Source organism: Parambassis ranga, chromosome 5 (genome assembly GCF_900634625.1).
Source record: "Parambassis ranga chromosome 5, fParRan2.1, whole genome shotgun sequence".
Lineage (NCBI taxonomy): Eukaryota > Metazoa > Chordata > Actinopteri > Ambassidae > Parambassis > Parambassis ranga.
The window spans coordinates 4,880,594-4,945,239 of NC_041026.1; the positions used below are offsets into that span (position 1 = coordinate 4,880,594).

Here is a 64,646-nt window from a genome sequence, read left to right on the forward strand (position 1 = left end):
GACAACATTCAGAACCAGATGAAACACTGACCGTGGAGAAGAGAGGAGTATATCTGATGTTGGTTTACTTCCTGGTTCACTGTCTGCTCTGCAGAAGAACCTGTTATTAACAAAAATATGATCACGTTGTTACATGGTTTTGTAAATTCTGTCACATTTAAAGTTTATAGTAAATACATGCTGCATCAGAAGAAAAAGGTCTCACCTTTGGACTGTCTGTAGTGATACAGTAAGAGCACAATGACAAAGAATAATATGATTCCACACAGCAGTCCAACAATTAATGGCACTGAGGATGAGGAGCTTTCAGCTCTGGATACAACTATTAGAAATAATAAGCATACATTCATACACTTATATTGGACTTGGTGTCATTAGTACAGACAATAATCAAAACAACATTACCGTAATATACCAAAAAAGGAGCATCAAACATCTTTACTCACCTTTCACTGACATCCAGCTCTGAGGTGACTTCTTTCCTGAATGTTCACACCTGTAGAAACCTTCATGTGACTCTGAAACTGCAGAGATATTCAGCTCCCCTCTGGTATCACTTTGAACAAGTTTGTCATTGTGATAGAAAAACACATTGGAAAGTTTGTTTTGCCCTCTCAGTCTGCAGCCAAGAATAACAGAGTCTCCTTCAGTCACACTATTGACAGGACTCTCCAGGACAATGTCTGTATCTGTGAGACAGTCAGAGGACGTCAGTCAGAGATCAGTCAGTGAGGTGGAGGTTAGTGTATAGTAAGAAATCACCTACCATGTACAGTGATGTTGACTTTGTTGCTGAACTCTCCTGATGCAGACTCACACCAGTACACACCAGTATCAGACTGTGATGTGTTGATGTTACATGTGGATCCAGTCATTGTTCCCCAGTTAGAACAGGATGACAGACGTCCTTCATCAGAGAACTTCCTCACTCTCCACTCAGCAGAGTTTCCCTCACAGGTCAGTGAGACAGACTCAGAGGTGAAGTGTTGGACTCTGTCAGGATTCACTGTGAGAGACGCTGCTGGATGAAAACCTGAAAAACAAAACATGTCAAAGGAACAAAGTAAGAACACAAAAATGACACGATGAAAAAATGACACACAACCAACTCATTCTGATTCTCTCAATAAACAGAGGAATCACAGTGACAGAATAAATTCTTCTTACTGAGAGGACAGAATCAAACTGACCTGCAGACCAGACAAACTTTGGGTCACTGTAATCAGAGTGATACTCTGGGTCTCCTCTTCCAGCTCTGCACACATATGCTGCTGTGTGTGTCTGTCCATGAATGATGTAGGAATCCTGTGCAGTCCCATCAGTGCTACCAGGCAGCAGCTCATAGCTGTAAGACCAAGAGTTCTTTGACAGACCAGGAACAGCTTTATACCAGTAGAACCTCCATCCTGCAGGTGGATGTTCAACCTCACAGCTCAGAGTTACTGAGGCTCCAGGACTCAGCCATGATGGAGACACAGTGAGGACAGGTCGGGGTTTACCTGTTGGAAAGAGATGATGTTAAAACAGACTGTGTCTCCATCATAAAACAAAACTGAACTAATCAAACTTACCTGACACAGACAATGTGAAGGCATTACTCCACAATGTGTAGAAATTCTCTTTCCTGCCCCGACATCTGTATTCTCCTCTGTCAGCAGAGGAAGCCCTGTTGATTCTGTATTCATTGGATGTTGAAGGAATGTTGGACCTCTCATGTGTCCATTCATATGTTCACTGACGTCCTTCAACTCCCTGAATGTCACATCTGAGGGTGATCGTCTCATCAATGAATATCTGAGGCCAGCTGTGCTGCAGAGTGACTCTGGGAACTGTTCACATAGAAACATCCAGTCAGTCAGCAGACAGTGTGATAACCTTAAATATTTCTTATCATATTGATCTTTTTAACAGCTGAGCTCTGTAACAAAGTGCTGTGGTTTGGTGTCCCAGTATTTACTCTGATTACATTTTATGCTGCCATCTTTGTATTTCATTCAATAAATTCCAGTGATTGTTTTTCATTAGTCCAACAGCTCAACATTGTTAATATTCCTCTGTCCACTTCTGAAGAGAGACAGACAGGTTTACTCCACAAAAACCAACTTTAAGGGGAAGAAATGCAACAAAAGCCTCTGATTTAAAACATGGAGCTCAGTGGTGCTGAGGAAGAGGAAGTATTAACACAGTAACAAGCAACATTAATATAACTGAGGTGCAATTTGGATCAGTCCTGTCTAAAAATGAAGAAAGTAAAGTTCTGATTTTTCAGCATCATCAGAGCAGGAGGAGCTTTTGACATGTAATCAATGTTTTTTGTTTCTGTTGGTAACAAAATGTCTCTTTTCTTCATTACTGACAAACACATGAAACATTTGAAAAGTTCATGTTGTTTCATTTCAGAACTAATTATTAAACTCACCAGTTTCCTTAATGGTGACTTCACTGCTGTAATATGTGTAGAACTCTGGGTCTCCTCTTCTTCCATAGCACTGATAGATTCCTCCTTCTGAAACACTGACAGTATCTGATTGATCATTTATTGGTTGACCTCTAGAATACACTGAGGTACGTCTGTTCCAGTAGTACTTCCACCCTGTAGAGACGTCCACAGAGCAGGTCAGTGTTACGCTGCCCCCTGCTGGTATGACTGTCTTGTCTGCTCTCAGTGAGGCCTGAGGTTTATCTGCAGTGAGGAAGAAAAAATGAAACAGTCAGTAAAAAACAGTCAAACAGTAAATAGTAAATGGTTAGAGTATGAATTACTGCAGAAAAATCTTTGCCCTTCATTCTTTTCAGACACTGTTGTGAAAACAGGAAGACATGCAGCACAATACTTATTGTGTATTTAGTAGCACTTAAATTGTTGGTTAGATTTGACCTAATTAAGCACTTTTATATGGATTAAAGATGATCAGCTTACCTGATACAGTCCATCTGAGGGCTTCACTCCACTCTGTTGTTAACTTGTTGTGTCTACCACGACAGCTGTATTCTTCACTGTCAGACCCATGAACTCTGATGGATTTACTGTATATTGAATAAAGGTGTGACTTATTTCGTCTCCATTGATACGTCCACTGAGTTCCTTCAGCTCCCTGAATGTCACATCTGAGGGTGACCGTCTCATAATAGAATATCTCAGTCCAGCTGTGTTCCAGGATCAGAGAGGCCTTCATGGAACCTGTTCAAATCAAAAACACCCAGTTAGAATACAAAAGAGATTAAACACAAACATGTTATTTGTTTTAGTACTAAACTCTATGATGATTATGTGAATGCATGTTGTGCTGTGGTACATCTTAAAATAACTAATGTTACAAAACAAACAAAAAAACAATAACAAAGCTATGAAATTTTTAAATTGTATTTGCATCATCAGGCTGAATCTAGGGTCAAACACAGACTGAATATAACTATAGATAAAGTGTCCTTGACATCAACCACATGTTTGTGGATGTTGAGTCTCTGTTGGAGGTTATATTACAAAATATATATTTAAACACTGAAGGATCAAACTCTTGTACACATTCTGTGACTGTTGTCTTGTTTAGAATGAACAAACTAAACTGTGATGCTGCCACCAGCGTGTGGTTTCAGAGAGCATGCAGACAGAATTAGAAGTGTGATGTAGTGTCACAGTGTGTCTACTTCAGTGTCCTGTCTCACAGCTCTATCATTTATTATTCACAGTGACTACAACAATATCCTGAGGTTCTGCCTGCAGACCTCCAGCTTTAAACAGGCTGTGTGAAAGAACCAAATATCATTTAACCCTGTGTTCACACCAAGAGAGACTAAAGCTGTAAAATCACTTTCGTGGCTCAAAGTTCGAATCACTCATGACGAGAGAAATTCAAATGTTTGATTTAGCTTATTTAAAGGAGTCGTATGCTTTTAGGACTTTGCTTCCACTTTTTGTGGCATGTTAAAATTTCTGTTCTCTATTGAGAAAATGTGCAGTTATTTGATTAAATACTTTTACTAAACATATCCTGCATAATAAACGCAGCCTGACCTCAAAGTGAGTGCACAGTTTGTTTAAAGGAGCACACGTTCTCTTGATACCAAATGACAGCTGTGTTTTCTGTTCAATAGTTAATAATTAAGGAAGACTAGCATGCTAGGAGCTCGATTAGCAGGCAAGTATGGTGCCGTGGAACGAGATAAATTGCATCATCTTTGTAAAAACAACAAACTTGTTTGTTCTCCTTAATGATAAACACATCTGTCCCTGTAATCTAATCACATTCACAGTATAATTAATGATCAAAGTGATTATCAATCTAATACACAATATAATATAAAACACTGAGAAGTTGATAAACAAGAGATAAATACTTTGTGTAATATACAAATGAAGAGAAAAATAAAGACAAAGTATAATTTGTCACCTTCAGTGTGTCCGTAGAGGAGTGTGCTGAACACTGAAATAAAGATTAAAACCTCATCAGACATCATCAAACCAAAAGAAAGTGATCAATCACAACATTAAAACACTATATATACACAATGTAGATGTGTGGAGCCAAATCCAGCAGGACTTCAGTGTAAAACAGAGACATATCAGCAGCCGACGTTCATAAAGACGCCAGTCTGCTCAGAAACACTCTTCAGAAACAACAAGTCAGAAATGTACTTACAGAATAAGTCCAGCACACAGAGCAAAGTGTGCCCCATCCTCACATCCAGCACAACTGAACAAAGTGTTCTATCTATTCATAATTATAATGCTGAAGGCAGAAGTGACGTTTCTTTAGAAGGTGTGATCAGAATGCAGAGTATAGACTCTTCCTTCCTTTGTCCCAACTTTAGACAGCAGCTCTGACCACAGCAGTTTCACATGGTTATATTTCCTGTCCTCTGCACACATATGAACATGTTTCTCTTGTCCACATCTTAAGTTTAGAGCAATAAAACTTTGCCGTACAATAAATAAAAGGCATCATTTAACCTGAGAGTAGAATCTATAGAGAACAAGCTAACTGCAGTGTCTACCAAGGTAACATGACTAAACACTAAGAAATATGAAGACATCAGACATCAATGTTTCTTCTAGCTGCTGCTGTCAGGCCTGTGACACTTGTGTTCTAAGTGCTATTCTTCCTCTGTTCAGTAATTTACACACAAGAAAACATGATGTGGTTGGTCTTTAGTGCCCAGATGGCACAGTTAAGCCTGCTATCTGTCTACAACGCAGCAGTATGTTTTTAGAACAGCAGTTATCAGTTAACATAAAGCACCAAAAAACCTAGTCCAACTTTATTCAAACTTTAAAACACTCAGAGCTCTGTGAACTTTGACCTTGATTGTTTAGAGACAGTAACTGTCAGGTACTGAGGAAAAGGGACTCAAGCACAGGCAGGATTCAACTTGCAAATCTCAAAACTAAACCAAGAAAAACCCAAAAACCCTGGGGATTCTCCAGGGTCAGAACAGGAAGGCAGGGCTAAAGGCCCGCCACAGTCCAAACTGGCTATTCCCAAAGTCACAGTTAGCGCCACCACAGTACCAAAGTAAAAACACTCTAATGACTCAATAGAAAATCCCTCAGGCTCAGAGGGTATCAGTTCCAGGGAGGGAGCTGGAGCTGGCGCCTTGGCCGGAGCTGGGGAAGTGGCCCAGGCAGGGAGAACCGGATCCTGCCAGTGGATGTTCAACTTCACAGCTCAGAGTTCCTGAGGCTCCAGGACACAGTCATGATGGAGACACAGTGAGAACAGGTCAGGGTTTAACTGTTGGAAAGAGATGATGTTAAAAACAGCGAACTATATTAAAGTATTCAGAAAACAGACTCATCCTTACCTAAAATCCACCTCTGAGGTGACTTCTTTCCTGAATGTTCACACAGCTAAGAACAACAAAATTAGTTCTTGCTCATTCACACCTGTGAGGTCAGATGTTGGTTACGTCATGCTGACAGTTTGACCAACGTCTGCATCCTTTCTCACACTGCAGCTGTGGCTCAGAGCACTACGACATGGTCCAGCATAGTAATATATCCATATAAAGACAAACAATGAGCTGTAAGGGGGATTCTGCTGATCAAAACTCACACCACTGCAAAGGTTTTGATCACAGAGCATGAACACTTCCTGTACACAGTCTGCATATACAAAGTAACCATGATATCAGAGACCACAGGTATCAACCATCTTGCACATTTTCCACACATTTAGTTTTACACCGTGTGAAAGACCCCCACATACAACAGCAGAAAAGGCGACAATGACCACAGACAACAGCAGGGCTGATGTCACCCACTGGCTTTTAGACATGGAAGCAATAAATTTAGTACAGAGTTTGTCACCCAAGCAGGCCAGCAGGGGGAGCCACAGTCCACCACAGAACTACCAATGATATGAGAATCAGAGCTGATGCAGGGTGAAGAATGAAATAAAATGTAAAAACCAACTGTTACACTGACAAATCCAAACATGCATGCTGTGTTACTGCTGCACAATCACCAAGACCTGTTCCTCCAGTACAGACAACAGACCAACACTTTCACATACATGTACACAAACCCCACAGAAACATATTAAAAATACAATTACACCAGAAACACTGGAGACATGAACTTTATTGTAAATCTGACCAAATTTCAACAAAAACATATTTTAAACTCTCATAATCTGTTTTCAGTGAGAACAGCTGATAAAATGTGATCCTTGAAAATAGACCATGGATTATTAGATATATGCAATAACTGCTGGTGTCACTGCTAAAAAAGCTGTGCTGATACATGAGGATACATTCAGAGCTTAATACAAAAGATAACAGATGTAAATAATAATAATGATGCAGTACATGAACAGTAGAAGAGGCGTGTGTTTTTAGCACAGTATTCAGAGCATGAAATATATCAACATCAAATAAATGTACAAGGTTCAGATTGACAGATTCCCAAAACCAAACAGCTTCTGTTTGGTTCTGTTTGTCTCTGCACAGCCCTGTAGAGAGGCACAAAGACAGAACATGGTTTATCACAGTCATCCATCATGTGGCACTTTGTGGAGAGTAAATCACTCACAGTATGAATCCTACATGGCAGCATGAGCTCCGAGAGCTGCTCCTGCTCTGATTTCAGAATAAACTGCTGCATCAGCAGGAGCTGATGTTCCTGTGAATGGAGGCCTGATTCATTTACAACTGTAATCTGATCATTCAGCATGATGTTGTTCTTAACCAGCAGTGTCCATTTATACAGAGACTGACTGTGTGTCACGGCTTTAAGTCTTTAAACATGACGTAAACTGTGGATGCATACATGTAAATACTGCACAATAACAACAAAGGCAGCTGAATGCAGACTTTACTGTACCTGTGTTATTCTTGGCCTTTCCTTTCTTGTGGTAGATGATCTGAGAATACAGCAGATTATCTGCAGCAGGAGCTGATGGTGGAGCACACGTAATGTGTGAGAACATGAACAGTTCAGCTTCATGTTACATCTGTCTGTCTGCAGCACGGGATTATTCCATCTCAAACTTTTAGGAACACCTGAACCTCACACAGACCATGTGGAAGATTTGACTCTCTGCTGCCATCGACTGGTGATATGATGTAACTAACAGCATGCTGACCCAATAATTACCTGCAGTGTGGTGCTATGATGACACATTTCAACACAAACATGACTGTCGTAGGCGACTGTACCTGCTGTCTTCACTTCAGAGTAAACACACCCCTCCTCTTCCTCATGTGTCCTCTCTGTTAAGACAATACTTGACAATAAAAAAAATAAATCTTTTCTTAAATATCATCTCATTTTCTACACTGCATGTATTTGGAGTACTCACTCTTCTTTCCAAACTTTTTCAGCTCAATTACAGAGTATGTGACATCTTGGGGTCCACTTGCTTCTGTAACATACACACATCTATATTTAGAGTTTGATTTTAAACCTTAATGTGAGCTGAATGAAGAAAAGTTAAACAAAAGTCCACATTAGTATTTAATACGTGCTGACCACTGAGAGGAGAGCAGTGTTCATTCGTACTGACTTCCTGATTTCTGTTGGAGCCCTGACTGCTGCTCTCTGACTGGAACAGCCTGTAAAATAACACATACAGTACATTTAATACAGAAACATGAAAGCACTGATGCATGTTGAAGAAAAGTTTAGAGATGAGTGCTGCACTAACCTGATAAAGCAGGAATCTGTGAAAAAAGACATTTGTTGTTACATGGTTTTATAATGTAAAAATATTCTGCTGTCATTCTGTGTCACATTTAAAGTTTATAGTAAATAAATGATGCATCAGAAGGAAAAGGTCTCACCTTTGGACTGTCTGTAGTGATACAGTAAGAGCACAATGACAAAGAATAATATGATTCCACACAGCAGTCCAACAATTAATGGCACTGAGGATGAGGAGCTTTCAGGTCTGGATACAACTATTAGAAATAATAAACATACATTTATACACTTATATTGGACTTGGTGTCATTAGTACAGACAATAATCAAAACAACATTACCGTAATATACCAAAAAAGGAGCATCAAACATCTTTACTCACCTTTCACTGACATCCAGCTCTGAGGTGACTTCTTTCCTGAATGTTCACACCTGTAGAAACCTTCATGTGACTCTGACACTGCAGAGATATTCAGCTCCCCTCTGGTATCATTTTGAACAAGTTTGTCATTGTGATAGAAAAACACATTGGAAAGTTTGTTTTGCCCTCTCAGTCTGCAGCCAAGAATAACAGAGTCTCCTTCAGTCACACTATTGACAGGACTCTCCAGGACAATGTCTGTATCTGTGAGACAGTCAGAGGACGTCAGTCAGAGATCAGTCAGTGAGGTGGAGGTTAGTGTATAGTAAGAAATCACCTACCATGAACAGTAAAGTTGACTGTGTTGCTGAACTCTCCTGATGCAGACTCACACCAGTACACACCAGTATCAGACTGTGGTGTGTAGATGTTACATGTGGATCCAGTCATTGTTCTCCAGTTAGAACAGGATGACAGACGTCCTTCATCAGAGAACTTCCTCACTCTCCACTCAGTAGAGTTTCCCTCACAGGTCAGTGAGACAGACTCAGAGGTGAAGTGTTGGACTCTGTCAGGATTCACTGTGAGAGACGCTGCTGGATGAAAACCTGAAAAACAAAACATGTCAAAGGAACAAAGTAAGAACACAAAAATGACACGATGAAAAAATGACACACAACCAGCTCATTCTGATTCTCTCAATAAACAGAGGAATCACAGTGACAGAATAAATTCTTCTTACTGAGAGGACAGAATCAAACTGACCTGCAGACCAGACAAACTTTGGGTCACTGTAATCAGAGTGATACTCTGGGTCTCCTCTTCCAGCTCTGCACACATATGCTGCTGTGTGTGTCTGTCCATGAATGATGTAGGAATCCTGTGCAGTCCCATCAGTGCTACCAGGCAGCAGCTCATAGCTGTAAGACCAAGAGTTCTCTGACAGACCAGGAACAGCTTTATACCAGTAGAACCTCCATCCTGCAGGTGGATGTTCAACCTCACAGCTCAGAGTTACTGAGGCTCCAGGACTCAGCCATGATGGAGACACAGTGAGGACAGGTCGGGGTTTACCTGTTGGAAAGAGATGATGTTAAAACAGACTGTGTCTCCATCATAAATCAAAACTGAACTAATCAAACTTACCTGATACAGACAATGTGAAGGCATTACTCCACAATGTGTATAAATTCTCTTTCCTGCCCCGACATCTGTATTCTCCTCTGTCAGCAGAGGAAGCTCTGTTGATTCTGTATTCATTGGATGTTGAAGGAATGTTGGACCTCTCATGTGTCCATTCATACGTCCACTGACGTCCTTCAACTCCCTGAATGTCACATCTGAGGGTGATCGTCTCATCAATGAATGTCTGAGGCCAGCTGTGCTGCAGAGTGACACTGGGAACTGTTCACATAGAAACATCCAGTCAGTCAGCAGACAGTGTGATAACCTTAAATATTTCTTATCATATTGATCTTTTTAACAGATGAACTCTGTAACAAAGTGCTGTGGTTTGGTGTCCCAGTATTTACTCTGATTACATTTTATGCTGACATCATTTTATTTCATTCAATAAATTCCAGTGATTGTTTTTCATTAGTCCAACAGCTCAACATTGTTAATATTCCTCTGTCCACTTCTGAAGAGAGACAGACAGGTTTACTCCACAAAAAACAACTTTAAGGGGAAGAAATGCCACAAAAGCCTCTGATTTAAAACATGGAGCTCAGTGGTGCTGAGGAAGAGGAAGTATTAACACAGTAACAAGCAACATTAATATAACTGAGGTGCAATTTGGATCAGTCCTGTCTAAAAATGAAGAAAGTAAAGTTCTGATTTTTCAGCATCATCAGAGCAGGAGGAGCTTCTGACATGTAATCAATGTTTTTTGTTTCTGTTGGTAACAAAATGTCTCTTTTCTTCATTACTGACAAACAGATGAAACATTTGAAAAGTTCATGTTGTTTCATTTCAGAACTAATTATTAAACTCACCAGTTTCCTTAATAGTGACTTCACTGCTGTCATATGTGTAGAACTCTGGGTCTCCTCCTCTTCCTCCTCTTCTTCCATAGCACTGATAGATTCCTCCTTCTGAAACACTGACAGTGTCTGATTGATCATTTATTGGTTGAACTCTAGAATACACTGAGGTACGTCTGTTCCAGTAGTACTTCCACCCTGAAGAGACGTCCACAGAGCAGGTCAGTGTTACGCTGCCCCCTGCTGGTATGACTGTGTTGTCTGCTCTCAGTGAGGCCCGAGGTCTATCTGCAGTGAGGAAGAAAAAACAGTCAAACAGTAAATAGTAAATGGTTAGAGTATGAATTACTGCAGAAAAATCTTTGCACTTCATTCTTTTCAGACACTGTTGTGAAAACAGGAAGACATGCAGCACAATACTTAGTGTGTATTTAGTAGCACTTAAATTGTTGGTTAGATTTGACCTAATTCAGCACTTTTATATGGATTAAAGATGATCAGCTTACCTGATACAGTCAATCTGAGGGCTTCACTCCACTCTGTTGTTAACTTGTTGTGTCTACCCCGACAGCTGTATTCTCCACTGTCAGACCCATGAACTCTGTTGGACCTATATTTACTGTCTGTTGAATAAAGGTTTGACTTGTCTCGTCTCCATTCATACGTCCACTGAGTTCCTTCAGCTCCCTGAATGTCACATCTGAGGGTGATTATCTGACCAGAGAATATCTCAGTCCAGCTGTGTTCCAGGATCACAGAGGCCTTCATGGAACCTGTTCAAATCAAAAACACCCAGTTAGAATACAAAAGAGATTAAACACAAACATGTTATTTGTTTTAGTACTAAACTCTATGATAATTGTGTGAATGCATGTTGTGCTGTGGTACATCTTATGTAAATAACCCCATTTATATTTTGCCTTCTTACGAAGATAGCCCTGTTAATTTTTATTCTGTTATCTTTACAGCATGTTTGCATCTTGGTTTTAGCTTATATTGTCTTATATTTTATTTTAAATACGAGCGCTTTTATTTTGAAGGGGTTTTCACTGCAATCGCGGAGTTCCGCTAATAACTAAACAGTGACGGCAACAAACGGTAAAGACAGAGTATTAAAACGGAATGGTTCATGTATTAGCAACCCTCCGAAGAGGCACAAGGTTCGTATTTGTTGGTATTGTCTGTGTCTTAAGTTAAATTTGAACTTTATTAACTTTCATACTGATTGTTTAGTTAAGTTAGCATTCGCTAAATATGAGCTGTGGTTAAGCTATGTATATGCAGTAAGACTGTGAGGAAAGTAGCTAACATATATTGTTCTTTTGTGTTTGTAACCAGCTCTTACGTTGGTTTTGGGATTTTCATTAAACCCTGAGATCATCAGTTCAAGTGTGAGACCATCTTTCGGTGGGATATGCTACATCTTAAAATAACTAATGTTACAAAACAAACAAAAAAAACAAAAATAAAGCTATGAAACATTTAAACTGTATTTGCATCATCAGGATGAATCTAGGGTCAAACACACAGACTGAATATAACTATAGATAAAGTGTCCTTGACATCAACCACATGTTTGTGGATGTTGAGTCTCTGTTGGAGGTTATATTACAAAATATATATTTAAACACTGAAGGATCAAACTCTTGTACACATTCTGTGACTGTTGTCTTGTTTAGAATGAACAAACTAAACTGTGATGTTGCCACCAGCGTGTGGTTTCAGAGAGCATGCAGACAGAATTAGAAGTGTGATGTAGTGTCACAGTGTGTCTACTTCAGTGTCCTGTCTCACAGATCTATCATTTATTATTCACAGTGACTACAACAATATCCTGAGGTTCTGCCTGCAGACCTCCAGCTTTAAACAGGCTGTGTGAAAGAACCAAATATCATTTAACCCTGTGTTCACACCAAGAGAGACTAAAGCTGTAAAATCACTTTCGTGGCTCAAAGTTCGAATCACTCATGACGAGAGAAATTCAAATGTTTGATTTAGCTTATTTAAAGGAGTCGTATGCTTTTAGGACTTTGCTTCCACTTTTTGTGGCATCTTAACTATTGAACAGAAAACACAGCTGTCATTTGGTATCAAGAGAACGTGTGCTCCTTTAAATAAACTGTGCACTCACTTTGAGGTCAGGCTGCGTTTATTATGCAGGATCTGTTTAGTAAAAGTATTTAATCAAATAGAGAACATAAATTAATTATTAAGGAAGACTAGCATGCTAGGAGCTCGATTAGCAGGCAAGTATGGTGCCGTGGAACGAGTTAAATTGCATCATCTTTTTAAAAACAACAAACTTGTTGGTTCTCCTTAATGATAAACACATCTGTCCCTGTAATTTAATCACATTCACAGTATAATTAATGATCAAATTAATCATCAATCTAATACACAATATAATATAAAACACTGAGAAGTTGATAAACAGGAGATAAATACTTTGTGTAATATACAAATGAAGAGAAAAATAAAGACAAAGTATAATTTGTCACCTTCAGTGTGTCCGTAGAGGAGTGTGCTGAACACTGAAATAAAGATTAAAACCTCATCAGACATCATCAAACCAAAAGAAAGTGATCAATCACAACATTAAAACACTATATATACACAATGTAGATGTGTGGAGCCAAATCCAGCAGGACTTCAGTGTAAAACAGAGACATATCAGCAGCCGACGTTCATAAAGACACCAGTCTGCTCAGAAACACTCTTCAGAAACAACAGGTCAGAAATGTACTTACAGAATAAGTCCAGCACACAGAGCAAAGTGTGCCCCATCCTCACATCCAGCACAACTGAACAAAGTGTTCTATCTATTCATAATTATAATGCTGAAGGCAGAAGTGACGTTTCATTAAAAGGTGTGATCAGAATGCAGAGTATAGACTCTTCCTTCCTTTGCCCCAACTTTAGACAGCAGCTCTGACCACAGCACATGGTTCACACGGTTACATTTCCTGTCCTCTTCACACATATGAACATGTTTCTCTGCCAAGGTTTAGTCTGGTTCCTATAAATGTTATTGTACTTTAATTACTGCACATGCATAAAACATCAGACTGTTGAATTGAAGCATATTACATCTTGTTGTACAATAAAACTTTGCAGTACAATAAATAAAAAGCATTCATAATTATAATGCTGAAGGCAGAAGTGACGTTTCCTTAAAAGGTGTGATCAGAGAGTCTCACCTACATCAGCTTCTGATTATAGACTCTTCCTTCCTTTGTGCCCCTCCACCTTTAGACAGCAGCTCTGCCCACAGCAGTTTCACATGGTTATATTTCCTGCATCATTTAACCAGTGTAGAATCTATACATGTGCTCACTTTGTGGCAGAATTCTGGTTTATTTGTGGCTGTGACCTCAGACTCAGGAAATGACTGAAAGGTGGAATCAAATGTTTGTTTCACAGCAACAAGAGTAACACCATCAGAGGACAATATGTGTAAATACAACACACACTGTAACAGATCTCTATACTGTTCATGTTTAGAATACTTTATTGCACAGTACGCCTGCACAGTAGCTGCCAATAAAAGATTCGCTGTGATGGGGTGAATGTTTCTGGGATACATCATCTATACATTGCTGGCTAGATAACAAGCTAACTGCAGAGTCTCACCAAGGAGTCTAGTGCACAGATGGCACAGATAAGCCTGCTGTCTGTCAACACCGCAGCAGTGTGCCACTGTTTTTAGAACAGCAGTTAATTACTCACTCATGCTCCGTCTACATATTATCCTTCTCTAAAACTTCACCAGAATTCACCGTAATATCCGGTCAATCAAGGGTGCACACTTGGTGGCTTTACTCATAACTCCATACACATATACTTACACTGCGCACCGCTCACGGGTGCGACGCGGTGTCACGCTGTGACGTCCTGACGAGGAAGTGGGCAGGTAAAGCGTGCCGGCGTTTCTCTACCCTTTAAATATCAGTCGCGCGCTTCTAGTCAGCTGACTTCTGTTTGTTAAAAATAATGTTTAAACTGAGTAAATGTGGGAATTTTTTGTGGGAAAATGTGAACAGAAATATTGTTTGAATGGTTTCTATGTGTGTTTGGGAGGTATAAAATACTTACCTGTGTAAAAGAAGTATGAAGTCAAAATACTCCAGCCCAGTGGGAGGGGCAAGAGGGTTAACAGAGGGTGCTGTGGCTCCTCTGGGAGACTCTGACGATGGTTACAAGGCACGTAACAGCTCCTGGAGGTAAATGAGCTTGTCATTATTTTGTGAGTTATTGAAGAACTCAAATTACAACTTTAAGTATTATTATCATTATTCTGTTATTGTTTTTCCATCACTTTATACTGCACTTTGGAGACTGGTAAAACAAAATAGGAAAAAACACCTATTTCCGAATACACCTGTGATTTTTGAGGAGAGACCCATGATTAGTGATGGTTTTTCGAGGCTTTGTTGAAGCTTCGACACATGATTCAAGAAAAAGGTTCATTACTTGAGGCTTCAATGACACAGTGCTCGAGGAGGACATCTAGTGGTGAATAAAATGAATTGCGGTGTGTGTTATTGGTTCGTGGATCGTTTGGGATTCGAATCGCCATGCACAGTCTCTTTCGACTACACTACATGGTTTAATAATTTCAGGCTGACACAATAAAATACATGAAATTTTCAGTTTCACTGCATGAAATTGTTATAAAAAATTACATTTGAAGTGGATAAATAATAATTAGGGCACACAAAGTTTTCTTGTCTCTCGTCATATCAACAGTATAGATTATGTTATTATGTTCAAACATTTATTAAGTGAATTCTTTTAATAGAAAGTATTAACATCATAAGTCATACTCTCTCTGACCTCTTTTTGGAACCAGTGCAGTCACCCCTGCAGACCAGCAGGGAAAGCCACAGGTTCAAGGCACTTCTGCAAGGGTTTCTCTTTATAAAATCTTAGGTTTCGTCACATTCTTTTGTACAATGTCTGGTCTGTTGTAAGCTTGCAGCTTCAGAGTTTATCAACAATTAAACATTAACGTAATATCATACATAGAAACACAACAAATGACTATAATTACACATATACCTGTATGAAGATGAACTACCACAAACTGCTGTGTTTTGTAACGTGTATCACCTTACAATGGGAATATTCACATTATAAACAGGAGAATAAATGTGTGTTAAAATCTGTATTTTGTTCATGATGTGATATTAAATTAGGAGCATTTTTGTCATCCATCCTGCTGGTTTCATTGATCCTGAACTCTTCATTGATCTGGATAAGAAATGAAGACAGAGATGCAGGGTCAACAATCTGTGAATTGTTACACTGACAAATCTAAACATGCATGTTGTGTTGTTGCTGCACAAAGACCTGTCCTTCGTCTGACTTCAGCATAAACAGCTCCATCAGCTGCAGCAGCAGGGGCTGGTTGTCCAGTGAATATAAACATGTGCCAGTACTAAACAGTGACTTCACAGCAGAGAGAATAAAAACACAAATATACTTTATTAACAGTTGTTGTAACGCCGTGTACCTGCAGATCTCGTCTGAGTAAACACAGCTCTCCACTGATTTCTGCTTCTTCCCTGTTAAAAGACCCAGATGAATGAGCTTTCTTCAGGTATTACTGGCATTTAAAAGCACCTACGTGCTGTTAGCTTTTCCAGCTGCTGTATGTGGTGCTCACCTTTCTTAGTCGCATTTTTAAGTTCAATCAAAGAATATGTGACGTCACTGGATTCACCTGAAACATATAGTTACACTTTAGAATGTCAACATGTTACTGTGACCTTAAACATATCATTGTAGTATTTGTAACTGTAACTTGTCTGGACTCAAAACATCTCGCTGTATACTGTACCATGTTCTGTGTTTTCAGGCTCTTTGATTGTTTCATAGACGGACACATCACCTACAGAGTGAGAATCGAGATGAGGTTAGTCGTTATTATCACATCATATGAATTAGAAACAGCTAACAAGACAGGGAAGTGTTACATTTAACACCACTGCTGATTGATAAGTCTGAGGTTTGACTTTTGTTTTCACACAGAAGGATAAATAAAATTAAAGCTGCAAGCAGCGATGACGGGACCTCGCACACTTTGTGGTCGGGACTCGCAGCCGCCGCCTCCCTTGTTGTCCCACAGCCTCTCTCCCCAGGTCACAGTAGGGGTAGCAGCTGTTTCTCGGCTAGTAGCTCCATCTTAACTCAAAGAATGGAAGATCGATAACCGACTGTTTTCTAGCTTGCTGGTTTGGTGTTTAGGAGACAGTCCTGCTCTTGACAGGATTTTGGGAGGTTTAGACTTCACAAAATACATTGCTGCACTGTGCACTTTTTTCCTATTGTTGTTGGAGTCTGAGTGGTGAATCTGCCTCTGTTTGCTTATAAACCTACACAGGAGCTTTGAGAGAAGCTAATGTGAGCTGCAGGGAAGCAAATGGTCAAAAAAGGTCTTTTTGTCTTTCTTTTTGAAATTAAATGAGAAGATCTGACACAGGCTGAGCATTCCCCACGAGCAGCAGACACTACAGTCAGCACCTCGGACAGCTCCTGCACTGCTGCCGGCTCCACACTCAGCACCTCGGACAGAGACACAGCACAGGTATTCACATTCATCTTCTAGAAGCAAGGCGTCTAGAAGACTGGAGAGTTTTCTTGAAGATGTTTCGCTGCTCATCCAAGCAGCTTCATCAGTTCTAACTGTTTGGTGGGGAAACATGGTTTATATGTGGTTGCAGACCTCAGTGGGTGGTCTGGGTAAAACTTACAAACAATAGCACTAAATGTTTCTATAATTACCTGTGATGATCTGGCTGACTGGGCCAGGTGTGTCTAACGACTGGCTAACGACTATGAGACCGAGGGGGACTGGTTGACAGCCCTTTGTTCTTGCTGTGAGTATGTGCAAACTTCCTGGGAATGGATGGAATCACTTCATTGTATGTGGTAGAAAGATGATGTCTGAGGCCACCACCTCTGTTAAGGGAAGGTTTTTCCAGCTTAACATAGATGCTTCCTTGACCCCTCTTTCAAACCATCTTTCCTCTCTGTCTAGGATGTGAACATTGTTGTCCTCAAAGGAGTGTCCTTTCTCTTTGAGGTGGAGGTGAACAGCTGAGTCTTGCACTGCACTGGACTGCATATATCACATTGCTGTGTTTCTCCCTGGGAGTTTTATCCTTTGGGTGAACCAGTTTGTGTCTCAGTGTTGTCATCGGTTTGAAATGGACCAGGATGTCATGGCTGTTGACGATCCTACAGACTTTCTCTGATACTCCTGACACATATGGAATGGAGATATTTTTTTCTCCGTCGGTTATTGTCCTTCTTATTGTTAGTGGGTCTTGTTTTTGTGGCTGTGATGAGGGTATCAGCACATTAGCATACCAATCTGTTCAGAATGACAGGCTCAGCATGCCTGAATTTTTTCATCGACATAAGATGAAGTATGCGCCACAGCCAGGCCGTATGACGAAGTGCTGCGTTTTTTGATAACTTAAGGGCAAGCGCACCAAATTTCAGCCCTATCAAGCAAATCCCCTAGGAGGGGTTCGCAAAAGTGCGTGGAGTGCAAATTGGAACATGGCGAAATTATTCCATGATGGCGGACACCCTGTAGGGGGTTTTTGAGCATGTTTATGGGGTCAAATTTGCCTCGAGTCACGCGGAAGAAAAAAAGAGAACACTTGCATTTCAATAGGGCTCTTGCACGTTTCATGCTCGGGCCCTAATAACTCAAAACTTACTAAACACGGGGAACATGGAAGGTGACAGCGAGGGTGACAAGACAATCTGCCACAGACAAAGGGGAACACAGGACTTAAATAGACTATGGAACTAGACACAGGTGAAACACATGGCGGGGCAAACAATCACAAAGGCCGGAACACTGGGGAAGTAAAACACATGGACAAATACAAGGGAGACTGGACTTTCAAAATAAAACAGGAAACAGGACAGAACCAAAGTAACTTCACAAAGACAGCCAAAGACAGGATCACACCAGGAAACCCAAAAAACTGAGTGGAGCACTTCGGTACGTGTGTGGGTTCCGGCTTCCTTCCACATTCTAAAGACATGCTCAGGTTAACTGATTATTCTGATAGGTGTGTGAGTCTGAATTGTTGTTTGTCTATACTACATTAAAGTTCTTGTTGTAGTCTGACGCCCTCTTGTGGACATGTATGCAAAGAACTACCACCTAAGTAGCTGTCTTGATCACACAAACACTGTGTAAACAATCTATATACATTTAAACCAAACTGTGTAACTTTTCCTTTAAAACAAGCATGTGTTACATTTAAGTGTTTACCAAATGATTCACAGAGAGCTGATTCAACCTACAGCAGCAGATCAATCTCTAAGTATTTCACAGTATACTGAATTCTTAAAGATTGAATAGGATGTAGTAAGTAGCACTACTGTGAGGCCTTTGTGGAAAGATCGACAAATGTTCCATATTACATACTAAAAGAATATGTTACCCTCACTGCTTTGTCTGCATGTCATGTTGGAATATCTGTGTGAACTGTGGTAAAACTTTGTTTAATACAGCACTTAAATCCAATGAGAAGTAAAGAAGAAATTATATTTTAATAAGAACCATTTTATTTACAAAACATTTCAAAGACCACAAAATAAAGTTTATGAAAGAACAGAACAATGACACAATGAAAGTCCATGTTGGACTTCATGCTATTTACTTGTAATACTCTGGTTTGTCCTGTGGGTGGTGCTGTGGCTTTACTGGTGACATTTAGATTCAGCATGTATAAAATGCTGCAGACAGTGTCCACTTTCTGACTGCTCTGAGCCTATTGAATGTCTCGGGCTGCTCGTCTGGTTGTGCTCTTGCATGATATCCAAATTTACGTCAGAGAGTCCATCTGTAGGAGGAGCCTCAAACAAACCTTTGTCAGACAGCATCACACACAGAAAATCTTTTAACTCATGAGTCTTCACATTTAAAGCAAGCTGCAGCTCAAAGAAATGAACTCACAATAAACAGTCTCTCTTGAGACATGACAAATGACAACACTATAAGCTGAAGTTTCTGCTCTCAAAACAGGAGAACATGAAGATGAACAAAAAAGAACTTCTTCTTTGTAACATGGGAAACAATCTAAAGCAGGCCAGCACTGACACATGTTCTGTTATAAGCTTAAAACAGACAGCTAGTCATAGACTTCATGCTGCCATCTGTGCTTCTCTTTGTTTGTTGATGATGAACGTCTCTTCATGGACCTGAAATAAAATCAGAGCAAACAGTCTCAGTTTAAAATACTGTCTTTGGAACATGAGCTCTGACTGTATATGAAGAATATTACCTGTGTTTGGATTCACATTACTGTAGTCAGACAGTGACTCTTCTGGGTCAACATGTTGTCCTGTTATCATGACATCAATCATATATAAAATAATGATTCTCTCTGTATTTCAGTATCAATGTAACATCTCATATTTTTATATACTCACTCCTGCTGTCCAGAGCTTTGAGCTGAATCAGATATGAAGCATTATAGTAATCTTCTTCAGGCTGACCTGAAATAACATTAATGTGAGTACTGAGTTTCACAGTGATTCTATAATTATTATAACTTTAACCTGCTCCATGTCAATCAAAGCGTGTACTGTACCATTTCCAGAGCCTTCAGCTCCTCTGATTGTCTCATAGACACAAAGGTCGCCTACAGGACAGTGAAACATTAAAGTCACCTCACATCTGTCACACTCATTTAAATGTCTTTATGTTTTTATTAAATGTTGTTATTGAACAGTATTAAAGCTGCAGCAGCATCAATACATCTTATAAATATCTGTGACAACATTCAGAACCAGATGAAACACTGACCGTGGAGAAGAGAGGAGTATATCTGATGTTGGTTTACTTCCTGGTTCACTGTCTGCTCTGCAGAAGAACCTGTTATTAACAAAAAATGATCATGTTGTTACATGGTTTTGTAAATTCTGTGTCACATTTAAAGTTTATAGTAAATAAATGCTATATCAGAAGAAAAAGGTCTCACCTTTGGACTGTCTGTAGTGATACAGTGAGAGCACAATGACAAAGAATAATATGATTCCACACAGCAGTCCAACAATTAATGGCACTGAGGATGAGGAGCTTTCAGGTCTGGATACAACTATTAGAAATAATAAACATACATTAATACACTTATATTGGACTTGGTGTCATTAGTACAGACAATAATCAAAACAACATTACCGTAATATACCAAAAAAGGAGCATCAAACATCTTCACTCACCTTTCACTGACATCCAGCTCTGAGGTGACTTCTTTCCTGAATGTTCACACCTGTAGAAACCTTCATGTGACTCTGACACTGCAGAGATATTCAGCTCCCCTCTGGTATCACTTTGAACAAATTTGTCATTGTGACAGAAAAACACATTGGAAAGTTTGTTTTGTCCTCTCAGTCTGCAGCCAAGAGTAACAGAGTCTCCTTCAGTCACACTATTGACAGGACTCTCCAGGACAATGTCTGTATCTGTGAGACAGTCAGAGGACGTCAGTCAGAGATCAGCTGGTGTACATCATTTAAAACATTTAAGCAAAAAATGTACCACAAAATTATAAATTACATCATCAATTTGATTTGATCAAAGGACTGTGGTTGGGATTTAGTGACATCTAGTGATCAATTAGCAGACTGCAGCTAAAGTCACAGCTGTTACAGGTGATTATATACCAATTAAAACAATAATTTACAAAACTATACTCATCTTCTGTTAAGAGATCTCACTGAATTCTACTTTGAGGATGAACACTTGATGAATTGACACAAAAATGCAACAAAATCCAAACTGACTCAAATAAAGACTGAAGATGTTTACATTAAATCTACACAACAAAGAAGAAGTCATTTGTCTGTTTTCTCACATACAATTATTTAACATAGCATAAAGTGAAACATATATGATCTAGAGTTACATAAGATGTTTAAGATGATATAAATCTAATAAATGAATGTATTATACCATGTACAGTGATGTTGACTGTGCTGCTGAACTCTCCTGATGCAGACTCACACCAGTACACACCAGTATCAGACTGTGATGTGTTGATGTTACATGTGGATCCAGTCATTGTTCCCCAGTTAGAACAGCATGACAGACGTCCTTCATCAGAGAACTTCCTCACTCTCCACTCAGTAGAGTTTCCCTCACAGGTCAGTGAGACAGACTCAGAGGTGAAGTGTTGGACTCTGTCAGGATTCACTGTGAGAGACGCTGCTGGATGAAAACCTGAAAAACAAAACATGTCAAAGGAACAAAGTAAGAACATAAAAATGACACGATGAAAAAATGACACACAACCAGCTCATTCTGATTCTCTCAATAAACAGAGGAATCACAGTGACAGAATAAATTCTTCTCACTGAGAGGACAGAATCAAACTGACCTGCAGACCAGACAAACTTTGGGTCACTGTAATCAGAGTGATACTCTGGGTCTCCTCTTCCAGCTCTGCACACATATGCTGCTGTGTGTGCCTGTCCATGAATGATGTAGGAATCCTGTGCAGTCCCATCAGTGCTACCAGGCAGCAGCTCATAGCTGTCAGACCAAGAGTTCTTTGACAGACCAGGAACAGCTTTATACCAGTAGAACCTCCATCCTGCAGGTGGATGTTCAACCTCACAGCTCAGAGTTACTGAGGCTCCAGGACTCAGCCATGATGGAGACACAGTGAGGACAGGTTGTTTACCTGTTGGAAAGAGATGATGTTAAAACAGACTGTCAGATTGCAGATTTAGAGTTTTATCAATAAAATAACACTTACTGTCAGATACTGTCAGTCTGACTGGATCACTCCACTCTGTTGTTGTATGTTCATTGTTCATGTAGCCCTTACAGCTGTAGGCTCCACTGTGTGATGAAGAAGCAGAACTAATCCTGTACTCATTCTGATTTGAAGGTTTGTTGGAGTCTGGTGCTTTCCATTCATAACCCCACTCAGTGTCTCCTCCTTGGATCTCACATCTGACACTGATCTTCTCTCCTTCATATATCTGAGTCCAGTTAGGTTGCAGAGTCACAACAGGTCTGATTGAAGCTTTGAAACAACACAACAAGTTCATATCTGTTCATATTTTATTCATCCTGATACAAGATCACAGCAGATATTGTGTGTTACATACAACTCACCAAGTTTGTAGATCTTCACTGTTTGGCTGTACTCTGTGTAGTAAAGTGGGTCTCCTCCTCTTCCTCCTCTTCCTCCTCTGCACCAGTACTCTCCTTCCTTTGAGACTCTGATTTGTTGGTCTGAAAGTGAAACAGCCTCCTGTGTGGTCAGAGGTTCAGAGGATTTCTGATCTCTGTACCAGAAGTATTTCCATCCAGAGGACTGTTTCACAGAGCAGGTCAGAGTCACACTGCCCCCTGCTGGAACAGCTGACTCGTCTGCAGTCAGGTCAGCTGTTGGTTTAGCTGCAGTTCAGTTCAGAACACAGTGTATAAAAACATTAGGATTTATTTAGTTGTAAACAAAAACAATGAAACAAAACTGAACTAATCAAACTTACCTGATACAGACAATGTGAAGGCATTACTCCACAATGTGTAGAAATTCTTATTCCTGCCCCAACATCTGTATTCTCCTCTGTCAGTAGAGGAAGCTCTGTTGATTCTGTATTCATTGGATGTTGAAGTAATGTTGGACCTCTCATGTGTCCATTCATACGTCCACTGACGTCCTTCAACTCCCTGAATGTCACATCTGAGGGTGATCGTCTCATCAATGAATATCTGAGGCCAGCTGTGCTGCAGAGTGACACTGGGAACTGTTCACATAGAAACATCCAGTCAGTCAGCAGACAGTGTGATAACCTTAAATATTTCTTATCATATTGATCTTTTTAACAGCTGAACTCTGTAACAAAGTGCTGTGGTTTGGTGTCCCAGTATTTACTCTGATTACATTTTATGCTGACATCATTTTATTTCATTCAATAAATTCCAGTGATTGTTTTTCATTAGTCCAACAGCTCAACATTGTTAATATTCCTCTGTCCACTTCTGAAGAGAGACAGACAGGTTTACTCCACAAAAACCAACTTTAAGGGGAAGAAATGCAACAAAAGTCTCTGATTTAAAACATGGAGCTCAGTGGTGCTGAGGAAGAGGAAGTATTAACACAGTAACAAGCAACATTAATATAACTGAGGTGCAATTTGGATCAGTCCTGTCTAAAAATAAAGAAAGTAAAGTTCTGATTTTTCAGCATCATCAGAGCAGGAGGAGCTTCTGACATGTAATCAATGTTTTTTGTTTCTGTTGGTAACAAAATGTCTCTTTTCTTCATTACTGACAAACACATGAAACATTTGAAAAGTTCATGTTGTTTCATTTCACAACTAATTATTAAACTCACCAGTTTCCTTAATGGAAACTTCATTGCTCTCATATGTGTAGAACTCTGGGTCTCCTCCTCTTCCTCCTCTTCCTCCATAGCACTGATAGATTCCTCCTTCTGAAACACTGACAGTGTCTGATTGATCATTTATTGGTTGACCTCCAGAATACACTGAGCCATCTCTGTACCAGTAGTACTTCCACCCTGTAGAGACGTCCACAGAGCAGTTCAGTGTTACGCTGCCCCCTGCTGGTATGACTGTCTTGTCTGCTCTCAGTGAGGCCTGAGGTCTATCTGCAGTGAGGAAGAAAAAATGAAACAGTCAGTAAAAACAGTCAAGCAGTAAATAGTAAATGGTTAGAGTATGAATTACTGCAGAAAAATCTTTGCACTTCATTCTTTTCAGACACTGTTGTGAAAACAGGAAGACATGCAGCACAATACTTAGTGTGTATTTAGTAGCACTTAAATTGTTGGTTAGATTTGACCTAATTAAGCACTTTTATATGGATTAAAGATGATCAGCTTACCTGATACAGTCCATCTGAGGGCTTCACTCCACTCTGTTCTTAAATTGTTGCGTCTACCCCGACATCTGTATTCTCCACAGTGAGACCAATAAACTCTGACGAATTCACTGTATGTTGAATAAAGGTTTGACTTGTCTCGTCTCCATTCATACGTCCACTGATTTCCTTCAGCTCCCTGAATGTCACATCTGAGGGTGATCCTCTCACCAGAGAATATCTCAGTCCAGCTGTGTTCCAGGATCAGAGAGGCCTTCATGGAACCTGTTCAAATCAAAAACACCCAGTTAGAATACAAAAGAGATTAAACACAAACATGTTGTTTGTTTTAGTACTAAACTCTATGATAATTATGTGAATGCATGTTGTGCTGTGGTACATCTTAAAATAACTAATGTTACAAAACAAACAAAAAAACAATAATAAAGCTATGAAACATTTAAACTGTATTTGCATCATCAGGATGAATCTAGGGTCAAACACACAGACTGAATATAACTATAGATAAAGTGTCCTTGACATCAACCACATGTTTCTGTACTTACAGAATAAGTCCAGCACACAGAGCAAAGTGTGCCCCATCCTCACATCCAGCACAATGAACAGTGTTCTATCTATTCATAATTAAATGCTGAAGACAGAAGTGACGTTTCTTTAAAAGGTGTGATCAGAATGCAGAGTATAGACTCTTCCTTCCCCTTTGCCCCAATTTTAGACAGCAGCTCTGCCCACAGCAGTTTCACATGGTTATATTTCCCGTTCTCTGCACACATATGAACATGTTTCTCTCTGTCTTATCTTCAGTTTAGAGCAATAAAACTTTGCAGTACAATAAATAAAAGGCATCATTTAACCTGAGAGTAGAATCTATAGAGAACAAGCTAACTGCAGTGTTTACCAAGGTAACATGACTAAACACTAAGAAATATGAAGACATCAGGTATCAATGTTTCTTCTAGCTGCTGCTGTCAGGCCTGTAACACTTGTGTGCTATTCTTCCTCTGTTCAGTAATTTACACACAAGAAAACATGATGTGGTTGGTCTTTAGTGCCCAGATGGCACAGTTAAGCCTGCTATCTGTCTACAACACAGCAGTATGTTTTTAGAACAGCAGTTATCAGTTAACATAAAGAACCAAAAAACCTAGTCCAACTTTATTCAAACTTTAAAACACTCAGAGCTCTGTGAACTTTGACCTTGATTGTTTAGAGACAGTAACTGTCAGGTACTGAGGAAAAGGGACTCAAGCACAGGCAGGATTCAACTTGCAAATCTCAAAACTAAACCAAGAAAAACCCAAGAAAGAAATAATACAAAACTTACGATAACGCAGGGGAAAACACAGGAGTAACAGTTGAAGTGACACTGATCTACCTTAAAAATAGACTATGGAACAAGACACAAGTGAAACACATTAGGGCGGGAACACAGGGGAATGAAAAGAAAAGAGACCAACACTGTCCAAAGGGTCCAAGCTGTGGACCCCCCTGGTCTGGGGAGGAAGCCATCAGACACAGATCTGCGGACCCTCCAGGGTCTGGGCAGAAGACCACAGGATACAGGAACGTGGACAATCCTGGGTCTGGGAGGAAGGCAACCAGAGACAGATTCACGGACCCTCCAGGGTCAGGGAGGAAGGCCACCGAAAACAGAGATGAGGACACTCCAGGGTCCAGGCAGAAGGCCAGTGGAGACGGGGTCACGGACCCTCCAGGGTTCTTTCCTGAATGTTCACACAGCCAAGAATAACAGAATTAGTTCTTCCTCATTCACACCTGTGAGATCAGATGTTTGTTACGTCATGCTGACAGTTTGACCAACGTCTGCATCCTTTCTCACACTGCAGCTGTGGCTCAGAGCACTACGACATGGTCCAGCATAGTAATATATCCATATAAAGACAAACAATGAGCTGTAAGGGGGATTCTGCTGATCAAAACTCACACCACTGCAAAGGTTTTGACCACAGAGCACGAACACTTGTAACCATGATATCAGAGACCACAGGTATCAACCATCTTGCACATTTTCCACACATTTAGTTTTACACCGTGTGAAAGACCCCCACATACAACAGAAGAAAAGGCGACAATGACCACAGACAACAGCAGGGCTGATGTCACCCACTGGCTTTTAGAAGCAATAAATTTAGTACAGAGTTTTTCACCCAAGCAGGCCAGCAGGGGGAGCCACAGTCCACCACAGAACTACCAATGATATGAGAATCAGAGCTGATGCAGGGTGAAGAATGAAATAAAATGTAAAAACCAACTGTTACACTGACAAATCCAAACATGCATGCTGTGTTACTGCTGCACAATCACCAAGACCTGTTCCTCCAGTACAGACAACAGACCAACACTTTCACACACATGTACACAAACCCCACAGAAACATATTAAAAATACAATTACACCAGAAACACTGGAGACATGAACTTTATTGTAAATCTGACCAAATTTCAACAAAAACATATTTTAAACTCTCATAATCTGTTTTCAGTGAGAACAGCTGATAAAATGTGATCCTTGAAAATAGACCATGGATTATTAGATATATGCAATAACTGCGGGTGTCACTGCTAAAAAAGCTGTGCTGATACATGAGGATACATTCAGAGCTTAATACAAAAGATAACAGATGTAAATAATAATAATGATGCAGTACATGGACAGTAGAAGAGGCGTGTGTTTTTAGCACAGTATTCAGAGCATGAAATATATCAACATCAAATAAATGTACAAGGTTCAGATTGACAGATTCCCAAAAACAAACAGCTTCTGTTTGGTTCTGTTTGTCTCTGCACAGCCCTGTAAGAGAAGCACAAAGACAGAACATGGTTTATCACAGTCATCCATCATGTGGCACTTTGTGGAGAATAAATCACTCACAGTATGAATCCTACGTGGCAGCATGAGCTCCGAGAGCTGCTCCTGCTCTGATTTCAGAATAAACTGCTGCATCAGCAGCTGCAGGAGCTGATGTTCCTGTGAATGGAGGCCTGATTCATTTAGAACTGTAATCTGATCATTCAGCATGATGTTGTTCCTTTCTCTAAGTATTTCACAGTATACTGAATTCTTAAAAGATTGAATAGGATGTAGTAAGTAGCACTACTGTGAGGCCTTTGTGGAAAGATCGACAAATGTTCCATATTACACACTAAAAGAATATGTTACCCTCACTGCTTTGTCTGCATGTCATGTTGGAATATCTGTGTGAACTGTGGTAAATCTTTGTTTAATACAGCAATTAGATCCAATGAGAAGTAAAGAATAAATTATATTTTAATAAGAACCATTTTATTTAAAAAAAAAAAAAAAAAACATTTCAAAGGCCACAAAATATTAATCCATGTGGGACTACATGCCCTTTACTTGTAATACTCCAGTTTGTCCTGTGGGTGGTGCTGTGGTTTTACTGGTGACATTTAGATTAGCATGTGTAAAATGCTGCAGACAGTGTCCACTTTCTGACTTTGCTCTGAGCCTATTGAACGTCTCGGGCTGCTCGTCTGGTTGTGCTCTTGCATGATATCCACATTTACGTCAGAGAGTCCATCTGTAGGAGGAGCCTCAAACAAACCTTTGTCAGACAGCATCACACACAGAACATCTTTCAACTCATGATTCTTCACATTTAAAGAAAGCTGCAGCTCAAAGAAATGAACTCACAACAAACAGTCTCTCTTGAGACATGACAAATGACAACACTATAAGCTGAAGTTTCTGCTCTCAAAACAGGAGAACATGACGATGAACAAAAAAAGAACTTTATAACATGGGAACAATCTAAAGCAGGCCAGCACTGAAACATGTTCTGTTATCAAGCTTAAAACAGACAGCTAGTCATTGACTTCATGCTGCCATCTGTGCTTCTCTTTGTTTGTTGATGATGAACGTCTCTTCATGGACCTGAAATAAAATCACAGCAAACAGTCTCAGTTTAAAATACTGTCTTTGGAACATGAGCTCTGACTGTATATGAAGAATATTACCTGTGTTTGGATTCACATTACTGTAGTCACACAGTGACTCTTCTGGGTCAACATGTTGTCCTGTTATCATGACATCAATCATATATAAAATAATGATTCTCTCTGTATTTCAGTATCAATGTTTAGTATCATATTTTTATATACTCACCCCTGCTGTCCAGAGCTTTGAGCTGAATCAGATCTGAAGCATTATAGTAATCTTCTTCAGCCTGACCTGAAATAACATTAATGTGAGTACTGAGTTTCACAGTCATTCTATAATTATTATAACTTTAACCTGCTCCATGTCAATCAAAGTGTGTACTGTACCATTTCCAGAGCCTTCAGCTCCTCTGATTGTCTCATAGACACAAAGGTCGCCTACAGGACAGTGAAACATTAAATGAGTCACCTCACATCTGTCACACTCATTTAAACATCTTTGTTTTTGTTAAATGTTGTTATTGAACAGTATTAAAGCTGCAGCAGCATCAATACATCTTATAAATATCTGTGACAACATTCAGAACCAGATGAAACACTGACCGTGGAGAAGAGAGGAGTATATCTGATGTTGGTTTACTTCCTGGTTCACTGTCTGCTCTGCAGAAGAACCTGTTATTAACAAAAAATGATCATGTTGTTACATGGTTTTGTAAATTCTGTGTCACATTTAAAGTTTATAGTAAATAAATGATGCATCAGAAGAAAAAGGTCTCACCTTTGGACTGTCTGTAGTGATACAGTAAGAGCACAATGACAAAGAATAATATGATTCCACATAGCAGTCCAACAATTAATGGCACTGAGGATGAGGAGCTTTCAGGTCTGGATACAACTATTAGAAATAATAAACATACATTAATACACTTATATTGGACTTGGTGTCATTAGTACAGACAATAATCAAAACAACATTACCGTAATATACCAAAAAAGGAGCATCAAACATCTTTTTACTCACCTTTAACTGACATCCAGCTCTGAGGTGACTTCTTTCCTGAATGTTCACACCTGTAGAAACCTTCATGTGACTCTGACACTGCAGAGATATTCAGCTCCCCTCTGGTATCATTTTGAATAAGTTTGTCATTGTGATAGAAAAACACATTGGAAAGTTTGTTTTGTCCTCTCAGTCTGCAGCCAAGAGTAACAGAGTCTCCTTCGGTCACACTATAGACAGGACTCTCCAGGACAATGTCTGTATCTGTGAGACAGTCAGAGGACGTCAGTCAGAGATCAGTCAGTGAGGTGGAGGTTAGTGTATAGTAAGAAATCACCTACCAAGAACAGTAAAGTTGACTGTGTTGCTGAACTCTCCTGATGCAGCCTCACACCAGTACACACCAGTATCAGACTGTGATGTGTAGATGTTACATGTGGATCCAGTCATTGTTCCCCAGTTAGAACAGGATGACAGACGTCCTTCATCAGAGAACTTCCTCACTCTCCACTCAGCAGAGTTTCCCTCACAGGTCAGTGAGACAGACTCAGAGGTGAAGTGTTGGACTCTGTCAGGATTCACTGTGAGAGACGCTGCTGGATGAAAACCTGAAAAACAAAACATGTCAAAGGAACAAAGTAAGAACACAAAAATGACACAATGAAAAAATGACACACAACCAGCTCATTCTGATTCTCTCAATAAACAGAGGAATCACAGTGACAGAATAAATTCTTCTTACTGAGAGGACAGAATCAAACTGACCTGCAGACCAGACAAACTTTGGGTCACTGTAATCAGAGTGATACTCTGGGTCTCCTCTTCCAGCTCTGCACACATATGCTGCTGTGTGTGTCTGTCCATGAATGATGTAGGAATCCTGTGCAGTCCCATCAGTGCTACCAGGCAGCAGCTCATAGCTGTAAGACCAAGAGTTCTTTGACAGACCAGGAACAGCTTTATACCAGTAGAACCTCCATCCTGCAGGTGGATGTTCAACCTCACAGCTCAGAGTTACTGAGGCTCCAGGACTCAGCCATGATGGAGACACAGTGAGGACAGGTCGGGGTTTACCTGTTGGAAAGAGATGATGTTAAAACAGACTGTGTCTCCATCATAAAACAAAACTGAACTAATCAAACTTACCTGATACAGACAATGTGAAGGCATTACTCCACAATGTGCATAAATTCTCTTTCCTGCCCCGACATCTGTATTCTCCTCTGTCAGCTGAGGAAGCTCTGTTGATTCTGTATTCATTGGATGTTGAAGGAATGTTGGACCTCTCATGTGTCCATTCATACGTCCACTGACGTCCTTCAACTCCCTGAATGTCACATCTGAGGGTGATCGTCTCATCAATGAATATCTGAGGCCAGCTGTGCTGCAGAGTGACACTGGGAACTGTTCACATAGAAACATCCAGTCAGTCAGCAGACAGTGTGATAACCTTAAATATTTCTCATCATATTGATCTTTTTAACAGCTGAACTCTGTAACAAAGTGCTGTGGTTTGGTGTCCCAGTATTTACTCTGATTACATTTTATGCTGACATCATTTTATTTCATTCAATAAATTCCAGTGATTGTTTTTCATTAGTCCAACAGCTCAACATTGTTAATATTCCTCTGTCCACTTCTGAAGAGAGACAGACAGGTTTACTCCACAAAAACCAACTTTAAGGGGAAGAAATGCAACAAAAGCCTCTGATTTAAAACATGGAGCTCAGTGGTGCTGAGGAAGAGGAAGTATTAACACAGTAACAAGCAACATTAATATAACTGAGGTGCAATTTGGATCAGTCCTGTCTAAAAATGAAGAAAGTAAAGTTCTGATTTTTCAGCATCATCAGAGCAGGAGGAGCTTCTGACATGTAATCAATGTTTTTTGTTTCTGTTGGTAACAAAATGTCTCTTTTCTTCATTACTGAAAAAACAGATGAAACATTTGAAAAGTTCATGTTCTTTCATTTCAGAACTAATTATTAAACTCACCAGTTTCATTAATGGTGACTTTATTGCTGTAATATGTGTAGAACACTAGGTCTCCTCTTCCTCCTCTGCACTGATAGATTCCTCCCTCTGAAACACTGACAGTGTCTGATTGATCATTTATTGGTCGAGCTCCAGAATACACTGAGCCATCTCTGTTCCAGTAGTACTTCCACCCTGAAGAGACGTACACAAGGCAGGTCAGTGTTACGCTGCCCCCTGCTGGTATGACTGTTTTGTCTGCTCTCAGTGAGGCCTGAGGTTTATCTGCAGTGAGGAAGAAAAAATGAAACAGTCAGTAAAAAACAGTCAAACAGTAAATAGTAAATAGTTAGAGTATGAATTACTGCAGAAAAATCTTTGCACTTCATTCTTTTCAGACACTGTTGTGAAAACAGGAAGACATGCAGCACAATACTTAGTGTGTATTTAGTAGCACTTAAATTGTTGGTTAGATTTGACCTAATTCAGCACTTTTATATGGATTAAAGATGATCAGCTTACCTGATACAGTCCATCTGAGGGCTTCACTCCACTCTGTTGTTAACTTGTTGCTTCTACCCCGACATCTGTATTCTCCACTGGTAAACCAATAAACTCTGATGGACCTGTATTTACTGTCTGTTGAATAAAGGTCTAACTTGTCTTGTCTCCATTCATACGTCCACTGAGTTCCTTCAGCTCCCTGAATGTCACATCTGAGGGTGATCATCTCACCAGAGAATATCTCAGTCCAGCTGTGTTCCAGGATCAGAGAGGCCTTCATGGAACCTGTTCAAATCAAAAACACCCAGTTAGAATACAAAAGAGATTAAACACAAACATGTTATTTGTTTTAGTACTAAACTCTATGATAATTATGTGAATGCATGTTGTGCTGTGGTACATCTTATGTAAATAACCCCATTTATATTTTGCCTTCTTACGAAGATAGCCCTGTTAATTTTTATTCTGTTATCTTTACAGCATGTTTGCATCTTGGTTTTAGCTTATATTGTCTTATATTTTATTTTAAATACGAGCGCTTTTATTTTGAAGGGGTTTTCACTGCAATCGCGGAGTTCCGCTAATAACTAAACAGTGACGGCAACAAACGGTAAAGACAGAGTATTAAAACGGAATGGTTCATGTATTAGCAACCCTCCGAAGAGGCACAAGGTTCGTATTTGTTGGTATTGTCTGTGTCTTAAGTTAAATTTGAACTTTATTAACTTTGATACTGATTGTTTAGTTAAGTTAGCATTCGCTAAATATGAGCTGTGGTTAAGCTATGTATATGCAGTAAGACTGTGAGGAAAGTAGCTAACATATATTGTTCTTTTGTGTTTGTAACCAGCTCTTACGTTGGTTTTGGGATTTTCATTAAACCCTGAGATCATCAGTTCAAGTGTGAGACCATCTTTCGGTGGGATATGCTACATCTTAAAATAACTAATGTTACAAAACAAACAAAAAAATAAAAAATAAAGCTGTGAAACATTTAAACTGTATTTGCATCATCAGGATGAATCTAGGGTCAAACACACAGACTGAATATAACTATAGATAAAGTGTCCTTGACATCAACCACATGTTTGTGGATGTTGAGTCTCTGTTGGAGGTTATATTACAAAATATATATTTAAACACTGAAGGATCAAACTCTTGTACACATTCTGTGACTGTTGTCTTGTTTAGAATGAACAAACTAAACTGTGATGTTGCCACCAGCGTGTGGTTTCAGAGAGCATGCAGACAGAATTAGAAGTGTGATGTAGTGTCACAGTGTGTCTACTTCAGTGTCCTGTCTCACAGATCTATCATTTATTATTCACAGTGACTACAACAATATCCTGAGGTTCTGCCTGCAGACCTCCAGCTTTAAACAGGCTGTGTGAAAGAACCAAATATCATTTAACCCTGTGTTCACACCAAGAGAGACTAAAGCTGTAAAATCACTTTCGTGGCTCAAAGTTCGAATCACTCATGACGAGAGAAATTCAAATGTTTGATTTAGCTTATTTAAAGGAGTCGTATGCTTTTAGGACTTTGCTTCCACTTTTTGTGGCATCTTAACTATTGAACAGAAAACACAGCTGTCATTTGGTATCAAGAGAACGTGTGCTCCTTTAAATAAACTGTGCACTCACTTTGAGGTCAGGCTGCGTTTATTATGCAGGATCTGTTTAGTAAAAGTATTTAATCAAATAAACGCACATTTTCTCAATAGAGAACAGAAATTTTAATTATTAAGGAAGACTAGCATGCTAGGAGCTCGATTAGCAGGCAAGTATGGTGCCGTGGAACGAGGTAAATTGCATCATCTTTTTAAAAACAACAAATTTGTTTGTTCTCCTTAATGATAAACACATCTGTCCCTGTAATTTAATCACATTCATTGTATGATTAGTGATCAACTTAATCATCAATCTAATACACAATATAATATAAAACACTGAGAAGTTGATAAACAGGAGATAAATACTTTGTGTAATATACAAATGAAGAGAAAAACAAAGACAAAGTATAATTTGTCACCTTCAGTGTGTCCGTAGAGGAGTGTGCTGAACACTGAAATAAAGATTAAAACCTCATCAGACATCATCAAACCAAAAGAAAGTGATCAATCACAACATTAAAACACTATATATACACAATGTAGATGTGTGGAGCCAAATCCAGCAGGACTTCAGTGTAAAACAGAGACATATCAGCAGCCGACGTTCATAAAGACACCAGTCTGCTCAGAAACACTCTTCAGAAACAACAAGTCAGAAATGTACTTACAGAATAAGTCCAGCACACAGAGCAAAGTGTGCCCCATCCTCACATCCAGCACAACTGAACAAAGTGTTCTATCTATTCATAATTATAATGCTGAAGACAGAAGTGACGTTTCATTAAAAGGTGTGATCAGAATGCAGAGTATAGACTCTTCCTTCCCCTTTGCCCCAACTTCAGACAGCAGCTCTGACCACAGCACATGGTTCACATGGTTACATTTCCTGTTCTCTGCACACATATGAACATGTTTCTCTGCCAAGGTTTAGTCTGGTCCCTATAAATGTTATTGTACTTTAATTACTGCACATGCATAAAACATCAGACTGTTGAATTGAAGCATATTACATTTTGTTGTACAATAAAACTTTGCAGTACAATAAATAAAAAGCATTCATAATTATAATGCTGAAGACAGAAGTGACGTTTCTTTCAAAGGTGTGATCAGAAAGTCTCACCTACATCAGCTTCTGAGTATAGACTCTTCCTTCCTTTGTGCCCCTACACCAGGGGTGTCCAAACTGCGGCCCGCGGCTTCTATCTTAAAATGTGTTCTTTTTGGCCCAGATCCAGATTCCAGATTCCAGACACACAGGGCTCCGAAGGTGCAAACACTGGTTCAGCACTTCGACACAATTCAACGCAATAACAATAATAGACGCGTAGCGGACTGTTATCTCAGCCGGAAGGTGCATTGTTCTGCATACCCCTGTTATACACTGTTATTCACTGTTATTTCTTACTGGAAACTTTTATTTGACTTATTAGCGGTGCTATGTTTTGTTACGCTAACCCGGAAGTTACGTCAGGACGTTCCGGATGAACAGGGGAGCTCGCTCTCAGACGCTCACAGTAAACAGCGCTTCTTTCATGTAGCGCAGCTTCATTTTTCAACTTTTGCCACACAACTATTGCAGGGACAAAAGAGACATTTACAGCGCGACTATTTCTGAAAGAATAAGAAAAGATTATAGACTGAGATGCTGTTTCAGAGTCACTGGCAGAAGACTTTTCCACAGATGAACAGCTGGATTGGTGGTTGATAGGTGCAATATTCACACAGCACACTATACAATAAATTACTTATTTTTTCTTTTGATGCACTATGTACAGTTTTCTACAAACCACTTCTACCTCCACTCATCTGTGCAGTAATTGTTAATCTGTAAACTGTTTTTTGATTGTATTGCATAATATTGGCAGCAGTGTGCCACTGTTTTTAGAACAGCAGTTAATTACTCACTCATGCTCCGTCTACATATTTTCCTTCTCTAAAACTTCGCCAGTATTCACCGTAATATCCGGTCAATCAAGGTGCACACTTGGTGGCTTTACTCATAACTCCATACACATATACTTACACTGCGCACCGCTCACGGGCGCGACGCGGTGTCACGCTGTGACGTCCTGACGAGGAAGTGGGCAGGCAAAGCGTGCCGGCGTTTCTCTGCACTTTAAATATCAGAGTCGCGCGCTTCTAGTCAGCTGACTTCCGTTTATTAAAAATAATGTTTAAACTGAGTAAATGTGGGAATTACCCTTTCTGTGAACAGAAATATTGTTTGAATGGTTTGTATGTGTGTTTGGGAGGTATAAAATACTTACCTGTGTAAAAGAAGTATGAAGTCAAAATACTCCAGCCCAGTGGGAGGGGCAAGAGGGTTAACAGAGGGTGCTGTGGCTCCTCTGGGAGACTCTGACGATGGTTACAAGGCAGGTAACAGCTTCTGGAGGGAAATGAGCTTGTCATTGTTTTGTGAGTTATTGAAGAACTCAAATTACAACTTTAAGTATTATTATTATTCTGTTATTGTTTTTCCATCACTTTATACTGCACTTTGGAGACTGGTAAAACAAAATAGGAAAAACGCCTATTTCCAAATACACCTGTGATTTTTGAGGAGAGACCCATGATTAGTGATGGTTTTTCGAGGCTTTGTTGAAGCTTCGACACATGATTCAAGAAAAAGGTTCATTACTCCGGCTTCAATGACACAGTTCTCGAGGAGGACATCTATTGGTGAATAAAATGAATTGCGGTGTGTGTTATTGGTTCGTGGATTGTTTGGATTTGAATCGCCATGCACAGTCTCTTTCGACTACACTACATGGTTGAATAATTTCAGGCTGACACAATAAAATACATGAAATGTTCAGTTTCACTGCATGAAATTGTTATAAAAAAATTACATTTGAAGTGGATAAATAATAATTAGGGCTAATCAAACGTCATGATTAATCCAAAACGTTATCAGTAACATTTCTTTTACTTAAATGTACACAATGACAAATTGCGATTAACTATATAACAAAGCCTGTATAACTATATATTGATATAGCTACATTAATAGGAATGTCCTATCCCTGAACACACCCGATCCCACCAAGCGATTCACAACCCGAACCAATCACATGACTCGTATGCCGTTCGAAGCGCTCAACTGCTTCAAACGTCACTGAAGTGGTTCAAACGTCACTAGTCACGTGACTGAAGCAAGCCTCAGCACAGTGGTTCGAAGCAATTGCTTCATGAGCTACCGCGCATGTGTCAGAGCCTCGGGTGTCAGAGGACCATCCTTACCCATGATAGTGATGTCCAAATGAAGCAATGAAGCCGTATTGAACCACTTCATCAATTGTGTCGAGTATGGGTTCATTCATTCAAAGCTTCGTTTCAGTGACCTCTAGTGGTGAAATAGGACACAGTGTCTTAATTACATGATGAGTCTAACCAGGGTGTGTGATGTACATATATTTTAGTTAAGACTGATTAATTGGTCGGTCAGTTGATTCTATAAATATATATGTATTGCAGTAGGAGCTTGTGGATATGCCTGGATAGTAATTAAAACATTTTCATTGTTAAACGATATTTTTTCCACTGTTTTGGACTGAGCCGGTTTAAGCAAAATCTCACGTTATGAAGCAGTGTGGAGTTATTTGAACCAGTCATGTGATTCACTGAGAGGACCGAAGCAGTTACTGCTTCGGACGTCATCGGTCACGTGGGTTTTCCAGGACCAAAGCAAGCTTCAAAGCAGTGGTTCAACATAAATGCTGTTGCAACTCGGAAGCTTGTATCAGAGCGTCGGTGTCACTTGGCCATCACTAACCCACAACATGATGTCAATGTGATGTTTTACTTTCAGCCATAGATGATGAATAAAGGAACGACTAATTCATATCTTTCATCAACATGCAGCAGAGATATTTTAACATAATGTGTGTAAACACCTGAACTTTAGAGCATAAAAAATATTCAGAGTGGTTTATTACACAAAATAATCTAAATGAAAACCATTAAGTTTTAGTTATCGTGACTAAACAAAGAACCAGGGTTAGGATTTACTGACATCTAGTGGCCAATCTGAATACCCCTCCCTTTCTAAGTTTGAAAATCTTGCTCAGTCCAGCTGTGTGACTTATAATCGGGCCGAAAGTTATCATCCTGACCTGCTGAGATACATTTATAACATCAAATGTCACCAACAAACTCCTCAGTAAATATATGATCATATATGACCTGACTAATGTTAATATGTATGAACAGGAAATAAATGTAACCTTCAGTATGTCCATAGGAAAGTGTGCTGAACACTAAAAAAAAGATTGGAACCTCCTGACTATGACATTAAAACACTATTTTACATGTTAATAAAGACATCAGACTTCTGCTTTCTGAACTCACTAGGTACATATATATATAAACAAACATATAGGTGTACATACCAGGGATGCAGACTCCAAGAAGCAACACAAGTATATGTGACGTTACCATGGTGACACAGTTAACCAACAACTCACCTCTGTGTGGAGAGAAACAACTTCCACTTCCTCTTGTGGTCTGTCAGGCTGTGGCTTGACTTTTTAGGACGTTTCATCATTCTGTCAACAAGCAGAAGAAGTGGTTAGAGCTGCTCTGACATGAAGCCACTTATGAACATCTCCTGATTTCCTGAAATTATGTAAATTGCTAGTCAAAACAAAAATATCAAGTTAACACTTCAGAAGAACTGGAAAAATTATAGACACGCAATTGACCACAGAAGCAACAAAACAGCTAAAACAGTACACAAAGTGTTTTTTATCTCTCGTCATGACAACAGTATAGATTATGTTATTATGTTCAAACGTTTATTAAGTGAATTCATTTAATAAAAAGTATTAAAATCATAAGTCATACTCTCTCTGACCTTTTTGGAACCAGTGCAGTCACCCCTGCAGACCAGCAGGGGGAGCCACAGGTTCAAGGCACTTCTGTAAGGGTTTCTCTTTATAAACTCTGAGGTTTCATCACATTCTTTTGTACAATGTCTGGTCTGTTGTAAGCTTGCAGCTTCAGAGTTTATCAACAATTAAACATTAACGTAATATCATACATAGAAACACAACAAATTACTATAATTTCACATATAACTGTATGAAGATGAACTACCACAAACTGCTGTGTTTTGTAAAGTGAGTCAACTTACAATGGGAATATTCACATTATAAACAGGAGAATAAATGTGTGTTAAAATCTGTATTTTGTTCATGATGTGATATTAAATTAGGAGCATTTTTGTCATCCATCCTGCTGGTTTCATTGATCCTGAACTCTTCATTGATCTGGAAAAGAAATGAAGACAGAGATGCAGGGTCAACAATCTGTACAAGTGAACTGTTACGCTGACAAATCTAAACATGCGTGTTGTGTTGTTGCTGCACAAAGACCTGTCCTTTGTCTGACTTCAGCATAAACAGCTCCATCAGCTGCAGCAGCAGGGGCTGGTTGTCCTGTGAATATAAACATGTGGCAGTATTGAACAGTGACTTCACAGCAGAGAGAATAAAAACACAAATATACTTTATTAACAGTTGTTGTAACACCATGTACCTGCAGATGATCTTATCTTCACGTCTGAGTAAACACAGCTCTCCACTGGTTTCTGCTTCTTCCCTGTTAAAAGACCCAGATGAATGAGCTTTCTTCAGGTATTCCTGGCATTTAAAAGCACCTACGTGCTGTTAGCTTTTCTTGCTGCTGTATGTGGTGCTCACCTTTCTTAGTTACGTTTTTAAGTTCAATCAAAGAATATGTGACGTCACTGGATTCACCTGAAACATATAGTTACGCTTTAGAATGTCAACATGTTACTGTGACCTTAAACATATCATTGTAGTATTTGTAACTGTAACTCAAACTCAAAACATCTCGCTGTATACTGTACCATGTTCTGTGTTTTCAGGCTCTTTGATTGTTTCATAGACGGACACATCACCTACAGAGTGAGAATCGAGATGAGGTTAGTCGTTATTATCACATCATGTGAATTACAAACAGCTAACAAGACATGGAAGTGTTACATTTGACACAACTGCTGATTGATAAGTCTGAGGTTTGACTTTTGTTTTCACACAGAAGGATAAATAAAATTGTCCTGCATGGCCAGAAGAGAACACCAAAACACACATATACAAAAGAGAACTCCTCTGGCCAGTAGCTGGCACAGGGACTGTAGCTTAGGAGCATATCAATGCGTGCACACAGCCATAGCCAGACCACATGTCTAACTGCTATAGATTTATTGGAAGTGGCAAGTAGCAAGGAGCTGCTGAACCATGTCGTTCAGCTGTGATATATTTTATTTTGTGATTTAAAGTCACTCTTCTTCCATAACTGAGGTGACAGTAGGGGTAGCAGCTGTTTCTTGGCTAGTAGCTCCAGCTTAACTCAAAGAATGGAAGATCGATAACCGACTGTTTTCTAGCTTGCTGGTTTGGTGTTTAGGAGACAGTCCTGCTCTTTACAGGATTTTGGGAGGTTCAGACTTCACAAAATACATTGCTGCACTGTGCACTTTTTTTTAAAGTCCTATTGTTGTTGGAGTCTGAGTGGTGAATCTGCCTCTGTTTGCTTATAAACCTACACAGGAGCTTTGAGAGAAGCTAATGTGAGCTGCAGGGAAGCAAATGGTCAAAAAAGGTCTTTTTGTCTTTCTTTTTGAAATTAAATAAGAATATCTGACACAGGCTGAGCATTCCCCACGAGCAGACACTACAGTCAGCACCTCGGACAGCTCCAGCACTGCTGCCGGCTCCACAGCAGCACCATGGACAGAGACACAGCACAGGTCCATTATTAGTCATATCTAAACTGTAATAATAATTTGGTGTCCACATGCCTTCTGGGGTAGGAATAACTTCAATTCCTTATTTTGCCATCAGATCTCTCCCCAGGAGGTTAACAGGGCAAAAGTCAGACAGCACAAAAGAACACTTTATACTCATTCCTGAAACTGGGTCTGTAACCTTGAGCGTTGCAGATTAAAACTCCGATTTGACCACTAGCTGACACACAACCTGTAGACCTTTTGTTTTGAACAGTTGTGGCAGAGAGATTCAACATGTATCTAGGTGGTGCAGCTCAATAACATCAACATCATCATTTGTCTCACCTTGGTGTGAGTGTGCTAAGTGTGAAGGTGAAAACTTTTCGTCAGTTAGAACATGTGTGTGTTCATGTCTTGACCTGCTGATCCATCCCGGGGTTGCCAGCCATCTCCCCCTCCATCCTGTCTTTCTCCTTTTCTCACTTTACAGATTTGTGCCAATGTCTGGCTTTTCTGCATTTGTAGCACACATCTCCCCTCCTGTCCTCTCCTCCATTCCTCTCCCCCTTTTCCTCCTCCATGCTGCCCTCCTCTTCCCATGTTACCTCTGAAATAAGTGTCACAGGCATTAGAATCATCATCCACATTATTTTCATTAATGATAAATATTTCAGTCACCATTTTCCTTTCGGTCCCACTTTAGTACGTCCTCTGCATGAATAGCATTCTCTTTGTGTCAGTGAGGCACATTTTGGTTCTACATCACGATCATGGCCTGTACATGGTTTAGTTTTACGTATTGGCATGGCGTTTAGTACCCCCATTCTTCTTTATTCACCATTTTAGTGGTTTTGGTTTCAGTGTTAGATTCATGAGCTGACATTGTCTCTAGCAGTTTTTTCTTTATTTTTCATTATGTTTAAATCAGAAAAACTGTTCCTGACCTTATTGTTGAGGCGTCCTCTTCCCGTGGAATTTGACAGCCAGAAAGAATAGTGATGTCTGTTGTGTTTGGGGTGGTAGGAGAGGAGGAGGTGCAGCTGTTGCGGTGGCTGAGGAAAAGGTGGGGGGTCAGCGCTGGGTCCCGGGAGTGGATTCCTTCTCCGATACAACGTACATTAAGTCATCTTCTTCCCTAGAAAAATGCACATCAGAAACTTTATGAGTAGCCGTCGTCCGGCTTCTTTTCCCTTGCCGCTCTGTCTATTTTGTGCTTCTTTCAGCCACTCCTTAGACCTTCTAGTTTAGACCTCCTCTCTTTCTTTCTACTCCTGCCTCTATTAGGCTCACAAGTGTTTTTACATTGCTTTAAAATCAAACATCTCTTAAAAGTAAAGTTGAGCAAAATAAACGATACATTACAGACGCTGTGATTTAAAGAAAGAACAAACAAATATAAACATGTCATTAAATTCACCTGTGTTAAACACTACACACTTTCTTCTTTTTCTGATTCTAGGACATGAGTAGATTTACACTCCAACAAGAACTAATTCAGAATCAGAAATACTTTATTAATCCCATGGGGGGGTTTGCTTATATTCAGCTGCTCCATGATGGTCGGAAACGGGTTAAAAATATAAATAGGCCTAAGATAAAAATAAGAGATAAGATAGATAAAAATAGCCTTTAAAATAAGGTGAGGTAAATTAGCAAGTAAATAAAGTAAATAAAATCTAACCAATAATAAAGAAAAGCGAATGTAAAAGTGAATAAATTGTGATTTAAATGAGGAACTCTTGTCCGGTATAAAGATGAAACAGGTTCAATATTTATTTGTTTTAATTTACAGCCTGTGTGAACACGCTGCTGTGTCAGCAAAGCTTTGGGCCTGTTCGTGGATCTGTGAGCGCGGAAATCAAAAACATTTCATAAACCTGCGGATTAAATTCATAATAGAAGAAACAAAACCAGCCACGTGACGTCATTTTGTAACAATTCACCTGTTTTTTAAAAATCAGGAAAACGCCACCACGCGCTATTCTCACGGGCGGGTCTTATTCTGCTGCTGCTGGTTTATCCGTTAATAAAAAACCGCCAGGCTAGGCCACACACACCACACCAATATCCCAATAATATTTACAAAAACACAGAGGAGCCAGAAATCGATTGTTTAGAGTTCACGCTGTATTGTAGGCAGAGCACAGGTGATCAGCTCGTGCACACAAGCAGCGCGACACAACCGGTCTTTTTCCCCAAAGTTTCTCCCTGTAACCCAGAGTTTAGTGCAACCCGATCAGTCCCCAAATAATATATAAAGAATATTTCCAGTTCGGAGTTCGAGAGAACGGTCCAAATGAACCCGTGTCCCTCCGTGAGGACTAGATCAGCAGTTCCTCGGTGAGACGTCGTTCCATTAAAAAAAGAATAAAACGCGATCTCACCAAACTCCAGTCGTTCGGGTAAAATCCTTTTTTAGTCCTGGGGTAATCCACTGTCTTTGGTAAATCCACAATGTCCGTAGATTCCACTTAAATCGCGGTAAATCCAGCCAGGGAAAAGGCCCAAACGCTGCTCCGCATGCCGGCGTCTTTCAGGAAAAGGTCCACTCGTCCACCTGTGTCTTCCGTGTGTCTCCTGTGTCCTCCCGTGTGTCCTCCGTAGAGACATTTAAATGTTCCGCACAGGGATCCCACACCTCCGCAGCGTAGATTGGCAGGTGACAAATATACATACATGACATTTATACGTGATGAGAAATAATAACCTCTTTTCTCTCATTTCCAAAACAGCCATGTAAAGAGGTGATTATGAGGCAACCTTTACAACCCTTTATTTTTATTGGACTGAAATGTCACAAATACTAAAAAAATCCATTCAACGAGATAAATTCAACGATATTAACATGTAGAACGATCAAACACACACAGAGACAATAAGAACCAGCTGACTCTCATATCAAACCAATAAATAAAAGACAGATTTAAAGTCAAACTCCAAATGTGAGAGAGGGGAACATGGAGCTATTTCAGGGTTTATCCTCATTCTACTGCTTTCTTCTGTATAAAACCATCCCTGAGCTCAGCAGGCCTGAAGTCCACGATCATCCTCCAACACCAAAGAATCCCAGAATTTAGCATCAATCCTTTCATTATAATAATGACTCTCTGTCTGTTTTATGGGGGCAGCAGGTATGTGTGCCTAGTTTTGTTCTAATCTTTAGATTCTGTCATTTAAGGAATGGATTACACAAACAGCTGAAGCTGAAGGTTTTTATTTCACTATGGACTCAACACTGACCTCAGCCCATTTGTCAGCCTGCTCCTGTGATGTAGGATGACAGCTTCTGGCCAAATAAAGGTTCAAATAAATAGATTAATATAATAACTTAAATACTATAATTAGATACGTGGAGCTAAAGGCACAACAAGGCAGCTAACTCATAAATGAACTGCTTTGGTGTTATTATTATTCTTTATGTGACTATGGGCATATGACGTATTTATCTCGACCGTACCCGCGTTTCACTTCAAACCGCCTGATGTTAGCAGCTGTCTGTGCTGAGTTAATTATAATAACACTGACCGTCTCCCTGAACGGAAGGATAGCTATGATATAAAATCACGTCTATGTATAGGAAACCCTGATAATAGAGCCGAACTGTGGCCGAACTCACAGCAAAGTCTTGATCAATAACTGATGTGTGTGTGGAGTCAGAAGAACCAGCTGCTGCTTCTAAAATCCACATTTGAGCAGTTTGAAGCGGAAGTTTGGTGAAGGAGGAAGTAGCAGCTGCTTCACTGATCTTTCCTGAATATTTCAGTTTAGCATCAAACACAGAAACATATTTTCCACAGACCGTGGACAGAGTTTCATTAGTGAACACACGACACACTTTAAGACTGGTTTTGACGCCACTGCGAGTTTTTCTCCCTGTGAACAAATCCAGGTGAAGAAGCTGATGAGCGAGTTAGCACGAGTGGCTAACGTTACCTGAAAGAATCCTCTTCAGTCCACGCTGTCGCCTGTGGAAGTTTTCCACGGTTTGCACTGGTCCACTCAGTGTGATTCGCAGAGTGTGGACTTTGGTTTGGACGAAATTCTGTGTGTTCCGACCCCGAGACAACTGAGACAGGAGCCGACAGAGAGAGAGAGAGAGGCGCAGTGTGCTGATGGAGGCTCTGTTTGGCGAACAGCAGCACACTGCAGGAGAGAGGCGGACTGTGGTTTTCCGGAAGTTCTCTCTCTGCTGTCAGCGAAACAACTGAGGACAGGAGCGAGTTTGGAGGGGCGGAGTTCATGTGTGGTCGGGAGAAGTACCGTCGGTCGGATACACTGTGCGTTGGTTGGAGAGATTTTGAAGCGAAGTTTAAGCCGTACTAATGTTTGGGTCGGGCCGAATGTCAGCTTTGTCGTGGGTCTTTAATGCTCCAGTGGATGTCTCTGTGACTGAGGAGGAAGAAACCTTGAGCAGGACCCGTGTCTTAAGGAAGAACCTTCCTGCTGCCAGTCGGCCGGGTAGAGGAGAAGAAGAGGGAGCCAGGACAGAGAGGATGAAGGAGAGAGAGGAGCAAACAAGCAAAGTAGCAGCAGTTTGCTGTAGGTCACAGGCGGGGCTCTATTTGACTATCCCCGCCTGTGAACTACAGCACAGTATTTAAACCGTTCTGTTCAAACCATGCAGTTTGTTTCACCTTATCCTGACAGCAGGATCTCTTCGTGATGGCTCGTCCATTTCTCGTCATCAGTCTCTTCGTGGTCTCTCCTGTGCTTGGAGAACTAGTCCAGGTTCTTCAGGGAGACCCGGTAAAGTTTCCACCGCCTCCAAAGTGCAGCACAGGGGAAGAAGCCGCTCTGATCCACCGGCTGAGAGATGACAGCAGCCGGCTGGTAGCGTCCTGTCCTCTGAATCAGGACTGGAAGCCGGGACCAGATTACAGTGACAGGATCAATCAGAGCGCCTCTGTCGTTCTCAGCGCCGCGAACTTGAACGACCACGGCCTCTATGAGTTCACCTGCAAACAGCGCATCGTGAAACACCTGCAGCTGGATGTGCTCGTTCCCTTCGAGGCTCATGTATCAGCCGGTGGGACGGTCAGACTCCCCTGTTACACCGTGACTGCCGGGGGAGTCCGTGCAGTCAGTGCGCTGGGAGAGACACGGAGAGCTGGTGCTGCAGCGCAGAAGCACCGAGTCCGGGAAAGACTCGAGGAAAGACGAGTGTCTGTGTCAGCGGACTGGCACCGCACAGGGGACCTGTCACTCACCATGGAGCCGGCTCAGCCCGGAGACCAGGGGGTCTACTTCTGCTACTTCTACTCAAACGGACAGAAGAGACGCGGAAACCCTGCAGCAGTGAGACTGGAGGTCCCGCAGAGGGTCCCTGAACCACCTGCGCGCACACCGCCGCCTCCCCCCCAGCAGCAGGTAGAGTCCACTGTTCCCGCTGCAGCTAACCACTGGTTTTATTGACACATGTGTAATTGTGCATAACTACAGCATGACTGTCAGAGCTGACAAAGTTTCTTCCTGTCTGCAGCAGTCAGAGTGCCACACTGGGACCACATCATCACCACAGTCACAGTGATGGCTGTGCTCTTTGTGCCGCTGATCGCTTTTCTTGGCTGGAAACTGAAGAGCAGAGGATTTGAGATGAACCAACCCGAGCAGAAGAACGTCTGGGAAGGCGGTGAGGACAGAGGAGAGGAGGGGAGCGGACAGGAGGAGGACACCAAATTTAACATAGTGATTGGTTTAGAAGCAGCAGTCTGGTTCTGTCTTTGTTGCTGGAACCAAAACAGGTGATTTTAACCCTCATAAGCTGTAGAGAATTTTAATATGACTGACAGCTGGTCCTGTCCCTGACTCTGGGGTGTATTGTCCCTTTAACTGTCTTCTTCACATATACCCTCAGCTTTAGTCTTCCAGCCCCAGAACATGTTTTTCCAGATCCTAATGAACTTTTCTGACTCCATACTTCTGATCATGTCCATTCACTATTATTGTACTTTACTGCTATGCTTCAAATAAACTGATTTCTGTTTCCACTGTAATATTTATATGAAAGTTAATTAACGGCCCTGTGGCCCTAATGCTAATGCTGGTGGGGAATCTGTGTTTTTATAATTTTGAAGGTGTCAATAGTGAAACGGATCTGTCTTCCTTTCTGTTATCCTTTCATTTAAAATCTGGCTTTGTGCCCTTTTCAGAGTGGTTTCTGCCCTGTAACCTTTTATTGTGGATGCCAGCCTAAGCCTGCATAGTATAAGTTTGTCTTGCCTGTTACTCTCAGGATCAATTAGTATGAAGAAGTGAAACACAACACTAACTCACACTGGTGAATGTGACACATTGTGGTTGTGTAGTGGCTATTTTACCCCCCACTCGGTTGGTTGGGTACAGGGGATGTTGTTTTCTACGCGCTGATATTTCCAAAATAAATCGTTTGATGCATCATAATCTTTGCTGAGGTTCCCGTTTGTTGTTAACAAAGGGTTTAACGAGCATATTTAATATTATGATACTAACCTCCCCGCTCCTACAGGCTACCTGTCTGATCTGATCACCTGTGTTCATTTAAGCCTTATCCACCAACCCTAAGCTGCCATCTAGCGACAAACAAAAGCAATTACAGCTTAACTTCATGGCTCCTACAATGTGTGTTCCTACCAGTGGTGGAGGAAGTATGAAGCTTGGTACTTAAGTAAAAGTACAAATATATACTCAAGTAAAAGTAGAAGTACATCAACAATCCTACTTAAGTAAAAGTCTTAAGTACTTTTAAATGTACTTAAAGTATTCAAAGTAAAGTACTCACACACTGAATATATATGATTGATTTCCATTGCAAAGGATCTGAACAGGTTAAAATAATCGAAGAAATCATCTCAAAGTAAAATGGAGCATGTGTAGTTAATGTCCATGTTCAGTCCAGAAGCAGATGTGGACAGGTCTGTGTGTCATGAGGCAGGCTGTGGGCATCAAGTGAACAGAGAGGCTGCTGATAACAAACAGGCATTCAGAATGTTTACTGTGTCAGTGTTCCTGCTGTAGATTCATGTTATGATTCATGTTCATCAGACATTAATGGATGGACCTGTGTCAGCAGACAGCAGCTAACTAGTTAGCTAACTGAGCCAGAGCACCGGCATCATGACTGAGGCTCATTATAGAAACACAGCTGGCAGCGTGACACCACCTCCATGCAGAGTCTGACCTCACATCAGTCCAGCACTGTGTTCATCACATGGAACAAGGAACTACAGACACTGTAGAAATGTAGTGGAGGAGAAAGTACTGGTAACAGCTGCAACATGGAGTCAAAGTAGAAAGTATCACTATTATTTTTACTTAGAAACACATAAAAACTTTACATTACTGTTATTGTAAGTAAATGGACATGATCAGAGGAGACAGAAAAGTTCATTAGGATCAGTGGTGGAAAGTAACTAAGTATTTGTACTTTCTTACTGTCTTAAGTAATTTGTATGTATTTGTACTGTACTTAAGTCATTTTTTATGTATTACTAAGTTTTCAAATAATGTCTGTGTTTGACTGAACGCTGTGATATTTATATGAAAGTTAATTGAATGCCTGTTGATTCAGATTACAATCGTACACATGGGTTTATTCATTTTTCCACATTCAATTACAATAAATGTTAAAACTACACTAAAAATCAACGACTCAAAGAAAACATCAAAGAAAAAGGGGACATGAAAATAAAATGAATATATAAAGAAAAGAAGAATTAATAACTCTACAGTCTGACGTTTACATCGACCAAGCTGCGTGCTTCAGGCGGGAATGTCTCTGTGTGACAGCGCTGCAGGAGGGAGCGGGAGGACTTAGGGTGTTAACAGCGCCACCTGGGGAGGCGGGGACCTCAAACCCAGGAAATGAGAAAAAGGGCACACAGGTTCGAATCATACACAGGGCAAGGATCGTATACCACAAAAGAAGATTTATTTAATTACAAAGAGATTAAAATCCACAGACTATGTTTAAAATCAATAATCAAACGTGTTGCCAGTTCACCGCATGAGTTGGGATGGCCCTGAAAAATAAAATAAACACTGACAAGGCTGAGGCTCACCGGGGGCAGAGGAACAAACCAAGAAGGGATCAAACTACACACCCGTGACACTACACTCCAACGAAATGACGTGAAGAAAACCCAGCACCAGGGAAGGGGGACCAGCACCGCTGGGCCACAGCTCCTGTACAGCAGAACAAAAGAGAATTAATCACAAATCACAAGGACCCAACCACATCAACAACATGGCAACATGAGCGTGCGTACACACACACACACACACACACACACACACACACACACACAAATTAAACCAAAAACAAAACTAAAACTATAATTCAATATAAAAGAAGTACGAATATTAGGACTAAGCCTATAGAATAATCAACATAATCAGAAATAACAGAAAAATAACCCAAACAAGAATCCAAAGGCCCATCTATACAGAACCATTCAGACGTGGATGCAGCTGTATTAAAAGCTGCTGGTCCAAAATCCACGGACGATGACCCCACGGCCCCGCAGCCACCGTTGCAGGCTATTGCTGCGCGCTTCTGCCACACAGGAGGAGGAAGAGAGACGCAGGAGGAGCGCCACCTGCCTGCTGAAATAGGAACGGCGCCACCAATCAGCACAAGACAACAAGAGAATTAACTCACCTGGCCACATCTGCTCTGTTTTACAAAACACTTATTAAAAAACAAGGTTTCAGTGACAGCAGGAGGACAAAGCTACAAAGCTCCGGTTCAGGGCGCTGCAGGTGTCCTCACAGACAGAAGCTCTGCTCCACCCTGTCACTGTTCAAGGAGAGGAGGCCAACAGCGGGTGGAGCCGCAGACTGGAGCAGACTGAACACTCCGCCTGTCTCTCTCTCTCTCTGCGGACCGAGTCCTCTCTGCTCCTGTCTCATTCGTCTCAGACACAACAACAACAACTTCCTACAAATCGAAGTCCACACAGCTCACAGTCCACCGAGTGGACCAGCTCAGTCCACGAGAGACTTCCACAGCTGACACCCAGAACACACCGTTACTTTAACATCATGATAGAGCCGAACTGTGGCCGAACTCACAGCAAAGTCTTGGTCAATAACTGATGTGTGTGTGGAGTCAGAAGAACCAGCTGCTGCTTCTAAAATCCACATTTGAGCAGTTTGAAGCGGAAGTTTGGTGAAGGAGGAAGTAGCAGCTGCTTCACTGATCTTTCCTGAATATTTCAGTTTAGCATCAAACACAGAAACATATTTTCCACAGACCGTGGACAGAGTTTCATTAGTGAACACACGACACACTTTAAGACTGGTTTTGACGCCACTGCGAGTTTTTCTCCCTGTGGACAAATCCAGGTAAAGAAGCTGATGAGCGAGTTAGCACGAGTGGCTAACGTTACCTGAAAGAATCCTCTTCAGTCCACGCTGTCACCCGTGGAAAACTTCCAGCGTGGACTGGTCCACTCAGTGTGATTCGCAGAGTGTGGAATTTGGTTTGGAAGAAATTCTGTGTGTTCTGTCCACGAGACAACTGAGACAGGAGCCGTGTTCCTGTCAGACCGTGGGCCGGTGTGTCGGATAACTGGTGCCCAAATTAACTGGTGACCGAGTTGGTGCGATACAGATGTAACGTGGGCGTGTCTCTGTAGGACCCGTTTCTGTTCAAACCAGGAAGTAAACATCGGGAGTTCTTCTTCCATAAAATTCTATTTTACTCGTTTTAGGAGTAACAATGAACGTGACGATGTCGGCCAGCATGTAACAGCATGTTCAGCGTCCTCAGCTGTGTGGAAAATAAATATATTATGAAGCCAAATTTAAAAAAGAAAACGCGGTCACATCTTGAACCGATGGAGGTTTGTTAACAGGGTCAATAGAGACCATACATAGAACCTGCTAGTTATGGTCGGGTAGATTTTCTATGGCCGTGATTGTTGATTCCTGACCCCCAGGAAAATAATCTTGCAATATACTGAATAATAGTCCTGATTGTGTCTGTTATTAGAAGACAGAATCCACGCATCTTCTGTGGATGTGGGCTGTCACAGTTTAACCTGGCTGTGGAGGTGTGGACCACGGCGCTGCGTGGGATTCAGCCAACATTCATTGGGTCATATCAGTGCTGTACTGTTTACTTTATGTGTAGGTTACACCACCAATCAACAGTGTCACTACACAAAACGCTGCTGATAATGTTAACAATATATTTAACCATGAACCTGCATTCTAAGCAGTATTGTCTGTATCGGATTAGTTGGTGCCGCAGTATTTTGAACAGGCAGCTGCGCGGACACCAAACACCTCTGTTGACACCGCTGAACTTTTGTTGTAATAAAAAACTCATATTGTTGTTTTGCTGGTCACGTTTGAACAGATGAACAGCAATAATGAAACGTTTATCAGCTGGGGCTACACTCATAATGCTCAGCTCAAGAAGCGATGACGTACGCAGCGATAATGTGCGAGCGTCTTCACCCAGGTTAACTGGTGACCCTGGCACCTGGCGTCCCAAACAACTCTGTATGAAGTAGCTCAAAGCGGCAGATAACTCTTCACCTCCTCCTTATTAACTTGTGTATATGACCAATGACGACGTTTGAATCCTGCAGAAGAAAGTTGCCACCCTGTAACACACACACACAGCTCTGTGTTTGTGAACATTAATCAGTGATTATGTTGATTATCCATATATTCATATGGATTTAGTCTCATGTAGTGTCTGTCCATATTTGTTTCATTGATAAAACACAAACATGGTCCTCATTAAAGTGTGTATTTCATGTGTGTTAATGGAGGAAGGTCCATGCTGTGACCGCTGTGATGACTCGAGCACCGAACGCAGGGGTCAGAAACCTTCAGCATGAAAAGAACCATTGGGCCTTTTCTCACCGAATAAAGCCACAAACCCCTCAGATAAAACTGTTTGACAGAATATTAAACGTTTTATGTTAATATCATGAGAGCATCTCAATCTCCAAGAAACAACAACACTATGACAAAAACATCATTAATAAATACAATACATTTAAGTTAGAGGCCATTATTTATTCACATTGTTATTTTTCTTTGTTTTTTCCTTCTTCTTTTCAAACATGAGCTCGCTGCATGAGCCACAGAGGGATGAAAGAGCCGCATGCGGCTTTGCATTACGTCCTATTGCAGTGCATTGGCCCACTAATAAATGATATCATGGAACTTTTATTTAGCATTTAGGCTAGAGTCAAAATCTGATTTACTATTTATTTTAACTTTACCATGTCAAGTGACGTCAACACATTTTTCTGAGTTTCGGTCTGATCTGTGAGACTTTTCAATGTTTAAACTCTGCAGGGGATGGTCAGGTAACAGCTCCAGGCGCTCCGGATTTTTCAGGTGTTTCTGTATTTCTTTGTACGGATAACAAAGCCACACCTTCTTCAGACCAACTTCTTCTGCTGTATTGGAGTGCACTTTCCTTCCAGGGCCCATTTTAGGGCTAAACAAACATGGTTTATTAGTAAAAGTATTGAACTCATTGGTGACCTCAGAAACACACTCTAAGATAACTGGTGAATGCTATCAGAGAGTTACTGAATGATCACACTGTTCATGTAGGAACACAGCTGCTTCTCACCCGTCAAGACGCCAGGTGCGACAGTCACCAGTTAACCTGGGTGAAGACGCTCGCACATTATCGCTGCGTACGTCATCGCTTCTTGAGCTGAGCATTATGAGTGTAGCCCCAGCTGATAAACGTTTACATTTATTGCTGTTCATCTGTTTAAATGTGACCAGCAAACAACAATATGAGTTTTTTATTACAACAAAAAGTTTAGCGGTGTCAACAGAGGTGTTTGGTGTCCGCGCATCTGCCTGTTCAAAATACTGCGGCACCAAATAATCCGATACAGACAATACTGCTTAGAATGCAGGTTCATGGTTAAATATATTGTTAACATTATCAGCAGCGTTTGTGTAGTGACACTGTTGATTTGTGGTGTAACCTACACATAAAGTAAACAGTACAGCACTGATATGACCCAATGAATGTTGGCTGAATCCCACGCAGCGCCGTGGTCCACACCTCCACAGCCAGGTTAAACTGTGACAGCCCACATCCACAGAAGATGCGTGGATTCTGTCTTCTAATAACAGACACAATCAGAACTATTATTCAAGTATATTCCAAGATTATGTTCCTGGGGGTCAGGAATCAACAATCACGGCCATAGAAAATCTACCCGACCATAACTAGCAGGTTCTATGTATGGTCTCTACTGACCCTGTTAACAAACCTCCATCGGTTCAAGATGTGACCGCGTTTTCTTTTTAAATTTGGCTTCATAATATATTTATTTTCCACACAGCTGAGGACGCTGAACATGCTGTTACATGCTGGCCGACATCGTCACGTTCATTGTTGCTCCTAAAACGAGGTAAAAACAGAATTTATGGAAGAAGAACTCCCGATGTTTACTTCCTGGTTTGAACAGAAACGGGTCCTACAGAGACACGCCCACGTTACATCTGTATCGCACCAACTCGGTCACCAGTTAATTTGGGCACCAGTTAATCCGACACACAGGCAGAGAGACAGAGGACTGTAGTCTGGTGCTGGACTGAGAGTCTGATGCTGGACTGAGAGTCTGATGCTGGACTGAGAGTCTGATGCTGGACTGAGAGTCTGATGCTAGACTGAGAGTCTGATGCTGGACTGAGAGTCTGGAGCTGCGCGCTGTGTTTTTATAATGTCCATCCATGATGCTGCTCTGGCTCGTCGGTTAGCTAACAAGTTAGCTACTGTCTGCTAACATAAGTCCGTCCATCAATGACAGGCTGATTAACGGTAAACTAAAGTAAGAATACTGCTGATGTCAGCTGGTTTTATGAGTTAAATACAGGGTAAAAAGTGGGAATGATTATTTTCATCCATTCAGCCTCTCTTCACTCGATGCCCACAGCCTGGACCATCACACAGGTTTCAAAATCACTAGTGTTACACATCACAACCTTATGCTGCTTACTGAAATCTGAAAGCACTATCATTGTAACAAATAATTATATTTATGTATAAATGCAGTCCTATCGTAGTACAGTGGAATATTTTTGTTTTGTCTGAATAAGCAAGGACATATGTTTGATCCAGTCCAATTGTAGAGCTCTAGTGTACATGACTTATGTTAGTTTTAAAAAAATATAGACATAAACCATTTATCATTATATTATCCATTTTGCAACCTGTCATGTTTGTTTTCTATAATGTTTGTGCATGTTTGTTCCTCTCTCTCTCCTTCATCCTCTCTGTCCTGTCTCCCTCTTCTTCTCTTCCTCTACCCGGCAGACTGTCAGCAGGACGGTTCTTCCTTATGAGTCGGGTCCTGCTCAAGGTTCTTCCTGTTAAAAGGGAGTTTTTCCTGACACTGTGGCTCTTAAGGGGGTTCAGGCTCTGGGTCTCTGTGAAGCGCTTTGAGACTATTCAGATTGTAAAACATGCTATATTGTGACCTCCACGTATTTGTTTTTTTTTTTTTTTTTGGGGGGGGGGGGGGTGCTCACGGGGGTCTCGCCCAGGGAGTAATTCAATGTAGAAACCGCCACTGATGCCACCTTGTTATCACTGTGAATCATGATTTATGATCAAACTGTTGAAGTTTGCTCAGATAGAAAAGATCTACAGAGGAGGTCTGATCCGGCCCTGTCCCTGATGCTCTGCTCTGTGTGCAGGACACCGTGGAGGAGCTGACGACGGTTCAGAAGGACACACAGCGACAACCACAACATGAGGTGATACAGCAAACAGCCACCTGCTATCATGCTATACTATATTCACTATGCTACTTTTTGAGCTGTGCTGATGTTTCAGTCTGATGCGGATCAGTGTAACATTCTAACATGTCTCTGTGTTAGGCTGATCCCTGCCCAATGACAGACCACCTGCTGACACAGTATCCACCGCCCAGCCTTGATGGACCGGTGAACCCTGAGGACGCAGACTCTCAAACCTCTGAGCGACCAGGAAGATCCACCTGTCCTCCTTCCTCAGATAAGACCGTTCTTCACCGTGAACACATTGTACCAGAACTCGTGGCGGTTTTTGGGCAGGAAGGCGTCCGGGTTGATGACTTTGTGATTGTTGATGGGAGGCTTGGACTGACTGCAGCGGGTGGATGTGTTTTCAGGAAGGTGTTGTGTGCATTTTGGACTGATTTCTATGAGCAGTGCACTGTGGGAAGTGATTTCAAAGTTCCACGTGCATGTCATCACTTTGGTGAAGCAGAGTGGGGAAGTGTGGGCCGAATAATCGCAGCCGGCTGGCAGAAGGAGAGGTACCTCCCTGTGAAGCTAGCACCCGTGCTGCTGGAGGAGGCCATGTTGGGCTCAGTGAAGACCGACCCTGTTGACTCGTTTTTAAAATTTGTGTCAGAGTCTGACAGAATGGTCCTTGAATCTTGGCGTTTGGATTTCGAAGGTGTTGACCTGGTAGCTGTGCTGACGATCATGGACCGTTACAATAACCGCAGGCGTCCAACAGCCGATGTCGTTGAGCTAATCTTGAGGGAGCTAGCTCAGAAAGTTCTGATCCAGGAACCCGGCTCTGTGATTCAGCAGTGGAGCCGCACACTGGCTCCTGTTGGATCAGAGCTGAGGGCAGTTTCAGCAGCCTATCAAGACCTACAACCGACATTTGAAAAGATTGTCAGATCTCTTGATTTCAGTTTGATCCAGAATCTCCATGAGGACCGAGCTGTCTGGTTTCTACACCTATACCTTAGTCAGGCCGGCAGCCAGCAGCTGTCCCTCTTCCTCAGGTTCTGCACTGGATTAGACTTGTTCACAGGACAGAGAATCACTGTCGGCTTCAGAAAAAAGATACGTTGTGGCTTCAATCGGAGGGCAGGCTGCTCTCTGCTTAAGCTGCCGGTCCGCTGTCAAAGCTACTTAGTGTTTGAACGCAACCTAAGCAAAATGTTGCGAAGTCTGGCGTGAAGACATCGACACTGCTCCGTTAGCTTTTTAATACTCACAGATTTACATGAAGGATTATTTCAAAGCTGAAATCCACTGTAATGACAAACATTATGTACTGTACTGTTAAGATTATGTTCTTGAATGCACTTAGTGGTGATGTTTTTGATGGTTTTAATTGTGCCAGACAACAGTGTTACTGAAAGAATCCGCTAAGCTATTAGCACTGATACAGGGCACGTGGTACGAGGCTAGCAGTGGCTAATCTGGAGATTCAGGAGGATTCCCTGATGACATACCTGCATTTATACCCAATAATAAGACTAGCTGCTGTTTCATTTATTCAGTTGCTTCTCCATGGGGAAAGCAGGCCTGAAGAGTGGCCCTGATTATTATTATTATTATTATTTGTTTATTGTCACACAAGCTAAACCTGTTGCAATGTGTGAATAAATCATTTAAGCAAGAAGAAATGACAGTGATGTGTTTTTATGAATGAAAGTGTAACCATGATGAAGTTTGACCCAAAAGTCACAAAAGGAATGTCTGTGTCCTGATTTAACCTGTGTGTGTGTGTGTGGTGTGACCTCTGACCTCACTGTTCATTCTGTAGTAAAAGAAACAAACCCCTGGATATGACAGCTTGTACACTTACTTAAACTTTGAGATTATCGACCATATCAATAAATATACTGGTGATGTGAACATCTGGAGACGTGCCAGTCAGATGTTGAAGGAGGCAGGTGAGCCGTGGATGACTGACAAAGCCTGTTTTTAATGCCGAGAACCACAAAATGCTGCATTAAAGAGGAAAAAACTCTGTCCTAAGGAACAGGAAGAGAAAGAGCTGCAGCACCTTCAGGCAGCCAGCAGGCGGCAGTCTGCGCTTACGTTCTATTTTAATTAATTAAAGAGACATTTAAGGCAAATTGGAAAAACGATATACAACATTAAACGACATTAACTTATTAATACTTACTTACTAATACATTCATGGTGCATAGTCTGGAAATACGGAAACAGGCTGAAGAACAGATGCAGAGCGAGTCATAGACCTGCGGGGTGCAGCACATGTTCACTTTTCTTCCAGTTCAAGCCGCGATGTTCGCCTGTCTACATTACTGCAGTCCGTGAACACACCATGTGTGACAGCCACAGACGCTCCGGCCTCGATCATGGGTCTGGTTCTGCTCTTCTCTCTGTGCTTTTTGTTTTTATTCTCCAAACTCTATTTGCGCCTCATATCCTTTAAGACCTTAAAGACCGCGTGTCTGCGCTGCTTCATCACCTGAGGTTATTTCTTTTCAGTCAACACTGATGTTTATTTTAAATAAAACGCAACAAAAAATCCGGCTTAAATCATGAAGATCATCACATTTTGAACTGATAATATTACGATATTTATAACGCTGTTTATTTGAAGTTTTGAGGCTGATTAAAAAGTTGAGCAAAATGAAATTTTAAATAAAGTAAAATATAACGATAATAAAGGAAAAGCGAATGTAAACGTGAATAAATTGTGATTTAAATGAGGAACTCTTGTCCGGTATAAAGATTAAACAGGTTTAATATTTGTTTTAATTTGCAGCCTGTGTGAACACGCTGCTTTGGGCCTGTTCGTGGATCTGTGAGCGCGGAAATCAAAAACATTTTAGAAACCTGCGGATTAAATATTTGTATTTTTTGGACATGTTCAAACAGCCTGACATTTATTGCTGCAAAGATTCAAGTCATTTATTTACAGAGGATCAATGTTTTTCATCATGGTGAAAAATCAAAGAAACTGTTTCACTTCACTGCAGTGACGTCACACACACAGTTTAACCAACTCATTTGCATAACTCAGTGCTTCAAACTACCACAGTAATAAACAGTCACCTTCATGCTGACCGCAGAGTGAACACTGAAGAAGGAAAGAGGATGTTCAGTGACTCATGTGTCAGCAGCATTCATGCGTTGTGTTGTGAAATGTTTCATATTATACTGAAGCTCCATCCGCTATTCGTCTGTCATCATATTTACTGTCTTTACAGCTCAGATCTCATTAAAACAGTCCTGGTTCTGCATTTCTCAGTTGCTGTCTGCTAAATTCTTCGATAGTTTTGGACAGAAACTCATCCAGTTTGTGAATAATTCAACACACAGAGACAATAAGAACCAGCTGACTCTCATATCAAACCAATAAATAAAAGACAGATTTAAAGTCAAACTCCAAATGTGAGAGAAGGAACGTGGAGCTATTTCAGGGTTATCCTCATTCTGCTGCTTTCTTCTGTATAAAACCATCCCTGAGCTCAGCAGGCCTGAAGTCCACGATCATCCTCCAATGTCAAAGAATCCCAGAATTTAGCATCAGTCCTTTCATTATAATAATGACTCTCTGTCTGTTTTATGGGGGCAGCAGGTTTTCATGTCCTCTCATGTATGCCTGAGTGTCTGTGTCCCCAGACTGGCACCGCACAGGGGACCTGTCACTCACCATGGAGCCGGCTCAGCCCGGAGACCAGGGGGTCTACTTCTGCTACTTCTACTCAAACGGACAGAAGAGACACAGAAACCCTGCAGCAGTGAGACTGGAGGTCCCGCAGAGGGTCCCTGAACCAGCTGCCCCCCAGCAGCAGGTAGAGTCCACTGTTCCCGCTGCAGCTAACCGCTGGTTTTATTGACACATGTGTAATTGTGCATAACTACAGCATGACTGTCAGAGCTGACAAAGTTTCTTCCTGTCTGCAGCAGTCAGAGTGCCACACTGGGACCACCATCATCACCACAGTCACAGTGATGACTGTGCTCTTTGTGCCGCTGATCGCTTTTCTTGGCTGGAAACTGAAGAGCAGAGGATTGATACGAACCAACCCGAGCAGAAGAACGTCTGGGAAGGCGGTGAGGACAGAGGAGAGGAGGGAGCGGACAGGAGGAGGACACCAAATTAACATAGTGATGGTTTAGAAGCAGCAGTCTGGTTCTGTCTTTGTTGCTGGAACCAAAACAGGTGATTTTAACCCTCATAAGCTGTAGAGAATTTTAATATGACTGACAGCTGGTCCTGTCCCTGACTCTTGGGGTGTACTGTCCTTTTTAGGAATAAACCCAAAATCTCAGCTGTTCTTCACTCAAGTGCTTTTATTCCTGCAGGATGGAGCAGTCACACACACAGACAGTAGCCTCTGTAGGAGTGCTCAAGGTCTTTTCAGAGCAGCTCCCTTCTTATATCCTCTGTATCTAACAGACACAGCTTCTCAGAATACACACTCTTAGAATAGGCACAAGCACAATCATATATGACAGTAACATATCACGTATGAGATCATAGGTGTAACATCACATATATTTCCATAGTAAGACATATGGACAGACTGTCTCCACAAAGTCCAGCAGAGCCATGCTGCTGACACAGGTTATTTACAGAATTCTTCCAACAGTCCCTTTAACTGTCTTCTTCACATGTACCCTCAGCTGTAGTCTTCCAGCCCCAGAACATGTTTTTCCAGATCCTAATGAACTTTTCTGACTCCATACTTCGGCGACAATGACCACAGACAACAGCAGGGCTGATGTCATCCACTGGCTTTTAGACATTGAAGCAATAAATTTAGTTTTTCACCCGAGCAGGCCAGCAGGGGGAGCCACAGTCCATCACAGAACTACCAATGATATGAGAATCAGAGCTGATGCAGGGTGAAGAATGAAATAAAATGTAAAAACCAGCTGTTACACTGACAAATCCAAACATGCATGCTGTGTTACTGCTGCACAATCACCAAGACCTGTTCCTCCAGCACAGACAACAGACCAACACTTTCACATACATGTACACAAACCCCACAGAAACATATTAAAAATACAATTACACCAGAAACACTGGGAGACCTGAACTTTATTGTAAATCTGACCAAATTTCAAGAAAAACATATTTTAAACTCTCATAATCTGTTTCAGTGAGAACAGCTGATAAAATGTGATCCTTGAAATAGACCATGGATTATTAGATATATGCAATAACTGCTGGTGTCACTGCTAAAAAAGCTGTGCTGATACATGAGGATACATTCAGAGCTTAATACAAAAGATAACAGATGTAAATAATAATAATGATGCAGCACATGAACAGTAGGAGAGGCATGTGTTTTTAGGACAGTATTCAGAGCATGAAATATATCAACATCAAATAAATGTACAAGGTTCAGATTGACAGATTCCCAAACCAAACAGCTTCTGTTTGGTTCTGTTTGTCTCTGCACAGCCCTGTAAGAGAAGCACAAAGACAGAACATGGTTTATCACAGTCATCCATCATGTGGTGCTTTGTGGAGAATAAATCACTCACAGTATGAATCCTACGTGGCAGCATGAGCTCCGAGAGCTGCTCCTGCTCTGATTTCAGAATAAACTGCTGCATCAGCAGCTGCAGGAGCTGATGTTCCTGTGAATGAGGCCTGATTCATTTAGAACTGTAATCTGATCATTCAGCATGATGTTGTTCCTTTCTCTAAGTATTTCACAGTATACTGAATTCTTAAAAGATTGAATAGGATGTAGTAAGTAGCACTACTGTGAGGCCTTTGTGGAAAGATCGACAAATGTTCCATATTACACACTAAAAGAATAGTTACCCTCACTGCTTTGTCTGCATGTCATGTTGGAATATCTGTGTGAACTGTGGTAAATCTTTGTTTAATACAGCAATTAGATCCAATGAGAAGTAAAGAATAAATTATATTTTAATAAGAACCATTTTATTTAAAAAAAAAAAAAAAAAAAACATTTCAAAGGCCACAAAATATTAATCCATGTGGGACTACATGCCCTTTACTTGTAATACTCCAGTTGTCCTGTGGGTGGTAATGTGGTTTTAACTGGTGACATTTAGATTAGCATGTGTAAAATGCTGCAGACAGTGTCCCACTTTCTGACTTTGCTCTGAGTCTATTGAACATCTCGGGCTGCTCGTCTGGTGTGTGCTCTTGCATGATATCCACATTTACGTCAGAGAGTCCATCTGGAGGAGGAGCCTCAAACAAACCTTTGTCAGACAGCATCACACACAGAAAATCTTTCAACTCATGATTCTTCACATTTAAAGAAAGCTGCAGCTCAAAGAAATGAACTCACAACAAACAGTCTCTCTTGAGACATGACAAAATGACAACACTATAAGCTGAAGTTTCTGCTCTCAAAACAGGAGAACATGAAGATGAACTAAAAAAGAACTTCTTCTTTATAACATGGGGAACAATCTAAAGCAGGCCAGCACTGAAACATGTTCTGTTATCAGCTTAAACAGACAGCTAGTCAGTGACTTCATGCTGCCATCTGTGCTTCTCTTTGTTTGTTGATGATGAACGTCTCTTCATGGACCTGAAATAAAATCACAGCAAACAGTCTCAGTTTAAAATACTGTCTTTGGAACATGAGCTCTGACTGTATATGAAGAATATTACCTGTGTTTGGATTCACATTACTGTAGTCAGACAGTGACTCTTCTGGGTCAACATGTTGTCCTGTTATCATGATATCAATCATATATAAAATAATGATTCTCTCTGTATTTCAGTATCAATGTTCAGTCTCATATTTTTATATACTCACATCCTGCTGTCCAGAGCTTTGAGCTGAATCAGATATGAAGCATTATAGTAATCTTCTTCAGCCTGACCTGAAATAACATTAAAGTGAGTACCTGAGTTTCACAGTCATTCTATAATTATTATAACTTTAACCTGCTCCATGTCAATCAAAGTGTGTACTGTACCATTTCCAGAGCCTTCAGCTCCTCTGATTGTCTCATAGACACAAAGGTCGACTACAGGACAGTGAAACATTAATGAGTCCACCTCACATCTGTCACACTCATTTAAACATCTTTGGTTTTTGTTAAATGTTGTTATTGAACAGTATTAAAGCTGCAGCAGCATCAATACATCTTACAAATATCTGTGACAACATTCAGAACCAGATGAAACACTGACCGTCGGAGAAGAGAGGAGTATATCTGATGTTGGTTTACTTCCTGGTTCACTGTCTGCTCTGCAGAAGAACCTGTTATTAACAAAAAATGATCATGTTGTTACATGGTTTTGTAAATTCTGTGTCACATTAAAGTTTATAGTAAATAAATGATGCATCAGAAGAAAAAGGTCTCACCTTGGACTGTCTGTAGTGATACAGTAAGAGCACATGACAAAGAATAATATGATTCCACACAGCAGTCCAACAATTAATGGCACTGAGGATGAGGAGCTTTCAGGTCTGGATACAACTATTAGAAATAATAAACATACATTATACACTTATATTGGACTTGGTGTCATTAGTACAGACAATAATCAAAACAACATTACCGTAATATACCAAAAAGGAGCATCAAACATCTTTACTCACCTTTCACTGACATCCAGCTCTGAGGTGACTTCTTTCCTGAATGTTCAACACCTGTAAAACCTTCTGTGACTCTGACACTGCAGAGATCTTCAGCTCCCCTCTGGTATCATTTTGAACAAGTTTGTCATTGTGATAGAAAAAACACATTGGAAAGTTTGTTTTGTCCTCTCAGTCTGCAGCCAAGAATAACAGAGTCTCCTTCAGTCACACTATTGACAGGACTCTCCAGGACAATGTCTGTATCTGTGAGGACAGTCAGAGGACGTCAGTCAGAGATCAGTCAGGAGGTGGAGGTTAGTGTATAGTAAGAAATCACCTACCATGTACAGTGATGTTGACTGTGTTGCTGAACTCTCCTGATGCAGACTCACACCAGTACACACCAGTATCAGACTGTGATGTGTTGATGTTACATGTGGATCCAGTCATTGTTCTCCAGTTAGAACAGGATGACAGACGTCCTTCATCAGAGAACTTCCTCACTCTCCACTCAGCAGAGTTTCCCTCACAGGTCAGTGAGACAGACTCAGAGGTGAAGTGTGGACTCTGTCAGGATTCACTGTGAGAGACGCTGCTGGATGAAAACCTGAAAAACAAAACATGTCAAAGGAACAAAGTAAGAACATAAAAATGACACACAACCAGCTCATTCTGATTCTCTCAATAAACAGAGGAATCACAGTGACAGAATAAATTCTTCTTACTGAGAGGACAGAATCAACTGACCTGCAGACCAGACAAACTTTGGGTCACTGTAATCAGAGTGATACTCTGGGTCTCCTCTTCCAGCTCTGCACAACATATGCTGCTGTGTGTGTCTGTCCATGAATGATGTAGGAATCCTGTGCAGTCCCATCAGTGCTACCAGGCAGCAGCTCATAGCTGTCAGACCAAGAGTTCTTTGACAGACCAGGAACAGCTTTATACCAGTAGAACCTCCATCCTGCAGGTGGATGTTCAACCTCACAGCTCAGAGTTACTGAGGCTCCAGGACTCAGCCATGATGGAGACACAGTGAGGACAGGTCGGGGTTTACCTGTTGGAAAGAGATGATGTTAAAACAGACTGTCAGATTGCAGATTTAGAGTTTTATCAATAAAATAACACTTACTGTCAGATACTGTCAGTCTGACTGGATCACTCCACTCTGTTGTTGTATGTTCATTGTTCATGTAGCCCTTACAGCTGTAGGCTCCACTGTGTGATGAAGAAGCAGAACTAATCCTGTACTCATTCTGATTTGAAGGTTTGTTGGAGTCTGGTGCTTTCCATTCATAACCCCACTCAGTGTCTCCTCCTTGGATCTCACATCTGACACTGATCGTCTCTCCTTCATATATCTGAGTCCAGTTAGGTTGCAGAGTCACAACAGGTCTGATTGAAGCTTTGAAACAACACAACAAGTTCATATCTGTTCATATTTTATTCATCCTGATACAAGATCACAGCAGATATTGTGTGTTACATACAACTCACCAAGTTTGTAGATCTTCACTGATTGGCTGTACTCTGTGTAGTAAAGTGGGTCTCCTCCTCTTCCTCCTCTTCCTCCTCTGCACCAGTACTCTCCTTCCTTTGAGACTCTGATTTGTTGGTCTGAAAGTGAAACAGCCTGTGTGGTCAGAGGTTCAGAGGATTTCTGATCTCTGTACCAGAAGTATTTCCATCCAGAGGACTGTTTCACAGAGCAGGTCAGAGTCACACTGCCCCCTGCTGGAACAGCTGACTCGTCTGCAGTCAGGTCAGCTGTTGGTTTAGCTGCAGTTCAGTTCAGAACACAGTGTATAAAAACATTAGGATTTATTTAGTTGTAAACAAAAACAATGAAACAAAACTGAACTAATCAAACTTACCTGATACAGACAATGTGAAGGCAACTCCACAATGTGTAGAAATTCTTTCCTGCCCCAACATCTGTACTCCTCTGTCAGCAGAGGAAGCTCTGTTGATTCTGTATTCATTGGATGTTGAAGAATGTTGGACCTCTCATGTGTCCATTCATACGTCCACTGACGTCCTTCAACTCCCTGAATGTCACATCTGAGGGTGATCGTCTCATCAATGAATATCTGAGGCCAGCTGTGCTGCAGAGTGACACTGGGAACTGTTCACATAGAAACATCCAGTCAGTCAGCAGACAGTGTGATAACCTTAAATATTTCTTATCATATTGATCTTTTTAACATGAACTCTGTAACAAAGTGCTGTGGTTTGGTGTCCCAGTATTTACTCTGATTACATTTTATGCTGACATCATTTTATTTCATTCAATAAATTCCAGTGATTGTTTTTCATTAGTCCAACAGCTCAACATTGTTAATATTCCTCTGTCCACTTCTGAAGAGAGACAGACAGGTTTACTCCACAAAACCAACTTTAAGGGGAAGAAATGCAACAAAAGCTCTGATTTAAAACATGGAGCTCAGTGGTGCTGAGGAAGAGGAAGTATTAACACAGTAACAAGCAACATTAATATAACTGAGGTGCAATTTGGATCAGTCCTGTCTAAAAATGAAGAAAGTAAAGTTCTGATTTTTCAGCATCATCAGAGCAGGAGGAGCTTCTGACATGTAATCAATGTTTTTTGTTTCTGTTGGTAACAAAATGTCTCTTTTCTTCATTACTGACAAACACATGAAACATTTGAAAAGTTCATGTTGTTTCATTTCACAACTAATTATTAAACTCACCAGTTTCCTTAATGGACTTCATTGCTGTCATATGTGTAGAACTCTGGGTCTCCTCCTCTTCCTCCTCTTCCTCCATAGCACTGATAGATTCCCCTCTGAAACACTGACAGTGTCTGATTGATCATTTATTGGTTGAGCTCCAGAATACACTGAGCCATCTCTGTACCAGTAGTACTTCCACCCTGTAGAGACGTCCACAGAGCAGTCAGTGTTACGCTGCCCCCTGCTGGTATGACTGTCTTGTCTGCTCTCAGTGAGGCCTGAGGTCTATCTGCAGTGAGGAAGAAAAAATGAAACAGTCAGTAAAAACAGTCAAACAGTAAATAGTAAATGGTTAGAGTATGAATTACTGCAGAAAAATCTTTGCACTTCATTCTTTTCAGACACTGTTGTGAAAACAGGAAGACATGCAGCACAATACTTAGTGTGTATTTAGTAGCACTTAAATTGTTGGTTAGATTTGACCTAATTCAGCACTTTTATATGGATTAAAGATGATCAGCTTACCTGATACAGTCAATCTGAGGGC

At 40.8% G+C, this 64,646-nt stretch overlaps 8 long non-coding RNA genes across 8 annotated transcripts; all 8 read right to left on the bottom strand.

Moving 5' to 3' along the window:
• Positions 1-6,838: 6,838 nt before the first annotated feature.
• Positions 6,839-7,707, bottom strand: LOC114435806 (uncharacterized). The gene is made up of 4 exons (XR_003670642.1): positions 7,657-7,707; positions 7,322-7,393; positions 7,031-7,120; positions 6,839-6,950 (listed from the first exon to the last, which is right to left on the bottom strand). It is a non-coding gene; the product is annotated as an uncharacterized LOC114435806 (long non-coding RNA).
• Positions 7,708-7,969: 262 nt separating this feature from the next.
• LOC114435816 (uncharacterized) lies at positions 7,970-8,327 on the bottom strand. Its single transcript, XR_003670652.1, has 3 exons — positions 8,281-8,327; positions 8,145-8,160; positions 7,970-8,052 (listed from the first exon to the last, which is right to left on the bottom strand). It is a non-coding gene; the product is annotated as an uncharacterized LOC114435816 (long non-coding RNA).
• Positions 8,328-15,633: 7,306 nt separating this feature from the next.
• LOC114435802 (uncharacterized) lies at positions 15,634-15,895 on the bottom strand. The gene is made up of 2 exons (XR_003670638.1): positions 15,832-15,895; positions 15,634-15,732 (listed from the first exon to the last, which is right to left on the bottom strand). It is a non-coding gene; the product is annotated as an uncharacterized LOC114435802 (long non-coding RNA).
• A 107-nt stretch (positions 15,896-16,002) lies between these two features.
• On the bottom strand, positions 16,003-16,411 carry LOC114435818 (uncharacterized). The gene is made up of 3 exons (XR_003670654.1): positions 16,322-16,411; positions 16,148-16,204; positions 16,003-16,046 (listed from the first exon to the last, which is right to left on the bottom strand). It is a non-coding gene; the product is annotated as an uncharacterized LOC114435818 (long non-coding RNA).
• A 3,177-nt stretch (positions 16,412-19,588) lies between these two features.
• LOC114435779 (uncharacterized) lies at positions 19,589-20,371 on the bottom strand. The gene is made up of 5 exons (XR_003670612.1): positions 20,318-20,371; positions 20,103-20,153; positions 19,942-20,007; positions 19,794-19,853; positions 19,589-19,710 (listed from the first exon to the last, which is right to left on the bottom strand). It is a non-coding gene; the product is annotated as an uncharacterized LOC114435779 (long non-coding RNA).
• A 2,871-nt stretch (positions 20,372-23,242) lies between these two features.
• Positions 23,243-28,954, bottom strand: LOC114435788 (uncharacterized). Its single transcript, XR_003670622.1, has 7 exons — positions 28,897-28,954; positions 28,681-28,731; positions 28,520-28,585; positions 28,372-28,431; positions 28,147-28,288; positions 23,526-23,532; positions 23,243-23,254 (listed from the first exon to the last, which is right to left on the bottom strand). It is a non-coding gene; the product is annotated as an uncharacterized LOC114435788 (long non-coding RNA).
• A 9,185-nt stretch (positions 28,955-38,139) lies between these two features.
• On the bottom strand, positions 38,140-44,314 carry LOC114435780 (uncharacterized). The gene is made up of 7 exons (XR_003670613.1): positions 44,071-44,314; positions 41,082-41,272; positions 39,256-39,306; positions 39,086-39,142; positions 38,922-38,984; positions 38,759-38,821; positions 38,140-38,653 (listed from the first exon to the last, which is right to left on the bottom strand). It is a non-coding gene; the product is annotated as an uncharacterized LOC114435780 (long non-coding RNA).
• A 3,370-nt stretch (positions 44,315-47,684) lies between these two features.
• LOC114435809 (uncharacterized) lies at positions 47,685-49,674 on the bottom strand. Its single transcript, XR_003670645.1, has 2 exons — positions 49,503-49,674; positions 47,685-48,297 (listed from the first exon to the last, which is right to left on the bottom strand). It is a non-coding gene; the product is annotated as an uncharacterized LOC114435809 (long non-coding RNA).
• Positions 49,675-64,646: the final 14,972 nt, after the last annotated feature.